This window comes from Antennarius striatus, chromosome 2 (genome assembly GCF_040054535.1).
Source record: "Antennarius striatus isolate MH-2024 chromosome 2, ASM4005453v1, whole genome shotgun sequence".
NCBI classification, from domain to species: Eukaryota; Metazoa; Chordata; class Actinopteri; order Lophiiformes; family Antennariidae; genus Antennarius; species Antennarius striatus.
In genome coordinates, this window is record NC_090777.1 from 18,955,592 (window position 1) to 19,027,197 (window position 71,606).

General features: G+C 42.1%; 3 protein-coding genes and 1 long non-coding RNA gene across 13 annotated transcripts; 1 reads left to right on the forward strand and 3 right to left on the reverse strand.

Moving 5' to 3' along the window:
- The first annotated feature begins 22,982 nt into the window (after positions 1-22,982).
- Positions 22,983-27,700, forward strand: ca6 (carbonic anhydrase VI). The gene is made up of 10 exons (XM_068333655.1): positions 22,983-23,145; positions 23,763-23,942; positions 24,155-24,303; positions 24,717-24,812; positions 25,929-25,995; positions 26,075-26,232; positions 26,354-26,480; positions 26,569-26,652; positions 26,742-26,768; positions 26,876-27,700. Exons 1-10 carry the CDS (start codon positions 23,055-23,057, stop codon positions 27,508-27,510), a joined length of 1,614 nt encoding a protein of 537 aa, XP_068189756.1. The 5' UTR covers positions 22,983-23,054; the 3' UTR covers positions 27,511-27,700.
- Positions 27,701-27,889: 189 nt separating this feature from the next.
- Positions 27,890-37,422, reverse strand: slc2a5 (solute carrier family 2 member 5). 8 transcript variants are annotated; one of them, XM_068333669.1, is made up of 13 exons: positions 37,058-37,166; positions 35,509-35,620; positions 35,271-35,369; positions 34,999-35,159; positions 34,690-34,814; positions 34,451-34,603; positions 34,228-34,353; positions 33,954-34,141; positions 33,615-33,725; positions 33,422-33,523; positions 30,786-30,861; positions 30,459-30,586; positions 27,890-28,158 (listed from the first exon to the last, which is right to left on the reverse strand). In XM_068333669.1, the coding sequence occupies exons 2-13, from the start codon at positions 35,551-35,553 to the stop codon at positions 27,940-27,942; spliced, it is 1,533 nt and encodes a 510-aa protein (XP_068189770.1). In that variant the 5' UTR covers positions 35,554-35,620; positions 37,058-37,166; the 3' UTR covers positions 27,890-27,939. The 8 variants fall into 8 exon arrangements, with proteins under 8 accessions (XP_068189770.1, XP_068189776.1, XP_068189801.1 ...); XM_068333675.1 differs by lacking the exons at positions 34,999-35,159; positions 35,271-35,369; XM_068333700.1 differs by lacking the exons at positions 34,999-35,159; positions 35,271-35,369; positions 35,509-35,620; positions 37,058-37,166 and adding an exon at positions 37,300-37,422.
- Positions 37,423-37,463: 41 nt separating this feature from the next.
- gpr157 (G protein-coupled receptor 157) lies at positions 37,464-43,618 on the reverse strand. 3 transcript variants are annotated; one of them, XR_011038034.1, is made up of 5 exons: positions 42,990-43,618; positions 40,387-40,600; positions 38,928-39,122; positions 38,399-38,712; positions 37,464-37,588 (listed from the first exon to the last, which is right to left on the reverse strand). XR_011038034.1 is itself a non-coding variant. In XM_068333730.1 (4 exons), exons 1-4 carry the CDS (start codon positions 43,541-43,543, stop codon positions 38,494-38,496), a joined length of 1,182 nt encoding a protein of 393 aa, XP_068189831.1. In that variant the 5' UTR covers positions 43,544-43,617; the 3' UTR covers positions 37,668-38,493. The 3 variants fall into 3 exon arrangements, 1 of the variants encoding a protein (XP_068189831.1); XR_011038033.1 differs by having other exon boundaries at positions 37,514-37,647; XM_068333730.1 differs by lacking the exon at positions 37,464-37,588 and having other exon boundaries at positions 37,668-38,712; positions 42,990-43,617.
- A 5,492-nt stretch (positions 43,619-49,110) lies between these two features.
- Positions 49,111-59,261, reverse strand: LOC137588278 (uncharacterized). The gene is made up of 3 exons (XR_011034039.1): positions 59,150-59,261; positions 54,820-55,067; positions 49,111-49,901 (listed from the first exon to the last, which is right to left on the reverse strand). It is a non-coding gene; the product is annotated as an uncharacterized lncRNA (long non-coding RNA).
- Between the last annotated feature and the right edge of the window lie 12,345 nt (positions 59,262-71,606).

The window sequence follows — 71,606 nt, forward strand, 5'->3', positions numbered from 1 at the left end:
TAATTATGAACGAGAACTATCAGGATTACCGATATGATCCAACCAAAAACATCACAGCTGAACGAGTCCTGGAAGCGACCTGCAAGCAACACGACTCAAACCTTCAAACATCAGCTCCTCCACAGACCCTACGGCCCTGCATACCACGGCATAATATTTCATGTCCAAGAGAGGCCTGACATTCAGATCCGCCCCTTAATGTTTAATCCCTGCTGTAATGACTTTCCCAGTGCGTGTGTGTCAGTTAATCTCTACGTATGTGTTTGACTCGCTGCCTGCTGAGCCTTTGCTGCTCCCATGGTTCTAATGATATCCCGCTTTACATTCCTGTCGTACACGATCTGGAGTCGCCCTCGTCTGCACCGACAGATCAGCCCGCTGCAGCCACCGGCCGGCCCGAGCGTTCATAATCCACTTCCAGCACACTCACACACCCTGGAGATGCTTTCGCTGACACTCAGCCCAAACCTCACACACTGTGCCTCTCGCTCTTCCACACTTCTGGTTCCATTGTGTGGAACTGGAGAACATCCTGTGGCCCACGTCATAGGAACTCTTTGTTCAATAAAGCATGCCAGGTTTGGTTCCTTGCTGGCAGAGGATAGACAAAGCAAAGCTCACATGCCAGACTTCCAGGCTCCTCTTTAATGTGTTGTCATAAAACATGCAGCTGGCAGAGACTTTATGTTCGCTGGGACTCTGTGCTGCTGCAGCGTTCTGAGCCGGGGTTTTACCCGTCCAACTGTCCTCACACACGTTTCTTTCTTCGGTGTCTGTGCGTCGTCAGAGTCACATCGACCTGACATGTCAGCTTCTATACAGCTCAACATATTAACTCACTGCTCAGCCAGTGGAAAATCTGAGATAATCAGGAGACTGCTAGTCTACAAAAACGTCCTCCATGTCTCTACAAAACGTGGAGACGGTGGGAGGATGGTGGGTCCTTTGGAAATTCAGATTTGTTTTTCAGTTGAAAGCGAGACTTCAGGCTCTTGGCTGATTTTCTTCTCCTCTACTTCAAGGGACAGAAAGCTTGAGTTTCGTTAACTGGATGTCTGCGTGCCTCCATGCAGCTTAACCCTGATCCATTAAATGTGTCGTCAAAATGATTCTTAACCTGTCCTTCACATTCAGAATCATGCAGGAATGTCCGACACCCAATCGGATCCCGTCGCCTGTTGTACATAAACCTGTTTGCTGGTGAAATGATCCAATCAGCTGCTTTCAGAAACAGGAACTTCACATTTCATTCCATCAGACAGACGCCGTTCAAAAAAACCCCACAGTCAGCCGAAACTAATAAAAGGCTTCATATTAAGATTCAGTAAGTGAAGAGAATAGGATAATATATAGTAAAAAGCATATTAGCATCATGAAAGATCAATAAAAGCTTCATAAACAACGTTATTGTTTGATTAAAAGACATTTATCAACATTTAAAGAAGCTTGTTAGCATTTTATAGGCCACATTATAAAGTTCAGCTTCTTTTTATTAACAGTTATTATCATTCTTGAGGAAAATCATATAAACTGTAAATGAGTTCCTTAAAACTGGTAACAAATGTGATTTAATTAAAGCAATATGCTTGATTACGGTGTCATTATTAACCCAATAGTTTCATTAATCCATAGTAACATTAGTAAGAGACACACAACATGAATACAAACGCTCTAGTTTGTCACACATTCACTAGTTCTACTAAAGAGGTTCTCCTGTCAGCGTTTGTTGGCTGGTTTTGTTCGCAGGTGTTTGAACCCAACAAACAAAGAACTGGAATTGTATTCAACGAATTCCAAACACAACATTTCTGTTCTTTTTCCTGCTTTAAATGAGTCGAAGCAGAAACATCTCAGACTCCAAATACACACACAAATAGCTTCATACTCTCTAATTGATTTGACAAATGTGTTTGAATCGTTACTGAGCATTGCCCAGCATGGAGATAATCCACACACCTGACAGGTGTAGCACGCCAAGATGCTGAACAAACAACATGGTTATTGCACAGGTGCATGATGGGATGGTTATAATGAAAGCCCGCTCTAAGACACAATGTCCTGCATGCTGACTGCAGGAACGTCTGAATGTTAATTCCTCCACCATGAGCCGTTTTAACGTCATTTCCAAGAATTTCCAAGCAGCCGCACAACCACAGGCCACATGTGACCTCGCCAGCATCGGACCGCCGCATCCGGCTTCTCCGCTTGCATGATTGACTTAGACAAGCCACCCAAACAGCTGAGGCAAAAGTTGGACGAGTAACCAAAGCATCGCTGCACAGACAGAAACCAACAGAGGGACGGCCAACTCCATCTACTGCTATCCTCACCGTATACAACACGGTTAGCACTGTGGTTCGTTTTCATGAAGGGCGCCATGATGCACAGCTCCAACCTGCGAAGACCCACGCACAAGTCCTGCAAGCTGAAAACATCCCAAGTCTTTGCAAAACTTATCAAGTATGTCGTCCATTGCACTTCTTCAATGGATGACATATTTCAGGACACTCTGGGTCAGCATGGTCGACCATGCTGACCCAGAGCTCCATGCAGATGAACTCCATGCAAATAAGATGCTGTGTAAACACTACATGTAGGTGAATTCAGCCTGACAGTACATTGTGAAGAAGCCTTTCCTGGTGAGCGGCTTGAAGCACCACTGGGTGATAATGAGCTCTCATCAGGCCCACGATGAACCACGCCCGTGGAGCGGATCATGCCTTTGCGTTGACGACTTGTGAAGACGGAGCCTCCCTTACCGTTAGCAGCGTCTCTGCCGTTGTGTTGTGCAGTAAATCCTCACGTTTTATTGGGCTCATCCCACCGCTCACCTGTGTTCATTGTGTTCAATCTGTGTCTCAATACGCCTCACCTGACAGGTGGATGGACAGTCTCCACCGAGGACCAATGTTCGCCAACAATGATGAAAACAAATCTATGGACAAATCATGCAGGAATCATGGTGCCGACAAACCAGGTTTGACCCTGACCTGAAACACGGGCTGTGGCTTTATAAAGCCTGCTTGTCTCAGGGTAGCAACAACACCAGAGCTAAATAAATCACAGCCGTGGAATGACTTACACTCCCCTGCAATTTCCTCTGCTATCATCAGTCTGGGGGCTGCGACTGATGGCATGCTGTCAGTCGCCTGCTACCTAGGAGTAACCTAATATTGGCTGCCTGAGCAGTGTGGAAGAGAGTCCGCCTCGCCTCGTGTTGTTCTAGGCAACAAAGGAAAAGACGATCGGCTACAGTTTTCAGGGTGGGGCTGCACACAGCGGCCAGGGGCCAGGAGACACAGGTAGCACCCTGACCTTGTGTTTGTATAATGGCTCTATCTGTGATAGATGTCGTTGTCAGTGCATTCACCCGCTGCACCGTGGGGCTGTCCACTCGGCCTGACGCAGATGGATTGGCCTTTGTTTTTCCCTTCTCCTCCGTTGTGTAATTAATCTTCAGCACGAGTCCATCCAACACAGTGCAGTGTGACTGTGGGCTGCTGGCCAACACACACACACACACACACACACACACACACACACATACACACACACCCGAGGGAGGGCTGAGGCTGGCCTTCAAGACCCAGAGGACAGACACCACCTCGGAGATGGTAAGAGACGATGCTTGAACGCCCCCAGCCTCCTCGACCAGCTTGGTTATCCAAAAAAGAAGCGGTATTTGTCTCTGCCACAGAGGACGATTTGTCTCCGATGGAAACAGCATCGGTGTGAAGATTCATCCGTACCGGAACTCTCCAGGACCGCTGTCAGGACAGATTTTACTACGGATGTTCTCTACCTATCAAATGTCTTCCGCCCCATTTCACTAGATAATAAGTCTGTTTGCTAAAATGGCTTAAAGCAAATGGAACGTCTGCACTGTTGTTTTCTGTGTTCTGTTTGAATTCATCGGTGTGATGATGGTGAAGTGGCCGATTACAGTGGTAGGGATTGGTTCAACAGAGGACACACTCTTGTCTCTCAGCCATGAAAGCAAACATGACAATCTATAATCCTAATAATGGAGTTTGTCCATCTATTTAACATTTTGATATGATCATTATAACAGGAGGAAGCTACAGTGTTCAGAACACAGTCACCACTGCAGCAGAGCGCTCATCATTTGTGTTTATGAGCGTTTCCATCAGAGGCTCGTGTGAGTGAGTGAGTGAGTAATGTGTTCCTTGATGGAGTTGTGTGTTTGTTTTTAAGGTAAAATGTTCTGATGCTGTAGGCTGAACATTTTGTTTTATGCTCAAGAATCAATAACATAATATTAAAAGTCATGAAAACATCAGGCTGTCACATTTATTCTGTCACAGTAATTCCAGCTGGATTATAGCGCCGCATTAACATTTTCTATGGAATGTAATGAAATGGCTGATATCTTTGTAATAATACAAATTAATAAAGCATTTGTGTGAGCCAGATTTGTGCAGAGCTTGAGTGGAAAATTGTCCTTTGGGTGCAGGTGTGGGCTGCATATCAGAGGTTGTGGTTAATCCCTTGATGTGGAGCTCTTCACCAGCTGAGAGCAATGAGGTTATGGATGAACTGAAACCTCCCAGAGATGAAGGTGTGAAGCAAACCCAGGCAAATCACTGAGGCTTGAAACGAGTCGAACTGAGACAAATTATTTTTTAGCAAGAGGGGAAAGACTGCATAAAGCTGTGCTTTATTACTGTGCAGGGGGACAGGTCCGTTTAATGAGGCGATGGCAAACCTGGAAATAAATAGTGTTGTGATATTCTGCAGAACAGCAAATACAAGCACAGGGAGCCATTCAGCTTCAGAGTCTGAGCCTCAAGACTGCAGAGCAAATTTAGTGTTTGTTCACTAAATGATGCAGCCTGGTGATAATCACCACATTGATAATTAATTCTCCTTTAAAAGCACCTTGTAGACTAAACTGAGTGCATTTTCTTCTGCAGTCTAGACTGTATCCTTTATGTCATGTCGACATTCGTCTCTCTATGTGACGGACTGACATAGCAGAAGCGACCCGACGTACATTTAATGAAAATACATGGTTTCACTGTCGCAAACAGAGGAGGCACATGAAGACTATCTGTGTTAGCGTTAAACATTTCTGTGGTGCAGCCCCCGGGGTGGTGAGGGGACTGTACATGGTTTAGTGGACCCCCCCCCCCCCCTCACGTAAGCCCTCCACTCTGGTGGCTGGCTGCAGATTTAATGGGTTTAGCAGCTGTTGAGGAAAAGCAGTGAGGGCTTGTGGCATATGCTCTGGTTAGAACAAAGAGGGGTGAGCACAGCACACAAGATCCAAAGGCCTGAGCTGAGCACAGAACCACCACAGGGGCAGAACCCAACCGGCAACCTGGTCCACAGCTTGTGTTCAATGGATTTCCTGTTAATGCATTGTGATGGTTACTGAATGATCTTATTTGTGCTTTTTGTTCAGTTACTCCAAGGCTTACAAAGGAATATTGTATTTTTGAGGCGTAATTAGGTGTACAGTATACTTTCAGTGTTTAATTTCTATTTATTGTGCAAAGCTTCACAGTGAGAATGTTAATTCATGAAACGAATGCGGAGGAGGGTGTACTTGATGAGACCTCTAAAGGCACTTGACAAGGCCTCCCTCTTCAGGAGCAGCTCCAACACATCTGCTTTCCATGTGCTTCCTGGCATTACTGGATGAACAGTGGTGCAGAGCGCCCTCTAGTGTGAGCAGACATGAACGACGATGAGGAAACGTTCACCCGTGTCATTTATTTATTTTAATGTACATCCAGTAAATAGTTATGTAAAATAAAATTTTGTAATATGTAAAAAATTTTTTTGATTTTCCAAATAATATTTCTATTTTTCTATCAAATGAGTAAAACTCTGTCCTTTGAATTTTGTGCCTGCAGTGTCTTTTTTTATTTACTTCATTTGGTGAGGTGCAAAATTGATTCACATGTCAAAGTTAATTAACACCATACATATGTGATCACAAATGGCTTTGGTTAACAACATTTACTGTAAAATTTCCCAATGACTCCCCACTAATATTACACACAGTACAGTACTTACTGCACGTACCTGTATGTCAGCCTGTGACAGCCTGTGCAGACATATCTGCCCTCCCCAGGCTGGTTACTCACACTCACAGACTGATGTAAGTTTTATTGTAGTTTGTACAGTTGCTCTATGTATATATGAGCTTCAATAGGCAGCATGTGCAAACAGTGATAATGTTGTGTTTGTGCAGTGTGTGTTGCTCAGTTCCCCTGTTAGCAAACATGTTGTGGGGCAGTGCTCTCCCACTCAGTGCTGACAGAATAAGCTCAGTGATTGCAGTCAAGTGTGGCGAGTTTACCCACCGTGTCTGCTGGAGACAGTGTGGCCTCTCTGAGTCAAGATGCTGCTCTGAATGTGTTTGTGTTCATCTTCAGTTGTGTGTGAATTAAGGTATGTGGCAAAGACCTTCTGCCTGCTTTCCCTCACTAAAACAGGAAAACACTGACTTGCAAAGGAACAAACATAAAATGAGAGTCTGAATAAGAAGGAAAGGAGAATAAGACTATGGTTTATCCTGTGTAGTCTCCAGCACTGTCTGTCTGCCTCATCATGGCTTGACCTTGTCTAAAGCTCTGCTGTGAGCAGGACTCGCTAAAGACGCCACATGCAGCTGAATACAAACAGGTTACCTACAAAATAAGATCATATTTATTTCAATAAATGATTGATCATTTATTGTGTGTGTGTGTGTGTGTGTGTGTGTGTGTGTGTGTGTGTGTGTGTGTGTGTGTGTGTGTGTGTGTGTGTGTGTGTGTGTGTGTGTAATATTTTTTTATCATCAACCAATCCTGTGAATAAACACCAAACAATCATTCATTACCGCTTCCTCCACTTTTGCAGGTCACGGGGATTGCTGGACTTTATCCCAGCTGACTCCAGACACATCAGAGCATCACTGAACCACACAACAGACAGACAGCCACTCACTCACATCTACGGACAAATTTGGAAGTGACCAATCCACCTGAAGTTTTTGGAGGTGGGAGGAAGCTGGAGAACCGGGAGAGACTCCATGCAGACATAGGGAGAACATGCTAAATCTGTACAAAACAGGCCTTGAATCTGGGTACATCTTGCTATGAGGCGACAGTTCTACCCACTGCACCGCCGTGCATTTCATTTGTTGACAATAAGAAAAATTAGAAAAGTTTTGTCAGACCAACTTAATTTTTAACATATAGAATCCCAATAACTGATACGACACCTATGATAATATAATAATTACGAAAACTAGTATGTAGAATTAGTCCAGTAACCCTATATACTTTGTGCACAATTATCAGGCAAATGATTATTTTGATCAAATCATAATTTTTTCCATAAAAAAACAATCATCATAATTTTTTCCAAATTTGAATGCTTATTGGATTTAATGCATATCAGGTGATGTGTATTTGTGTAATGAGGGAAGATGTGGCCGAAGGTGCAGAGAGATGCAGCAATTCTGAAATATCTAAGGTATTGGGGCCTGACCACATAATCGTCAACAAGGTTGCAAAAAAACGTGTCAAGAACAAAAGACGCAAATTAACCGCCACAGATTTGAGGAGAATCAAACATGAAGCTACCAGGAATCCATTATCCTCCAGTTCTACTAAACTCCTCAACTGCATCCTCCCTGGAGTGTTCAGAAGTACGAGGAGCTCAGTTCTCAGACACATATGTTAGTGCCTGATAATTCTAGGGGTCGTAGATGAGAAGGAAGATTTTAATCCTATGTTGGATTCAGATGTGTCTTTGTTACATTCATTGCATTCTTAATATTTGACAGAATTTCATTATGAAAAATTCTGTTCTAGAGAAGACTTCAGAAAAATATTTCAACATTAGTTTTCAAGCAGCTCTATGCTAAGCCCTTCTTTTTCAATTGAACTCATTCCAATAGGGGCAGCACGGTGGCGCAGTGGGTAGCGCTGTCGCCGCACAACATGGGTTCGAGTCCCGTTCGAGTCAAACTCAGCATAATGGCTGTCCTCAAAGGGCCAGTTGTAACATAAATGTGACTTAATGTAACTCAATGTAATGTAAAATAAATGTAAACTAAATATAACTACTCCTCAATGTTAAATAACTGAATTTATAACTTTTTCAAGTTACAAACATTACAGCTGCACAGAAAAAAACATGTTTACTTGTTGCTCTGTTATAACAATCTTTTTAATTTGTCAGGTTATGAAACTCTCTTGGCCCATCTTTTTATGCTCTCGCGGGCCACGTAAAATGATGTGATGGGCCACATTTGGCCCCCGGGCCTTGAGTTTGACACATATGGTGTAGGTGATGCTCCTTGGTCTGTCTCATCATGGCTGTGAAGCTCTACATCTAAATTGTCATGTACTTGTGTTTGAGGTAGAATGTTCACTAAAATCAACGAAACTGTGAGTTATGATTATGTGTTCCGGTTGAGCAGAGACAAGCTTCCATCTCTAATCTGTAATCCATGTCATGTCATGGATTACAGAGGAGAAGGGAGGAGATGAGGAAAGAGCATGGCTGCTGTGCCCCCTGCTGGCTGAACACAGGAAGCACAGGAGGAGCACGTCTGAGCTGTTCTGTCTGTCCTAGAACCCTGGTTCAAGATCGATAGACAGCATCTAGCACCCTGGTTCTAGTATGGGTCCGATCAAACCTGATAGAGAACATCTTGAGCCCCTTAGTCTAGATTGGGTCAGATCAGACCTGATGGGGAACATCTAGGGCCCTGGTTCTACATGTTCTTCATATGTTGATCACTTGAACCAGAGGACGTGCAGAACAAACTTCAGCACATGGTGTTAAAACCAATCCAAACTCCTGAACATCATCCTCACCATCAGAGGGGGAAGAATGAAGTACCCTGATGTACCCTCCTACCTATGTGAAGCGTGGGTGGGACGCGGTGGTCCTCTGGGGACCGCTTTGGTTCCTGGTCCACTGGAAACCTGCATCCTGTAGCAGGTCAGATGGATCCACCAAGGATCAGGAGAACCTACAAGAAAATGTCTCCATCTGTGTGGAAGATGAAGTTCAGATGTCTGGACGAAGATCCAAGCAGACCTCAGAGTCCCCCAAGACCCGATTCCAGAAGAGGTCCTGGAGCACCTGACTGGAACTAGAGAAACCCTCTGGAGGAACGGGATCAGATCCCTCAGGAACCACAAGCTGGATCTGGAACAGGTTGATGGGTCCATCAGAGGCTGCAGTAGAACCACTATAAGGTCCGTATTGATCTCTCATTGGTGATTAAGAGCGGATCAGATGATCGGGGTCCTCGTTTGAAGGGCCAGACATGGTGGTCTTCAGTTCAGATCCCTTGTCCCACAAACACAATTACTAACCTTTGGTTTGTCCCACTGGAAGTGGAGTGAAACCAGGAACCCAACAGCCAATAAAAACACAGCCAACGGTTGCCGGAAAATCTGTTTATTAAACAACAGGATGTGAACAGACCACCCAGAAGATGGGTTTGAGGACGGGTCTGAAAGGCGGGTCTGAAAGAAGTGTCTGAACACGGGTCTGAGAACGGGTTAGCCTAGCTAACAAAGGCTCGGTGAAACTCTCATTTCATTTTGAGAGCCCCTGGTACCCCCACACCTCACACAGTTAACAAGCTAAGAAAAGACTAACCACCACTAAAACTGAAGAAGAATCAACACCAACCACCACCAGAACTGAAGCCTGTTGGATCAAATGTGAAATTTCTTCAAGAAACTTTCTTAAAGTCCAGTAGATTGATTTAAACAGCTTTGGATGATCTGATGGCTTGTCTCTCTCTGTGGATCAGGTGTGAAACAGAGACCCGGAACAAGGGAACAGTGACCTGTTTCCAGACCGCACAGGCGGTCCAGAGGGAGCATGACGTTAATAAATCAACATTCAGAAGTTGGATTGCTTCCTCATGAAACATTAGAACTGAGGTTTGGCTTCAGGCTGACGACGCAACAACAAACAAATCTGTGGAACAGGAGAGTGAGGCACTGGACTGACACACTGATCGGTCCAGAGGTTACATCGCTTAAACATGTTTGGTGAAGTCTCTTGATTATTGGGCGATGAATCAGATTGATAATTGCAGCACAGAGTATGGAGGTCCGCCTCCTGTGATCATATAAAGACAGGGAGTAAAGTCACCTGACCTCTCAGACTGATTACACTTGGAGGGGTGTGGTCAGTTTATCATTCTCTCGTAGACCGGGCCACCATCATCCGAAAGACGCATCCAGGGAATACCGTTGTTTTTCAGGAGCAGACCGGCGTCCAAACAGTACATCGACGTCGTCGAGAAGCTTAGGGACTTGAGGAGGAGAGGACCATTAACAACATCCAACAATGACATCCAACAGAAGGCAGCTTGAAGAAGAAAGAAGGGAAGGAAAGAGAGGGCGTGGACAAGGAGGGAAAAAGAAAAAGATATGGAAGAGAAAACATGGGGAAAAAAGACTGAAACGAAAGGGACAAAGAAAGAGACAGAAAAAAGAGGAAGGAAAGGAAAGAAGGAGTGAGAAGAGGAGGATAGAACGTCTCTCACCACAACGACTATCTCGTTGCTTGAGCTTCTGTGGTCTGTGGTGATGATGACGGAGGTAAGGCCGTACAGCTGGACCACCAAGGTGGTGAAGGCCAGGTCCTGAGGAAGAGGAGAAACACAGCAGCTACTGAAGCTTAGCAGAAGGACTGAAGCTGAGCGAAAAAGCGTCATGTCGTGACGTCATACTGCCGTCGGCCTGCAGGGGGCAGCACCGCTCCTCCAGCCCTCGGGGCCGGAGAGAAGAAGAAAGCTGCTAGCTGCTAGCTGCTGTGCTAACGGTCCACACAGCCCGTGCTGACAGCTGTGCTCCGTGGGGGTGTGCCTCCCCTCTACTCCGGTCCGTCTCCTCCGGCGGTGTCCGCGGCTGTGCCGTGGAGGTGCTGTGTCCCCGGGTGTCAAGGCTCCGACGAGGCCAAGTCGATGGGCGTCGTGTTCCCCGGTCTGCCCACCCGAGACCCGCCGCGCTGCAGGACGTACGGCGGGGTCCGGGTGTGTAGTCTGCACTTCACCCCCGACGACTACGAAGAGGACCTCCGGGCCAGGGTCCTGCACGTCAAACCGAAACCCACGCTCAAAGGCGACGCGGTGCCGTCCGTGTTCCCCGGGAAACAGCTCGGGGGGCGCGGCGGCACCGGCACGACCCCTCCCGCCACGAAGAGGAGGCGGACACCGGTAAGAGCGGCGAACGTTAGCACGTCTCTAGGGGACACCTGTGAGGTTCTGGTCCAGGTGAGGAGGGGACACCGTGTGTCCTCTGACCGTTTCTTTCGTCTCCAGACGTCCGTCAGAACCGCACACGCCCCCCCAGCGACGGAGTCTGATGACGGCTTCTGCATCGTGGTGTCGCTGGACCAGAGCTTCCAGTCAGAGCTGGACCTGAATCCGGTCCTGGTAGCTGCCGATTCCGACGAGGATGTGGACCAGGACTGCGCCCTGGTGTGCACCTCAAGCCTGATGGAGCTGTTCAGGAGGTGTCAAGTTTGCGGCCGGCCCCTGGAGGACCAGCAGGTGTCGGGCTCGGGGGCCCAGGTGAGGGTGAGGTGGAGCTGTGGGGGAGGGCACACCGGTCTGTGGAAGTCCTCGCCTCACCTGAGAGACGCCCCGCCTTGAGTCCACCTGCTGGACCAGCATGAGCTGGGGACGTGTCCTGCTTCCCACCCACCGCCCCCACCAGACGTGGAGGTAAGGTGGGTGGAGAGGGACTCGAACCGACAACCTTCTGTCTACTGGACAAGCCTCAATACGTTTTTACTGTTGTTCAGGCACCGTTCCTTCACAAGTTTGAGTATAATGCTTGTCGCTGTAGCAACACATGCTTGTGTGTGTAACAGTGTGTGGTGTTGTAGGGGGTCCTCACCAGACGGAGCGAGTAGCCGACGCCCAACGAGGGGTGGAGGGTGGTGGCGAAGGAGAGGGTGAACATTGGTGTGATTTGGAGGGCGATAGAGCAGATGAATCCCAACAGGAAGAGGGAGCCTTCGCAGGAGCCCGTTTTGACTTGCATCAACGGGAAGAAGGTGAACAAGGACAAGAGCTGGAGAGACACAGCAGGCCATTGGTCGATTCTGGTCATGTGACTTCACCCACAACATCTGGTCATGACTTCACTAAGAACAATCCGTCGGTCAAGTTTAAAAATGTGTCTTCAACAAGAATCGATCAATGAGTGACTAAAAGGTTTCCTGAATCGGGCTCAGTTGGAGTAAACAGTCCTGAGTCCTGATGTCAGAATGGGCCAGATCTCACAGTGGACCAGGTCTCAGGCTGGACCGGGTCTGGTCCTGCATCACCGGCGACCGGCATCCAGCTTTGATGTCCTCACCTGTCCTCCAATCAGCATTTATGTGGTCATTGATACATTTTTAGATAAATCGACTGATCGGCTATGATTCTGTTGACAGAAGAGTAAAACAGTACGGACAAACTTGTTTTCCCTCTCTTTGTCTCTCTCTCTCACACACACACACACACACACACACACACACACACACACACACACAGAGGTGAGGTGACAGTTGTCTTTGCCCCGCCCTCCCAGCTGTTTAATGTATCTGAACCTCAAGGATCATCTTCACCATCAAATGATTGACTCATCTGTGACCCCATGGCAGCATTTGGTCGTCTACTTCCTGTTCGGTTGGTCAGCTTCCTGTTTGTCGTTTGTTGATGAAATGAATTAATTTCCTCTCCTGAAGCAATCCACCAGCAGAGCTGGAGGATGAAGGACACTTCATCCCCCATGAGGAATCTCCTGGTCACATACTGTTGCTAACGTTAGCACACCCCCATTGGGAAATTGCTGGCCATACACTATAGCTTACGTTAGCACATCCTAAGGAAACAGCTGGTCACACACTAGCTAACGACACATCCCTGCTGAGTCACACATTGTAGCTAATGTTGGCATATCACCCCAATGGGAAACTATGTGTTTGAGGTGTCTGGACAAGAAGTTATGATTCCACCTGGAGGAGTCTGAGAAATAACAGGTCTGTGAACTCACCATTTCAAACAATTTCAGCAAGAGCCGAAGTGATTCCAGAAAGCTTTGTTCGGTGGTGACCCTGGATGACTCTGGGTTGGACATGGTCGTCTCAGAGTAAACTTCATTTGTGGCCATTATGGAGCTGAACAGAGAAATGACAAAGTCAGGAAGGAAGTCATGAATCAAACAGTCCAGGGCTCCATTTCATGAAGCAGGTTTAGTTAAACTCTGGGTATGTTCAACCTGAAAAGAGGGAAAACCAGGGTTTCCAGTTTCACAAAGGGAGGTAACTGAACCTCTGAGTTAGTTACCATAGTCCAAAGTCAAAGTCCGCTTTATTGTCAAATGTACCATATATGCACGAAATACAGCACAGATGAAATTGCGGTCCTCTCCGACCCACGGTAGACAGTACAACAGGTAGTACAACACAGACAGTACAACAGGCAGAACAACACAGGTAGTACAACACAGGACAACACAGACAGTACTACACAGAAAGTACAACACAGACAGTACATCAGACAGTACAGCACGAAGTATGAGACGAAACACGACGGATGGTTAACATCTCTACACACTCTAATCTCATACGGGAAGTGACGTGTGCGCAGTCCCTGAGTTGACGGGGGGAGGGAGAGATAGGTAGTCAGATGCTGGGGGGAGGGCAGGGCAGTGTGAGGGTAGAGTTCAGGGTTGTGGCAGGGGGCAGAGCAGGGAGGAAGTTGAGCCTCCTGACCGCCTGGTGAAAGAAACTGTCCTTGAGCCTGCTGGTTCTGGCCTGCAGACTCTGCAGTCTCTTACCTGATGGTGCAATGCTGATGGTTTTGCGGGTGAGGCGGGTGTTATAAATGTCTGTAAGGGAAGGGAGAGAGACACCAGTGATCTTTTCAGCTGCTCTCACGATGCGCTGTAGGGTCTTGCGGCAGGCAACGGTGCAGGCGCCGTACCACACGGTGATGCAGCTGGTCAGAATGCTCTCGATGGTGCCTCTGTAGAAAGTCAGAATGATGGGGGTGGGGCTCTTGCTCTCCTCAGTTTGCGGAGGAAGTAGAGGCGTTGTTGGGCTTTTTTGGCCAGCGATGCGGTGTTGCGGTCCTAGGACAGGTCCTCGGAGATTTGCACACCCAGGAACTTGGTGCTGCTGACCCTTTCCACTGCAGCACCATTGATGGTTAGCGGAGCATGCTGGGTGCGTGCTCTCCTGAAGTCCACAACAATCTTCTTCATCTTCTCCACATTCAGATGGAGATTGTTGTCCTTGCACCACATAGCCAGGAGGCCCACCTCATTCCTGTAGGCTGTCTCATCATTGTTGTTGACGAGACCCACCACAGTTGTGTCATCTGCAAACTTGACGAAGAGGTTGGAGCTGAAAGTTGGTGTGCAGTTGTGGGTCAACAGAGTGAAGAGGAGAGGGCTCAGAACACATCCTTGGGGGGCTCCCGTGTTCAGCGTGATGGTGCTGGAGGTGTTGTTACCGACTCGAACTGCCTGTGGTCTCCCTGTCAGGAAGTCCAGCAGCCAGTTGCATATGGAGGTGTTGAGACCAAGCTGGTCCAGTTTAAAGATGAGCTGCTGGGGGATGATTGTGTTGAATGCTGAGCTGAAGTCGATGAACAGCATTCTGGCGTATGAGACTTTGGTCTCCAGGTGGGTGAGGGTTGAGTGTAGTGCAATGGAGGTGGCGCCATCAGTCGAGCGGTTGGACCGGTAAGCAAACTGAAAAGGGTCCAGGTTTGAAGGGAGGGCAGACTTGATGTGCTGCATGACTAGCCGCTCGAAGCACTTCATGAGGAAGTGTAACACACTCTCTGGAGCGAACTTGATCAGGAGCAGGCTTTACTCCATAAACCCAGGGTGTCCTAAACTCTGACTCCGCCCTCTTTCACAGCCGCTCACGCCGTTTCACTTCCTGGTTCTGTCAGAAGAGGAGTTTTACCGAAGTTTGGTTTGATCGTTGAAAGGAAAGTCAGTTCATATTTCAGAGGTATTTTAGAGGCAAACGTGTCCGTTTGACGAGGATCCCATAGATGGAGGTTCAGCATTAACTCACAGAGAATTAAATATTGTATTGTGTTCAGATGTCCCGTCACATCCAGTTCACATTTCAATCCATCACGCACATCCACGACCTAATCCATCCTCTGCAGTATAACAAGTAATGCTCTCCAGGGCTTTGAACCGGAATTTTTTGCCAATCGGTTCGTTCCGAACAGAAACGGAATTATAACGTTTCCAGTTTTGCGTTCCACCCATAAAGTGACGTTCCTGAACCGGTTAGAACGAAAAAATAAAGTTCCTGAACCGGTTAATAACGTTCCTTTTAATATAAATATGTAGGTGCTGTATTTTGCGCACCATAAGACGCGCTTAAAATTTGTCAAAAATCAACGCTGAGCCTTTTAACATTAAGCGTCCAAAATCTGTAAAAATGTTTTTGTGTAATTTTGGTCAGCATTCCGCCAGATCGGCCATTGTCCACCGACATAGGACGTATTACGTCACTACGTACGCCGGCAGAGATGAACCAATTAGAGAACATGACGCGAGGCTACGTCCGGCAAATGTTAACCACATTTGTTTGGCTAAAGACCCCCGACAATGACGTCAGTGAAGAGACACACTTACGACGCAACATGTAAACTCCAGGCTATCAGTTCCGTTTGTTCCGGTTCAGGTAAAGAGACCGGGGGGCTTTTTTCACGCTTCGCCATCTCTCTTGATCTGTGACTCCATGCCCCCCCACACCACCGCTTCTGTCAGAAACACGTCAAGCGGCTGAACTCGGAGCTTGTCTTCATCCCGGGAGGATTAACGAAAGAACTCCAACCGCTGGAAATCGGTGTAAACAGAGCCTTTAAAGTTAAACTGTGCGTGTCGTGGAGCGATGGTAAACACACGTTTACCAGGACTGGGGGGCAGTGCCGAGTGAGTTACACCCCCACAATATGTGCGCGGATTGTGGATGGCTGGACTAACGTGTCTGCTTCGAATTTTGTCCGATGTTTCGCTAAAGCCGGCGTCATTACCGGACAGACACCCAGTTTCACTATCAGCGATAGTGAAACTATCAGCGATAGTGAAACTACCAAGATATTCGATGCAGACCGAAGATGAGGACTTCGAAGGATTTAGCACAGATTTATCAAAAAATAAAGAAATAAAAACATATTTAAAAAATAATGTCGGTGTAGTTTTTGAAATTTAAATACGTAGTACAACACATTTCAACCACAGTCAGCTTTTTGCTTCCATTAGCAACCATGTACTGAACAAAAAAGGTGCGCCCTGTGTCCGGTTAAAGTACAGAAATAAACTCCGTTATTTAGACTGCGTCTCTTTATACAATGAGCTGAATGGTGCGCAAAATACAGTAATTTAAGGACTTTTAAATTGGCAACTAAAGCAATTAGTTTATATACTATAATTATAGATATATCCCTACCCTACAGTAAACAGTACCACAGCACTACACCACTGCTTTATGACAGTTATATCACTGTAGTTAAGGCTTATGCCTCCTACTTAGACACTACATGAAATAAGAAAGAATAACTTCCACCATGTCATTTATTGCAGAACAACAGATCTTCATTGTGCTTCTCCCAAAACTCAGTATTGCTACAAAGCGCTGGCAGTACAGGGACACACTGCTCTGGAAATGACAGCAGCCAATGAGTTAATGTCTAAATGATACATTTTTAAGATCGACACACTGCAGTGTTTACCTGTTATGATTACATTGTGACTGGGAGACCTCCCTTTTCCTAACTGCTGCTGATAGCCGCTACTTCTATCTGCTCTCATCCCGCGTCCAGTGAATGACAGGAAGTGAAACATGAGGTCAATATTTTTTTCAATGAACGAAAAAAACCCCCGGTATTAACCGGTTTACAATTATTTTCTGTTCCGGAACATTAAAAAATATGAAGTTTTCGGTTTCATTTTCGTTCCTGCAAAATATCAAAAGTTTCCGGTTTTTGTTTTCGTTCCACGAACCGGTTCAAAGCCCTGCTTCAAACTGTCAGTAATTATTCTTGCCAAACACTTTCTGAGTGTTGCGATAGAAAGGTGACGTAACAGGATGATAAACATGCTCCTGTTGCAATTTTGTTGAAACAAGTTCCAGGCATCAAACTGAAAAGACGTTTTTTATTACAAATGACAATGAAGGTTCTTTGTCCACATGAAACTACATTTAGGTTTAATTATTTGTGAATCACCACAATCTATTTTTACTGATCTTTCATATAACGTGATATAGTTACATGGTATAATTTAACATATTAACCACATTTCTATCACAAATCTTCCCAACTGTCTGGATAACAAATAGATTAATAAGAAGGTTCCTACCCAAAAGAAAGGCAAGAATGAAAACATACTTCCAATCTAACATATTCTCCTATGAAGTAACACTTAGGAATGCCCTGAGTGAATGTACCTCATTTAAATGCCATCTGACTGACAAGTTTCTCTGAACAACATGCTATGTTAACTTTGGAATTACAAAATCTAGTTTGAGTCTGTTGTTGATATCACAAAGCTATCTCCAAAATTCATTCAGTCAGTGTCAAATGAAATGAAAAACAAATTGGGCAACATGTCTTTAATTTGTTTTTTACGGAAGCGTAGAGCTGCCAGACCAAGAAAATAAAAACCGGGACGTATCATGTTATTTCGTGATAAGATGTTAACCCTGGGTTAACCCCGTTAGGCGATTTTTCCGTCTCTGTTCAACACCACGGGGGTCGAGAAACTTTAACAAATGCCTCACTGTACTTTGGGTGACAACGTATCCAGCTTGGATGCAGCTGACATGATGGAGCTTGTATCCATGCAGCCGGCCGTGTCCCTCCAGCTTATCAATGAGGAACGACGCTACCTCAAGAGGGTCCGACTCGGTTTTTCCTCCGGTATAGCCCATGTTTTTCAAATGTCGTCTTAGGGTACGCATGCTTATATAAATCTCCTCCACGGAGCCCAATAACTGCAAAATCTCACCATGTCTCAAGCCAAGCATGAAATATAATCTAATGGCATCATGTAAAGGAGCCATGATTTACTGATGGCCAGCAGACAGTAAATAAAACCACTTTTCTTTTCACGTTCTCGTCTTATCACGAAATTACGTGATACTTTCACGTTATAACGTGAAAAAGTCGTATCACGAAATAACGTGATCTTCTTCTTTTCCTTTCGGCTTTTCCCTTCAGGGGTCACCACAGCGAATCAGTTGCCTCCATCTAGCCCTGTCCTTTGAATCCCCTTCTCTCACACCAACTACCTTCATGTCCTCTTTCACTACATCCATAAACCTCCTCTTTGGTCTTCCTCTAGGCCTCCTGCCTGGCAGTTCAAATCTCAGCATCCTTCTACCAATATATTCACTATCTCTCCTCTGGACATGTCCAAACCATCTCAGTCTGGCCTCTCTGACTTTATCTCCAAAACCTCTGACATGTGCTGTCCCTCTGATGTACTCATTCCTGATCCTATCCTTCCTGGTCACTCCCAGAGAGAACCTCAGCATCTTCATCTCTGCTACCTCCAGCTCTGTCTCCTGTCTTTTCCTCAGTGACACTGTCTCTAGACCAAACAACATCGCTGGTCTCACCACAGTTTTGTACACCTTTCCTTTCATTTTAGCTGAAACTCTTCTATCACGAAATAATGTGATACTATCACAAAATAACGTGATACGTATCACGAAATAACGTTATACGTCCCGGTTTTTATTTTCTTGGTCTGGCAGCTCTACGCTGCCGTAGTTTTTCGTTTTGTCATACACAAACGCGAATTCTCAGTGCCACACACGTTACTTTACATAACATGCAAAAGTGAAAAACACAAAAATGTTATCATGTACAAATTTCAAATGCCAGATCTAACATTTAGTTTACAGTGTATATCATAAGTACCCATGGATATTGATTGGATTGTGAGTCATCATATTTCTATAGGATATATAATACGGCCCTACAGTGTCAAAAGTAGGCTGGTCCACGCCCAGAAGGTTGTGGCAGGAAGGGTATCTAGCGTGAAAAACTTTGCCAAACAGATATGAGTGTTCATCTCATGAATTCCATAATACATCAGTTGGGGCTTGAGTTAACAATATCCGGCACCGGCACCGATAACCTACAGAGTGTCAATCGAAATTCAGCTACTGTTGGTCTAAGATGAAGAAGAGGTGGACAGCAGATCCTCAGACAGACAGAGAAGAGGAAAGGAAACCAAGATCTGAAAACGGCGACTTTGAATCTGAGGGTTATGACAGGTAAAGCTAGGGAGTTGGTTGATATGATGATCAGGAGGAAGTTAGATTTACTGTGTGTGCAGGAGAGCAGGCGGAACGACAGTAAGCCTAGAAGCTTAGGAGCAAGATTGGAGAAATGGAGTACGGGACATTTTAAAAGAAGTGTTACTTATGAGCGTTGGTAGGTAGTAACTTTATTAATCTATTAAGGAGGTTCCGTTAGAGAAATTATCTCCGTTACACTACACACAGCACAGTAAGCACACAAAAAGAAGTACCCGACACCTTTCAAGATAAAAAAGTAGACCACCATGAAGCAAAGTCTTTTCAAGGCTTCTTTATTCCGTGGGTTCTTGTTATTGAGGTAAAGTAGGAGACTTAGCCGATCGTAGGTCCGCAGTGCACTGGCGTCGTGCCCGGAGTGTCCCCCGCCTCACGCCCTATGCCGCCGAGATAGGCTCCGGCTCCCTGTGACCCGCTGCGGCGGATATAGCGGTGGTAATCTGAAAATGACTGACTGACTTAGCCGATCGTCATAAGTTTAAAAAGTTTATTCCTGACAATAAGTCTAATACAGATATCCGGGCTCTCCACAGTCCCTGACTGCCAGTACTACACAGGTCTTACATCAGACGCAGCTGAAGAACAGCAAATTTAAACAATTCAGATTAAGAATATGCATGAGGGGATGTGGTGTCTTCTGGACCAATCCCATCGTGACAGGTTTCCGACCGCATCTTCTCGACGTAGTTTCCGTCCCCGGTCTCATCCTGTAACCAATCCTGCCTACATCCTGATCACCCCATAAGTGTGAAGACTTCCATAAATGGAACTGTTACCTTGGATGTGTGGGGGGGTGTAGGTTTTTTAAGATTAGATGAGTTCTGTGAGCTCTTTGTGTACTGGGATAGGGTTCAACTGTCTGCAAAGATTAAATGAGAGTGTGATTAAAGTTGACTACTGTGAAGCTAGCAAAATAGCAAATGGCATTAGCAAATAACACGTGTATAATGTCTAAATCTCTTCAACCATAAAATATAAAAATAAAAAAGGCATAAATAAGCTTAAATGGATATGCTGTGCAAAATATTATAAACTGTTTATAGTGGCATGTATTGCAATTGTGGCGGCACAGTAGCGCAGTGGTTAGCGCTGTCGCCTCACAACACAGCGGGTCCGGGTTTGAGTCCCGCTCTGTGCGGACTTCGTGTCTGCGTGGTTTCTCTCCGGCTTAGCCTGACTCTCTTTTGGTTCTATGTCAGATTGTTTTTGTACCCTGTCTGCACGTCTAGTTTGCTGGACTTTGTGAGTTTTATTGTTTCCTTGATTTTTGGTTGCGTTAAATGAACTATGGAAAAGGACTTCAGTACCTGCCGTCTGCATTTGGATCCAAACCCTGCCTGTTGTGACAGAACAATTTGTCCAACACTGGACCCAGCCGACCCCTATTTCTCCAGGGTTTTGCTGCCCTGACCAGCAGCAAGCTCTGGGATCCAGAATTGGCTGTTGAGAGGAGACGGCGGGGGATAGTCGCAATGGCATGGCTGTCGGCTTACACCGGAATCCCAGCTCCAGTTTTTCACCTGTCCCAGAGCCTGTTCCAGTGCCGACTTCCACGTCTGTTCCAGGGGTCTGTTCCCGAGTCTGTTCGTGGGTCCCAGCCTGCTTCTGAGCCCGCGTCCCAGCCTACCCCTGTCTCCGCACCCCAGCCTTTCTCTGCGATCAAACCCCAGCCGGTTCCTGAACCTGTTCCCGACGCTGGGCTCACATCCTTTTTGAGCCTAGCCTCTGCTACTCGTTCCCACAACTTCATTGTGTGACACACAAATTTTATCCCTCTACAGCTCCCACAACTCTGCACATCACCCTTGTTCTTAAAAATGAGCACAAGCACACACTCCATTCCTTTGTATCTTCTCACCCTCTAGAATTCTGTTGAACAATGTGGTCAGAAAGTCCACAGGAATGTCACTCAAACCAATTGCCTTCCTGTTCGTTTTCCTCTTTAGTTGCCTTTCTAACTTCACCCTTGCTAATCACTGCTACTTCCTGGTCCACCACACTTCATCTTCTACAGTAACTTCTTTCTAATTTTCCTCAATTACTCCTCAATGTATTCTCTTATCTACCCAGTACACTGCTGGGACACATTCATTTCTATCCATAATCAACCTAACCTGCTGCACTGCACCATCTCGATCTGTCTGGCCAGCCTGTAGAGATCTTTCTCTTCTCCCACAGTGTCTGACCTGGTATACATGTCATCATATGCATCTGTTTAAATGATGCCACTGGTATTAAGTGAACATGTTGTTCAGATTGTCATACGTTTGTGTTTGTTCTTGTTCACTTGCCGCAGGACTGCACACGAGAGTTGGGGATTATCTGATTAGCATCTCAAATATGATGCATTTGTATTAAGTTTGAATAAGTGTGCTAAACTGAATAAAATTTAACCTTAAACTGGCAGGCAATCAATTTATTGCTACTAAAGTCATTCAAAAGGTTTGAACTCTCAAGCACTCCTCACTGAGATCATCTAAAGCTTTTTACCACAGCAGAAAGACAACAAACGTTAAAAGATATTGGTCATTTATCCAAATACATGCTTCCATGGCACATTTTCAATTGCAGAATTTATTTTAAAAAAGTGGCAGCATCCGCTGTAGATGTTGATCAACCTGGTGGTCAGAGAAAAAAGCAGAACATGCAGTAAAGATATCAAGAGTGTGTGTTAGGACAGCACAGCCAACCCTGTTTAGTTTATCCAAGGCTTCATTGAAGCTCTTGTACTTGTCAGAATTGTAATGATATGTAACGATATGAAAAAAGCTGACAGCTTTGGATAATTTCTGGGTGCATGCAGGATGAAAGCAGGGGGTTTCAAAACTGGGACTTCTTCTGATCACTGTGGAAAATATTGTCCTGAACCTATATGCGTAAGGTTCTGTTTTCCATCTTACAGTGTTGGTGCTTCAGACAGAAACATAATCAAAGGCAGGCAGCAGACAGGTTGTAACTCCAGTCCAGAGAGGACGGACACGAAGCACAGAGAGTAAGGTGGTTGATTACTTTGTGATGCAATCAATTCTTTGTGCATCACTAGACACAGACACCACTGAGATCACAAGTCTCTCCCAGTGAATTGAATCCAGATTCATTTCATTTATTTTACCCTACAGATTTAAAATTTGAACAAAAAACCAAACACTAAAACAACCTGTGTTAAATGGTGGGGAGGCTAATTTATCTAGTCTATCTTCTTGTTTTGTTTTTTTCAGCTACTGTAAAAAAAGTTTCATCCTCCAGGGAAAACGTCATACTGCCAAAGTCTCTAGACTTCAGGCCTTTCTGGTTTAGAAGATGAGAAAATAAGGACAATATCAACCGGAGGGTATCAACTGTTCAATCCCTGCAGATATTATATTATCATGTTATAAAAATGGATGAATGTGATTCTACACAGAACGGGATGAAATAAACAGAATAGGAAGTTGTTTTGTTAATACTGTTCTCATTCCAAAGTCAGATCTCAGACTCCACCTGTTAAACTGATCATTGTTGGCCTCCCTCCAGCTGCTGGTTATGACAGCAGCCTTCCTCCCTCTTTGCTGCTGGGACTTGCTCTGGGCGTCTTCAGCAGAGACTGTGACACCTCCCTCCCTCCACTGGAAATTTAAATAGAGAGAAAAGCTCCAGAGTGGTCAGTTTTCTGTGTGGAGGAGAACACACACACACACACACACACACACATACACGCAAACACAGCGATGGAGGTTTTGTCTGTGATTGTCTTCGCCTGTTTGGCATGTGTTGGGTTTGCTGATATCCAGCGTGATAGGATACACTGGACCTACAAGGGTATGTTTATTATAATTATTATTATTAGTTGTTTAAGGCGTATAATGTTTAGTCTTAGAACTATCATCTGACATGTCTGAATTTGTTACACATTTGTTACAGATGTTGAGACGTGAAACTTGCGTGGCAGCTCATCTGACACGCAAGTTTCACGTCTCACTGACAATTCAGAAAAACAAAATACATGTTGCCCAAGTTTTTGTGTGTGTGTGTGTGTTATTGTGATGTAATGATTATTTGACATTGACTTGAGGAATTTTGAGTCCAGCTATCGTGGGTTGCACCCCACTGACCACACACCTCAGTTAACTATCCTCAACTTGAAAGTTATTTAAATATTAAATGTACACCAAATCCACTGGGAGTGAATACTGTTGAGCAACACACATTAGATCTACGATATCCACTTGCGCCACCCCCCGTGCGTTTCTAACCAAGACAGGTGACTTTCTTTTTATTCTGACAGGTAAAATAAGATTGGAATTTGGAATTGGAATATATATATATATATATATATATATATATATATATATATATATATATATATATATATATATATGACTGTTATTGAGTTTTATTTGATGCAGTCCTAGAATTCTTAGCCTTTCTTTATACAGAGGGAGCATTGGACCAGACCCAATGGGCAACCAAGTACCCGGCGTGTGGCGGTAAGAAGCAGTCCCCCATTGACATCAAGCGGCGCAACGTGAAGTACAACCCAGACATGTTAAAGCTGGCACTGAGCGGGTACGATGCCCAGGAGGGCAGTTTCCTCATGACCAACAACGGGCACACTGGTAAGAGAACATAGAACACTATTTTTGATGCTTTTGTTCCTAAAATATCATTAGAACTCTGGAAATTTCTGATCATTTTAAAAAGACATTTCTCTATTTAAAGTAAACTTTCTCAAGTTGTGCAATAGAGTCAGAACACAATTTGTTTATCCTGAGGTCGAGAGCAAACCTGTGAAATCTCACGAATGTGTATGTATTTATTTTTCAACCAGTTCAGATTACCTTGCCCCCTACTATGGCCATCACCATGGGCCTCCCAGCAACATACACAGCTGTCCAGATGCACCTGCACTGGGGCGGCTTAGACCTGGAGGCCAGCGGATCAGAGCACACCATAGATGGCATCCGCTACATGGCAGAGGTAGGAGCTAACAGCAGTCCACAAGCGGTGCACCAGTGAGAACGAACATTTAACACAGATTACAAACATTAGAGCAGGGAACCCGTGCAGGAGTAGGCATGCATGAGCATCAGAGAAGCACGAACTCTGCATTTATACGATACGTCGCCTCGTTTCATTCTCGTCCATTTGAGTCAGAACAACTATTACGTAAATTTAATAATAACTGAAACATGACATGTGAGTGGTAGGTAATCCTACAATAATATAACATAAAGGCAGAAGTGCCAGCAATGTTTGACTCAAAACTGTTCTCCATCCTCTTCCCTTGACAGAAGCCATCATTTCCTCTGGAATATTTAGCTGCTATGTCTCTGCTGCATGTGAACCGGCTTCATATTTATTTTTGACACCTGATGTGTTCTGTCTTTCAGCTCCATATCGTCCATTACAATTCTGACAAGTACAAGAGCTTCAGCGAAGCCGTGGATAAACCTGACGGGTTGGCAGTAATGGCCTTCATCTATGACGTATGTAACACACACTCTTGATATGTTTACTCCATGTTCTGCTTATTTCTCTGACCACCAGGTTGATCAACATCTACAGAGGTTGCAGCCACTATTTCTAATAAAGCCTACAATTGGAAATGTGCCATGAAAGCTTGTCTTTGGAGAAGTGACCAATATATTTTAATGTTTTTTATGTTGTTCATCATCCTTCTGTATTAAAAAGCTTTAATTAGATGATCTCATACTGATGGGTCCCTGAGAGTGGCAGAAAATGAATTGTCTGTTAGTTTAAAGGATAATTTAGTTTAGTTTATTGAGTTCATTCTTAATGAGGACCCTGTGCAAATACATTACTTTCAGGATGTTAATCAGCTAATCCCTATTTTCTACGGGTAGTCCTGCGGCAGGTGAACAAGAACATAAAAACTTAACAAACACTGAAACACATGACATAATCTGAACAAAATGTTCACTTATTACCAAAGGCATCATTCAAAAACATCATCAGAGTATATTGAGTGACTTCCTGGTTCAACTTTTCCCTTTTGTATTTGTGCACATTGATTTGTTTCAATCAGGAAGTAATATGGATTATAAATCATTAGTCCTCTCACTTTAAGATACAGCTGAAGACGTTTAGATGTTTGTCTGATGTGTCTGACCTATGATGGTATGAAAAAAGTAGAACATGGACACAAAACCCATAGAAATATGATAACTCATAAGAAAGAAAGAAATCTCCCTTATTTACTCCCCACAGTGGAAACCATTTGTCCCCTCCAGTTAGTTATTGTTAATCAATATCCATGGGTACTAATAATACAAAACATAAATAAATTGTTAGATCTGGAATGAGAATGGCTTTTGAAATTGACGTTCTACAATCTCTATTGTAGCTGCATTTGAAACAGAAATCTAGCAGAGAAGATGAGATGTTAGCAGCATTCTCAAATGTATTTATGTGATAAAGCATTCACCCAAAATTCCCTCAATTTAACACAAGAAACAAAGTGACACCACTCTGACAAAATGACAGTAATCATTGAAACAAAGTCAGAAAATAGAAGTAAAAGCTGAGTTTAACAATCAAATGAAATGTTCTTCTGAATTTTTAAGTTTTTGTTTTACTTTCAGGATGGACATTTTGAGAACACCTACTACAGTGATTTTATCAACAACCTGGACAAAATCAAGTATGTAGGTGAGTTACTGCCTGTAGATATTAGCTGCTCTTGACCTTGAGTGTTTGAGCGTAACGTGGCTTTAATGTGATTCTACAGGTCAGTCCATGAACATATCCAAGATCAACGTACGATCCATGCTCCCCGAGAACCTCAACAACTTCTTCAGGTATGAAGGCTCCCTCACCACGCCGCCTTGCTACGAGAGCATCATCTGGACTGTGTTTGATACGCCCATCACACTCTCACACAACCAGGTACAGCAGAAACAAACATCTTTATTACAAAGGTGTAATATCCCAGTCTTGCTGTGACCATTTTAAGGAGAAACAACTTATTTGAAATATTTGTAAGCTATGTTTCTACTCCTGAGTTCAGATCAGGAGGCTGGAGAGCACGCTGATGGACATAAACAACATCACCCTGAGCGCCGATTTCCGCATTGCTCAGCCTCTCAATGAACGTGTGGTGGAAGCATCGTTCCTCCCACGCCTTGGGAAAGGAAGTGTGTACAGTCATGCTCAATTGCGATGACCCAAAATAATAAATTAGCCAACAAAGCCTGATTTTAAAGCTCACCCTGTATTTTTCAGCATTTTGTCGTCAAGAAGAAATTGAATCTAAGCTCATGAAGATCGAGGGTCTGGTAACATCCATTGGAAAGAGTCTCATTTCAAGTGAGTCGCAATACTTGTGAAGATGGCTAGATGTAGTCAAGCATGTATAATAACTTGTGTTTCTCCCTCTCTTAATCTATTTGCTCAAGATGGACAGCGCGGTTCACAACCTACTGGTCAGTCCTTCCTGTTCATTCTGATTGAATTTGAGCTCTGATATGTGATTGGTGGTAGAATATTTCTGGTTTTGTAGCCTGATTAGAGTTGTTTCTGTTAACCTCAGAGGCCCGTGGTTTGTTTCCTCTGGTGCTCAACTTTCCGGAGAACCATTATCATAGTTACGCTGTGGCCAGTCCCCTCAAACCCTTGAACCTGAACGCCTTCACTGCCTGCCTGAATGTCCTGCTCCGGATGGAGGGGATCCACACCGTCATGTCCTACACTACAGACGACTGGGACAATGAGCTGATGATCTCCATCAGTGAAGACAGCGATTCCAAAGAGGTGGGACTCTGGATCGGCAATGAGTACCTCAACCTGCCACACAATTTCAACTCCAATGGCTGGACCAACTACTGCATCACCTGGTCTTCCAACACTGGCAAAGTAGGATTGTGGATCAATGGCATGGTTGGGGATCAGCGCTACCTGAGAAGCAGTTACACCATCAGTCCTGGTGGAATCTTCATCCTAGGGAAGGACCAGGATGGACTGCTGGGCATCTCAAACTCAGACGCCTTAGTGGGTAAGATCACTGACATCAACATGTGGGACTATGTCCTGAGCACGGCGGACATTCGGAACCAGATGATGTGTGGGAGGAACAGCACCATGGTGGGAAATGTGTTTGCCTGGGGAATCTCTGGACTCAGTCTGTTTGGAGGTGTGGAGCTGGACAATCAGTATAAATGCCCCTAAAGAGGCTCAGCGCCTCCGTTTGCATGCGCTTTAACCTGCTGCGAATTCACAATAATTGGAGAAACTAAAAATATGCATGACATTAAAGTACTTTCAGGGGCATTTTAGCCAATATTTAATGCAAGTTTAATGCATTTAATGGCTTCAGATATGAATTGTATTCATTTGTTGATCCATTAATAAAGGGTTTAAAGGGACTTTTGGTTTGTTTCATTGACACCTAACAGGATGCATATAATACATTCATGAAGCCTTGCAGCACAAAGATTTGACGGGACCAGCATTAGCCAAAAACAACCTACACAAAAAAGCTTTGTGTGAAAATCTGTTTTGAAACAAAAAAATGCAGGTTAAACCAAGACATTTCCAGTCGTTTACATTGCTCCCAAGAGTGAAGACTTCCTCTTCTCTGAATGGTCTCATTTTTCTTCAGAAGGTTGTGACCCTCACTAAATCCTCCAGGCTTCCTTTGCTGTCATTCGTTGGCAAGTCCCCCAGTTTGATCTCCACTTTGTTCCTCCTGGCAAACATCTGGCAGATCTCCAGGAAGGTCTTGCTCTTTGTCTCTGGGACCAGCAGCCATATGTAGATCAGTGTGAGGAGACAGATGAAAGAAAAGATGACAAAGCTGTAAGAGCCCAGACCACTCTGGAGGGAAGAGGGGAAAGAAAAAGTGTGTTACTTCATTAAACAAACAAACAAACAAACAAACAAACAGACAAATAAATAAATAAATAAATAAATAAAGCTTGTTTATCAGAGATATTAACAATCACACATGTAATGCGAATCTTGACCCTGAATGCTTGAGAGGAAGTAAACACGAGCATAGTGTTTCTATCTGACTAAGTGAAACCTTCTCTCAAAAGAGACTAATGCCTCTTGTGCTGGAAAAACCAGAATGTGTCCACTGAAGAGAATTAAAGATGCCCCCACATTGGTTTAAACATATAAGAATTATTTTTAAGAAATTATTCTGGAGGTTGAAGAGGTGTCAATAACATAATCTATTTTTCAAGTATTTGTAAGATGATGTTAAATCCATTGATCCACTTCTGTTTATCCAAAACCAAACCCAATCAAAAACTGTTATAAAAAAATTAAAATGTCTTGGAAAATATAAATAATTTAGTTTATAAGGGGTGAGGGGATAGCACAGTGGAGCAGTGGGTTCAAATCACTGTGTGATGTTTGCATGTTCCCATGTGTCTGTGTGGGGTCTCTCCTGGTTGAATTTAATGTGTTTGGACGTTCGTCTTTCATGTGGAGCTGCGATGAACTGGCATATTACTTAGGGTGGGCTGAGTTTGAATTTCCTATAGAATATATAACTTGGTTTTTTCTTGATGAAGACAGGAAATGAGGTTTTCTCTTCTGTACAAGGGACAGAAGCAGCTGACCTACACTAATTCACATGTAATATGTGGTTAGTTTAGTTTATACTAGGGCTGTCACTTTAACGCGTTAATTAGATGAATTAGTTACGCTGCAAATTAAGACGCTATAAAAATGAACGCAATTAATCGCGAGCGGCAAGTCAATGCGCGTCAAAAGCAGAGTGACTGACAACAGAGATGGACGCCACACAGGAGAGCGAGGCAAGCCCACTCGGACCTTTGGGCGGAAACCTTATTTCTAAAAAGAACAAAGACGGGACTATCAACAAAAACGCAGTGTTTCTGCGCTATAGACGCCTCCGTCAGTCTGCCCCAGGGCAGCTGTGGCTACACACGTAGCTTACCATCACCAAGTATGAATGAGGAGTGAATGAATAATGGATCCGATGTAAAGCGTCTTTGATTGTCCAGAAAAGCGCTATATAAATCTAATCCATTATTATTATTATTATTATTATTATTATTATTATTATTATTATTATTATTATTATTATTATTATTATTATTATTATTATTTGTACCTTTTGTAAAAGAGAATTTTCATATCACCGAAGCAGCTCCAGCCTAACCTATCATTTAAATGCAAAACATGTCAAGGACACAGTTGAACGTTAACTTACCCTTTTAAAGGGAAAGCCTGTTGGCATCTTGCTATTTAGTTGCCTTATTTAGAGGCATGTTATACTATTCATTTTGAATTGCTGTATTGAGTCAGCTTTAGTATTCATTTTGTTTGAGAGTCTGCTTATGTGCCTATTTGAGACTGAGTCTTATTTTATTTCTGGATTTTATTTATTCGTATTGCGTTTTTGATAAATGCACCTGGTCTAATTGGTTTGCTGATGTGCGTGGCCTTTTTTCTTTTGAATTTCATTTATAAAGCACAGTTAACCAATAAAAGTGTGGATTTCAAATCTTCTCTTCTTGGTGTATTCTATTGATTAGTCATACACTACAATATTGTAATGTCCTAGAATTCAAATTCTTTATTTGGGGCCTTTAGCAGGTATGAGATTAAAATAAGATTAATTAGATTAATTAATTACAAATCCTGTAATTAATTAGATTAATTTTTTTAATCGCCTGACAGTACTAGTTTATACACAACTTTATACAAACCTGAGCTTAAACCTCCACCATGGTCAAACATTCCCCTTTATTTAGACAAAACATTACTTTTTACTACTACTTCCTCAAACTTTTACCATTATTTTACATTATATTTCCTAATATGTTAATATTATAAATGATAGATTGTATTTCTTATTTTAATGCAGTACTTTTATGTTGTGAGGTTAATGCTTGGCTAAAATTCTAAATATTTGCAGCTCAACACTGGTCTGGAATTCAAAGTCTTTCCCTCATTTAAAAGTGTAGACACTGAAATGCAATAATTGTAAATATAAAAGTATAACTTATCATATTGCAGTCAGGAAGTGACTTGGTTTAATTTTCTGTTTACATTTTTTTTAAAAACATCCGTAAATATATTTCCAAATACTGAACTTTCATCCCCTCGTTGTGTTGAGTTCTTCAAGTTGTGCAACCGACCTCTAAAAAGGGGAAGATGAGGCCGACGGTGAAGTTGGAGAGCCAGTGGACGGAACCCGCCACCATGAAGGCCGACGGCCTGGCGGACTGCCTAAACATCTCAGTGGTCACCACATAAGGAATGGGACCTAGAGGGGTCCCACAGATGAGGTCATTCACAACCAAAACACTAGAGACACATCATCAGTCCTCAGGGGTCACAGACATTCAAAGGTCCCAAAACATCTATAATTACATGTCTGATCTCATCCAAACAACACTTTGGCTAATGGAGCAGGCTGTTGTAATCAGATCGTGTGTAAATAACCACTGGTGGGGTCGACTCACTGGGTCCAATAGCATGTCCTGTGACGTAAATGATGACACTGGCGATGCTGATGTAGGGCATCCATGTTATGTTCTCCTGTCAACAAAAACAGCATCTGATTTTGTCACGAATACATGTGCACTGGAAAAAATAAAAACATTACTGTTGACTTTGTTTCCTTTTTTAAAAGGATATTTACATTATTAACCCAATTTAAACTCACCAGCTATCATACAATATAATGCCCCTTGGCGGACCGTGGGAAGAAACCCGGGAAGAATACAGATCCGAAATGCTCTGCCTCCAGAATAAATTGGCTGGCTAAATAAAGGCATACACTTTTATCTTAAAAATAAAAGGTGGCTTCGCCTCTTCATGAAGTCCTACTTAAACATTTAACACCCATTTTTGGACACATACTCCAGTCTTCCAGCACATTCCAGGAAAATTTTCCAAGAATTTTATTTGTTATCAACCATTATAATCCAAAAGATCAATCACGTGATTTATAGTAATAATAGTAATAATAATAATAATAATAATAATAATAATAATAATAATAATAATAATAATAATAATAGTAATAATAATAATAATAATAATAATAATAATAATAATAATAATAATTAACAAACACATGCAGGGGGCCCCTATTACCCATCATACAAACTTCACATCCTTCTGCCATGAGGTCAGAATGCCAGGAACATCCAGCCCCTTACGGCCAGACAGTACAACTGTTTCTACAAACAACCGTTCTCAAGTCATTCATCAGCTCTCCTGCGTATTTTCAGTATTATAAATAACAGCTTGTTTATTAGTCGATGCTGTTGTCAGGCCTCAGTGTTTTCCACTCAGAACACACAGAGTCAGTTCAGCCACTTGAGAGGCGTGTGGGAGTTTGATATATGTTGTTGTAAATATGGTTCCTTCACATCCTCTTAAGCGCCATAGTTATCACTCAGATGTTTTAAAGTGGCAGAGGACTTACTTTGCTTTGAACTGGCTGTAAAGCGTATCAGTGCAGCCAATAAAGAACCAAATGGATGCTCCCATCCTGGAGGATTTCCTGTGGCTCTTTCCAAAAGTTACTCAGCTTTTTATCCATAAGATGTGAAAAAACTCAAATGACTATAAAACTTCTTTATTTATTTAATCAGTTTCTCTGACAACTAAGGTCACTATGTGAATTAGTATATTAACTGATGTCATGAGAAACATTTTATTTCCAGTGTTAGTCTTAATCGGTGTTAAAACGATGCTGCTCCTTCTAGCTGCAGACAAACTGTTTAAGTCTTTCTGTTGGGGCTGCTGGTGAGGGAGCAGCAGCTCTTCAGTATGGAGCTCGCCAAAGTACAAATTACAACTGGGAATTGCTGATTTTTCTGGACGTTCCCTCTTGATACTTAATAGCACAGAGGTTTACTTTAAATGTAGTGAGACTAGATTCCAATGGAGGAATATTACGGTGTGTGCAGTTTAATCCTCATGGACCAGCTCTGCAAATATGCAAGCACCTGTATGACGAGACACTGGAATCCCTCCTGTCATCACCATCCGACCCTAACGTGAACACAGCATTAAGTTCCTTTATAACATTTTGTACCAACCCTGTCATAACATGTGTCCACCCTCAACCTGCTCTGCAGCTGGCCTGGTTGTATTTTCACTTGCTTTCTTAAACACTGTTGCCTGTTAGTGTGCTTACTTTCACGTGTTTGATGGTGGCTCTGATGGCTAAATAAGCGTAACTAGGTAAACTTTGTTGATCCCAGTTCCTTCAGTGAGTCATACATTTGAGCCCACACCCTGTGATACTAAGTTATTACACATCATAATGAAGATGAAAATACCAGACCAAACAAACTTTACGGATCTTTATGCAACATGGGAAAGATTTCTGTCACCTTTGTTGCCCCAGGTGGCAGCATAAATCTGAGACTGATGTCTAAAAACATGAATAACCTGAAGAAGAACTGATTATTTAACTAGGTCCCACTACATAAGGAAGAAAAAGAGTTGTTCGGTGTGGACAGAGTCTTTAAAGTTGTCTGGGGGTTAAGATCCAAGCTGGACGACTCAGTCTAACAGTGAACTGGGACAATCATCCTGAGCACACAGCACTCAGCACTAGAAGAAGGAACCTTTAATGGTTTTCTCTGCTTGTTTGTATCAACTCTTCACCATCTTCAAAATCTGCTGGAGGTCTTCCCAGATTTAAAACTCGATCTTCATCCTGTGGGACTTCGCTTGACTGTAAACATTTATTTTTGGGTCCTGTTTGCAACGAACCTTTGCAGAGACTTTGAAGATAATTTATCTACATATTAGTTTGTGTGCTTTTGTACTTGTCTACTCTGCAAATATTAAAGAGTGAAATGTTTTCTACTGACGGATCAGTCACCTGACCAGAACAGGGTTTGACAAGACTGATGGTAAATCCCCTACAACTGTATCTGTAGGCTAAATCTATAGTAACATGTATAGTAATCTGGAGTTTCATGTAATTTTAAGAATAGTGGAAGTCAGGACGATGTAGAATTTAAATAAATGATTCGTATTTCAAAATGACATCGGACTAGTGAAATGTCTTGGCCTGGCTGTGACCCACTGGAGGGCAGCAGAGCAACTTATACAGGATGAGGCTTTCACTGACCTGGAGGGTTAAAGCGACAGTGAGCATCCCACAGGCTCCACAGCAAAGCCCAAAACCAAGGAGGAGGAGAAGCCTTCGTCCCGAGGCCTCCACGATGAAGACCTAAAACAAAGAACAACAGTTCCTGCTCAGAACCCTTGTGTCCTGCTCCTCTTCTCCACAGAAGGACTTCTACCGGCCTTTCTTCACCTACAGCAGCTAAGGTCATGATGACATTCACTGCACCGGTTCCCACGGTCACATACTGAATGTCCGTCTCTCTGACTCCTGCATTAGCATATATGCTATCAGCATAATAGTAGATCTGAGGAGGGAAAAACGTTGGAGAATGGAGTAAAAACTGAAGGTGGAAGATGCAACAAAGTTTTAGTTAACAGCAATGAATGAAACCAAAGAAATGAAAACGGATGTCGTTTTTTGTCCGGGTGTTTTTCCACTGAAATTCAGTGTTGTGAAATGGATCTGGTGTTACATCTGAAATAGAGTCATAGGGACGAAGACAAGGAACAGTGAGATGATGGTCCTGGCGCACCGCATTGATTCCTGAAAGCTGCTGGCCCATGTTCATGATGACGATGGAGACCAGCTGCCAGCGGAGGGAGCGCTGGGACAGCAGACTGAGCACCGACAGGCGACCTTCGGCCTTCTCTGACTGGTCCTCCAGATGCATCTCCAATAGCTCTTCATCCACATCATCCCAACCGCGCAGACGCTGCAGCCCTAACGGGGGCAGATCATCCAGCATACCATCACACACAGTTTCTAGATTCCCTCAAACAGCTCTTGGGTAGTTTAGGATTTCTTACCTCTCTTTGCAGTCTTCTCATCTCCTCTCTGGATGAGCATGTATCTGGGGCTCTCTGGGAATAAGGGCAGAAGCAGGAGTTCTATCGCAGCAGGGATACCAGTCAAACCCAGCATGAGGGGCCAACCTGAACTCAGGAGGAACACACACGCTTCTCTTTACCAACCGAATGAAATCAAGCCTTAAAACCTAAATAACCAGAATGTGATTGATGCAGGATTTACCTGTACTGGTGCCCAGTATGCTTCTGATACCGAGCACTTGTGCGCTGAGGATGCCAATGGTGATGAAGAGTTGTGGCATGATGCCCGTGGCCCCCCTCAGGTTCTTGGGAGCGATTTCTCCCAGGTACATGGGCACCACATTGGATGAAAGACCTGCATTCAAGGAAAGTTATTTCTAAAAGAAAATTCTCCCTCATCACCATCTGTCTTTACACGTGACCAGTCCCAACACGTCTGACCTGCACAGATGCCCACGATAAACCTCGCCACAATGATGATCTCGTAGGATTTGACAGTCTCACTGACTCCCATCATCACTGCAGGGACGATGGAGAAAATGTTGTTGAAGAGGAGGGTGCCCTTCCTGTTGGACATCCAAGACATCCAATAATACATGATCAGTTGTGTTTTTAGGTGGGAAATTTCCTTTGAGGACTTCTTGGACAAATAAAAATATTAATAAGATGGTGACATTGAACTTTTAGGAGTTTAATTGTATTTTAGTGAGGTGCATCTGATCTCAGATGGATGTCAACATGTCACATTACCTTCCTAGTGTGTTGACCAAAGGAGCTACGATCAGAGAGCCAAAGAAGCCCCCTAGTGGGTACATGGATACAGACAGAGACCACAGCAGCGTTAGGAAGCTGTCTGTTATTGGTGTGTCATAACGCTCCAGGTATGTGGTGTTATAGAACTGCTGCATGAACTGGAGAGAGGAGAACGACGCTGAGAGAAACACCTTATCATCATAAAAGCTGCTGCAGCCTCTGATTTATGATGTGCTTCAGTAAATATTTCATTTTCCTGCTTTCATTACCGGCGATGGAGAGTTGATCACAGCTACATTATACCCGTATTGGAATGATGAGCCAAATGTAGATATGAGAGTTGCCAATGCCAGGACTGAAGTCAGTCTCTGTTGGGGGGGGGGGGGCAGCATGTGAAAACTCTGCTTTAGAAAACATTCATTTATCTCTGCTCACAATGCTCACACTATTTGCATACTGTCACCAAAGACTCAAACAAATGTCAGTGTAATAATGACTCTCACTCACCCCTTTCCTCTCCACCGGCTGTCCACAATCTTCATTCTCTGTCATGGCTGTGTTTGGACTCTAACAATAACGGCTCACTTTGTTATTCCTGAGCTGCTGGATTCTTTCTGCCCTTTGGACACGATATCAGAGAGCATAGTGGGGTTTACAGCTCGCTCACTTAACATTTTCATACTGCTGACTGCGCTCTCGGCTTTAGGGCGGCTTATATGCAATGAATTTAATGTATTAAATGTTTCATTAGAATGAAACCTGATACCTGATGCTGTTAATGCACTGGAACCCTAAATTAGTTATATTTATAGGTCTGTCTTTCAGGAGTTGGCTCATATTATCACATGAGTGTCTTTTTATGAGTGTCTCTTTTCTTTCTGATCCTCCAGTTTACGGATTTTGGTGGACATTATTATAAAATGTCACATGTTAAAGACAGTAACATTCATTAGAAGTCATTTTGTGCAAATTCAAATGTGTGCTTCTTACTCAGTTTCCTTGCAGTCTGCCAACTGTCCTGGGCTGTTTGATATTAATGCTGGAATATATTTGTTTTAGGGTTTCCCCTCTATGCAAAATCAAACCTTTATATTTATGTTTGTGAGCAGATCATGCAGATGACAGAGGGGAATAATTAGAAGTGAGAGAAATGTGTTTGCTTTGAGCAAAAAATCACAAAATGGAATGGTAGACAGTGGAGTGTACGTCTACGCCTGGGTTCAACAGCGCTATTCCATTCTCTGAAGCTGCACCAGATCTATTCTGGCCGATCCACATGAGAATCTGTTCATTTGTATAATCCTGTGTAATCCTGTTAATAAACCAACAAATGAACAGACATGGGTGGAAACATGAAATTCTTGGCAGAAGTAATGATGTAGAAAACCACCACGAGGAGCATGAGTAATTAAAAGTTTTTACAAGCGAGGCCACTTTCAAAGTTTCATAGTGTTAATGAGTCTAGACTGATATTTTCAAATGATAACTCAGACTTAAACATAGATCCACTTTCAACATAAAGTAATTATCTGGCAAAATGTTTCATTGAAGTCTTAAAATGTTCCTTAATGCATTTAAGTGAATATCTCTCATTCTTTGCTTGGTTGCCACTTCCTGCATCAGTTCCTCCCATAGCTGGGACTAAATCAATATTTCCTATTGCTTTCATATTTTCTTGGGTGCATGTAAATTTCAGTCTGTCCCTTCTAAGTAAAGTGTCATGTTACAGCTCTTACCTTTGGCCCATTAATCACCGTGTAGGGCAGCGCGGCCCTTTGCTCTAGTAATGTAATGAATTACTTTAAACGCTTAACACTTAATTTATTAAAGCGAGCAGAAGTCTATTGTTTAAATGCTCAATGGGTTCCAGTTACCTCTGTGCTAAAACCCAGAATTCACAGTGTATTAATGTCAAGGAAATCAGTAATAATGTAATATCTTTGTGCCTCAAGGACAAAAAAAAAAGTTGCCTGGACGTTTTGATGTCATCAGCATAAACCCTTCCTCTATTTTCACCAGATATAGTATCCAGAACCCTGTCAGTGTGGTGACAAACCTGAGAGAATGAGCTTTGCACTGTGTCCCATTAATTTAGTCCACAGCTAAACTTAGATCCTATGGAAAATCTAACAAAAAAACAAAACAGAACAGGGTTTATGTTTTTAATGCTTTTGGTATAAACACTACTTTTCATTCCCTGTAAATAAAGCATGAGAGCTAAATGCCCTCACAGGACGTAGTCAGAAGTCTGGCTGAAGTTTAAGCCTTATTGCATGAATTTATCTCAGCACAACCTACCGACAGAGACGTATCACCACAAGAGGATACTTTATGAAGGGTTGTCAGTGTGGTGGGACTTCTCCATAAATCAAATAAGTGTTAGTGTGGTTCATCGTGACCGTGGCAGGCTCATAGGCTCACTGGGGTTTAATGGAGATGAATACATTGACCTGAGCAGTAGCCTTGTGTTCATAAGCCTGGTCGATCACATGATCAGCGGACCGGTGTTTCTCTGTTGGTCTTCACTGGTCTGGGTTCTACTGGCAGCTCAGTCTGGCTCCACAGGAGTCAAAGGAGAAGTGAGGCTCTGGTTGCACAAAGGAAGGACGTCATGTGATGACATGTCACACATCCTGACCACAGGGGCTGTAATAATGTGAAGTTTAGTAGGGGAATTAAACAAAGCATCTTTTATTTTAATGTAACTCATGAGAACATACATGTACATAAACAAATTTCACACCAACAGAAAACAAATCATTTAACGCTAAATCTATTTTATAACATACTAAAATAATCACTCATTAAAATCAAAATACATTTTATTTCTTACTTTAAAGATGGCTGTTTCATGAGCTAAGGTTATTTGGGGTTAATAATAGTTACAATAGATTCTAAAGGTGATTGAATTGATTCAACAAAATATAACAAACAGTTCTGCAGAAGATTATGGTGCCAGACTAGAAATGAGAAGAGCCCATAAATGTTTTGATTATTTTTTCCCCTCATCTGACCATATCTACTATTTTCTGTAACACCAACAACAAAAATAAAAAGTTCAAATCAATTAAACCAACCTTAATCATTGAGTAAACATCAATATTTTTCAACCTAACCCACCCAGGCATCAAATGAGGGTAATTTATCCATAAATACAATATTTAAAAGTGAAGTAAGTTCAATATTCACAGTATCTGATAAATAAAACTTTTAAATTTAGTGTAAAAATGTGCAAAAGGAAACCAGAAATACAAACCAAGAAAAATATTGAATGAACATGTTGTGCACATGAATGAAGCTTTTCAATCTGTAACAGTTAATAGTTCACACAGGAAGCATTATTCCATCATGCAGGTGCAGGCATGTGGACTTGCCCATGACACAGATGTGCATGTACCTGCAGAACCTCCAATCTCTGCAGGTACGTCCTGCAATGAGGCGTTTTGGGAAGTGGAGACCTCCATCACGTTCTGCTTTCACCTTGGCCTGGTATCATCTGTCGCTCTGGACTGGAATGGCGTCGTCTCTTCCCGTCTGCATGGCAGCGTCCTGATGCGGCAGCAGCCTGGGCTGGGCGTTGTGGGAGCGCCACGTCTCTGATGGACACCTGGAGCAGCAGCATAGCGCGGCCCAGAGGCGCAAGCGGAGCGGTCGAGTGAGAAACACAAACATCACGCAGTTGGCTGCTCCCTGCAGGGTGTTGCCAATTCCCTGTTGGGATGGAACAAAAGTGTTTCAAGTGATTGTGGCAGAAATAAAATATTATTTTGGACAGAAAAACGAAAAAGTAATTTTTAATCTTATTAACAGATATGATGATAATAATGTTCACTAGTGGACATGAAATATGTTTAGGATGATGCAGCATTAGGCAGGAGGAGGGACTTGCAGATTTCTTAGACATCCACTGGACGTTTGGAACTTACATGCAGAGTGACCAGCACCGGATTCTGCCTGGCTGTAGAGCCGGCCAGCAGCAGAATGAAGCGCACTGTGCTCCAAATGCGCAGGACAATGAAGATAATGGGAATGAGGGTGAGCTTCACATCAGCCATGGAGGAAAAGGAGTGTGGTTGAGGCCTGTTGGCCAAAATGGGACGATACTCAGACAGAGCTGCATGCTGTGATTTCAAAACATGGAACAGAGACGAAAATAAAAATGACTAGACATCCAATAGGAAGGGCAAAGCTCCCTGAGGCAGTTCAGTTTTCCCCGTTATGTCATCGCACCTAAAAGCAACAGTCCCATGACAGTTTGACACAATGATTCATTGACTATTACAACACCCCCCCAGCAGTACGTGCTGTTTCCTTACGATCTAGCAGAGAATCTCATGAAGATGCACAAAAATAGAGACCTAGTGGAACTAAAATAGTTCTCTGACCTTGACTGCGTTCAGACTATAGACAAATCAGATTCCAATCAGATTCCATACCCGATTTTTAGGGCTGACTGTCCACACTGTTTTTAGCAAGTGTCCCAATGGGATCTTGCTCTATTCAGACTGGGACAAATTATTGGCCAATCTGACAGCTTGCTGTAGCGACAACGTTAGAGAGAAGGCGTCATCTACACTCTGCAACGCGCATTGGCTCTTCCATCACGTAGAGTGATGTCATGGGCAGTCAAAACCAATCGGTGTGTTTGGAGCTGTTCAGACTGAGATGCATCTGTCCAAATGGGATATGAAACTACCTCCCAAATGTGGTTTCAATCAGTTTTGCAAAATCGGTTTTTATGTGTTCAGACTACAAAACAGTGATCCGCTTTCAATCTGGATGGGCTAGAAATCGGATTTTGGGTACCAATCAGAACACACCCCTAGAGTAATTCTTGGATACGAATCAGACTGTGTGCTAGATCGTATGGAAATCCTGGCATATATTTTTTTGTCGCCATTACACATGGAGCAAAAGTCTTGTCAGTGTCCCTATCCCACTATAGAAAAGAGTCCCTCAAAAAAATATGGATCTTCAAGATCCAGATCAACACCAAAGGGTTTCTTTCTCCCTCTATAAAGTCTCATAATAATCTGACTATTCATTTCTGTGCAATCCTGCTGATGGATGCATAAATAAAGCAACATTGGCAAAAGCATTATCTCCTCAGCAAAGGGAAAAATTAGAATGAGGTTCATCATCAAACATAACCGATCATCAGCGGATCAACAGGCAGATCAGAGAACAAAATATTTTCCTGAACAACTGATCCTGAATGTTGTGGATGTGATGACCATGTTATAGTTTGTGCTATCTCAGTGCTTTGTTTAAATATGTTCAAGCATTTTTAAAGGTTTAAAAGTTACCATAATCAGAAAATCTTAAAATACACGACCAAGCCCAAACCAGAGGTGTGCCAAGAGCCAGAATGTGCTCAGCGCTCACCGCCATGTGGATGTGCCTCCTGATCAGGATGTAGAGGATGGGCAGCATCAGGTAAGCCATGAACTCCCATATCTTGCCGGTTAGCAGCATCCACAAGACCCGATCCGAAGCATGAATCCTGACCCAGCACCAGCCAACCGACACCTCCGAGGCATCGTAGCCAATCTTGTTCAGGGCCACGGCTGCTATGGTGATGGCCAGAGGAACGCCCCAACTAGAGCACAGGACAGAGGGTCAGAGTATTAACAACCACTTCCTCAGATCAACTTCATAGGTTCAAACATCTGCAATGAGTTTATAGATGTTTGTCGGTTCAACACCCAATGCACCGATGAGTGACACTACGTGGTTGATGGTCTTATGGTCACAGCTCATTTGTGTTGCATAGTTTTTGCAGAGTCATATCATTTGTGTTGCTGTAGTTGTAAATCATTAAACCACTAAGGGATTTAAGAAGCACAGCAACATATGGCCAACCCTGAGAAACGGCTCATTGCTGGAGGTTTTGTCATGAGCCACATGTGTGTGTTGTGTATTCAAGCTTTGATTAATGGTCCTGGTTTTGTGATTATTTTCAGTGGAAATAAAATGTGTGTCCAAAAGAAAATTAACTACACAAAGCTGTGAATTCGACTCTTCTGCACTTCTTGAGCCTGAAAATATGGGACAGGAAGGAGAAGATTCTGATTCACAGCATGATGGTCTAAGATATAACAGAGGACGTCTGCTAAAGCTTCTGGCATCCTCAGAATGAATTAATTCTCTCTGTCACCACACTTAGAAGACGTTGAGCCAGTCTGTTTATTTCCCTTCAAACAAATAAATTGGAGGCAAGATGTAAAACAATTTTTGTTTACGAGCTTCCAACAATTGACATTGAATTATTTTATCTAGCTATATATTTTTTTATTATCAAGTAGAGGAAAAATAAGATGGATGGGAAATTACAGAATGCTCAACAAACAAAAAACACTGAATTCACAGTGAACACTATTTGCTGGAATCTTTGAGATCTGGGCTTAAGTAATGGACTCCAACAGTGACTGACAGATCAGCTTTTCTGGGTGAACCTCAAGACCTTTTTTAAAAAAAAAAAATTTAGGCCAGACATGTTGGTTTTCCTCACTTTATCACCACTTAACCTGTTTTCCATGATGGAATGAGTCAGATATTGCCATACACAAGTGCATGTGCTTCATAACTATGGGCCTTACTGTGTGCAAAGCAATGTGCATCAGACTGAAGAGTTAATTTACCACTGTTAAAGTACATCTGAAAAAAGGGTACATTTTCAAAACTAAACAAGGCAGTGAGAAACTGCAACATCCTGCAACTCACCCTGACCTACTTTTAGGGTAGGTCAGGGTACCCTGAAAGTAGTACCTGGCTAGTGCATAGACTAGTGCATATGGAGAAGGCCAGTGTGAGTAAGGCCATAGATCAAAGCTAGTGCATAGGTAGATCAAAGCACCAACTTTGATCTATGGTCTTACTCACACTGGCCTTCTCCCTCGTCTTTCTATCCTATCTGGTTCCTGAGTGTACAAAAGTTTAAATTTGACCTTGATCTAGTTTTTGTCAAGGTCATCATCTCATTTTCATCCCCTTTGCTGCCCAAGTAACGTGCTTTTTCCCCCCATCTTTCTATCTGCAATGGTTGTGAAGATATTTGGTGGACAAACTAACTGACGAACGCTGACAACACATCACCACTTTGAAGCGGGATTTAATAAATAATACACTTTACATTCACATAATATCTCAAAGGTACGTCTACAATTTATGGGGAATGTCTCCTGAAAGCTTTATGGGAAATTATTCACAGCTTTTGAGTTTGACAAAAATCTAACTCCCAAAATGACATGTTCAACTTCAACAAAAAGATTTTTGAAAAATTTGAAAGTTGCTAAATAGCAATAGGCACCATTTAAGTCCTTAACTATTACCTGCAGAAGGTTTCATTGAAAAAATAAATTTTTGTCCCCATTCATTTTTAACAATTTTACAGGTGGCTCCTTTACCACCCGGAAGCTTTCAGACTAGTTCTAGGTCAATTGACTGTCTATTAAATTAATTGTTTCAAATTAATTGAATGAAAAACTTTTGAGGGCTCATCTCAAAATTTAATAGCTTAAAAAAAACCCTCACTTAGCCAATTTAAAATGTATTACATTTTAATTTTTAATGTGAGACCAGTAACATAGAAATTATGTACACCTTGATTATTATGATAATTTATTCACAGATATAAATTGCATGTTCAATTGCATATGCAAGTACATGTATATACTGTAGTTCCCAGTCGTTGTGAATACATTAGTGAAATACATTAAATTACATAAAATTAAATTACTAAAATATTAAATTAAATTACATTTAATTATTGAATTAAATGAAATGTTTTGTTCAAATTTGTCTGTCTGGAAGTTACGGAACTTGGCGCTGGGCCAAAATGTTTCAAAAAACTTTTTCTAATAATATTTCGTGATGTTTTTGCAACATTACAAAGTGTTTGGTAACGTTTTGCTTCTTGAACATACCCCACTTGACTTCTGCGTCTGCGGTTAGCAAAGCGGTTACCGGTGCGTCAGAGCGAGACTCACCTGATGAGGTGGAACCCCAGCAGCAGGCTGTCCGCCAGCCTCTGGCTGGACCTCACGATGAACACGTAGAGGTAAACCGCGATGGCCACCGTCCAGAAGAACGAGCTGGTGTTGGCGAACGTGGAAATGGCCCCTTGAACGACACAATCCAGCGAGTCTGCGTGGAAAACCCTCCACACTCCGAAGGCGTAGGAGCCGGCGGACAGCCAGTCGGACACGGACAGGTAGACCAGCAGCCTCCGCGGGACGGTCCGCAGGTCCGTCCAGGCGATGTAGGTGAGGATGATGAGCGAGGAGCCCACGAAGGAGAGCCCGCAGGAGCACAACACGACCACCTGCTCGGAGAAGTACACCACCGTGTGATTGTCGCTCGCCATGTCAAGTGTGTGAGGTGTGTGTGTGTTGGTGTCCCCGCTCCGTCTGCCTGCATTTAACCCACGCGGAGTCACGTGACTCACACTGAGGGACTCGAACCCCCTCCGGTCCGGGGTGAGCCCTCCCCGCCTCCTCTCTGCTCGGTGCACCGACTGGAGCCCAAAGCAGAAGTTGGTCATTTGGTAATGAGTGGACTCAGAGTTCTCTGTTTGTCTTTAATGACATTTACTGACATCATGTCAGTCAAGACAAACATCATCATGGAATCCAGTTAGTGTCCACTAAACCCTTCTGAAGCACAGGAGTCGTTAAGTCAGGTCCTGTCCAGCTAGAGTTTAAACTCATTAATTAAGTCAAATCAAATAAACTTTATTTATTTTTTTAGACCATTTTTCATACAAAATGCAACACAAAGTGCTTTACTGAATTAAAAACAATGAACAATTTAAAAAATGAAAACAATAAAGATAAGCCGTCTCTTCCACGCTCCATACCAGATACATATACACACACACAATGCATCGACATGGCATAACGCTGATAATAACTAAAGTGGAAAATGGGCCGATCACACTGAGAGGAGCAATCGGGGGGGGGGACTAGAGCCCAGCCCCCCCCCGGATGCGACAGACAGGTGGAGCCCACACAGAGAGGAGGAACCCTCAGCCGGCCAGGATGAAGGGACCCAGGGACAGCACCCCCGCCAGCAGACTGGACACTACTCCCACTGTGGAGGAAAACTGATCATATTTGTCCTCATGGGATTACGTCATCCCATTGGATGGAAGAACGTTCTGCAGTCAGAGCTTCCACAGGTCGCTTCTGGTTCTTGGTCAGATGTTCACACTCAGTCAACTCCATTGGTGTCAGGTCGGCACTGTGAGACGTCCATGCTGTGATGGAATCATTGTCCTTAGATCCGCGTCATTAAATATTATCGACCAGGTCGTTTGTAATCTGTCACACTTCCAGTTTGAGTGTGAAAAAATGTCATGTGTAGAGAGTAATCACCAAACCTGTCCTGCATATATTTGCGTGACCAATTCTAAAATGGAGAAAAGATGCTCTCAATTTGGCCCCAAAAAGAACTGGTATGTTTGTAAATTCTAAATTATGGTCAAACTGGTTATTTTAGAGGCTGTATTTTCACATGGAAATTGAAAAATGTACACATAATAATATTAGACAGAATGATTAAGGCATAGCAGCAAAATGAACGCTGACTCAGCTGACATTATTCACAATGTCTGATAAATTGAGGAGAGTGAATTTGAAAATGAATATTTCAGCAAATGGAAATCAGAGATTAATATGAGAAAAAGAATGAAACCAGATATTTGTGATGAGGGCGATTCAGAAAAAGAAGTTTTTAGTGAAGCGTATAGACAGAACAGCTAGAAAACTGTTCATAAAAAAAACCTAGAACAACTAAAATTATATTTTACAAGAGAAACAGAGGAATAAAAACGTAGCCACAAGAGGACACAAGCCAGTGTCTTACTGTGCCGGTCCCAAGCCCGGTTAAATACAGAGGGTTGCGTCAGCAGGAACATCCGGCATAAAACTTTTGCCAAATCAAACATGCGAATCAAACCTATGACTTCCATACCAGATCAGTCAAGGCCCGGGTTAACAGCGACCGCCATCGGTGCTGTTGACCTACAGGGCGCTGGTGGAAATTGGATTACTGTTGGTCGAAGAAGGAGAGGAGGAAAGTGTGTTCGTAGGAAGAGAGAGAAGAGGAACACCAAGAGTATAGGACTGAGAGCAGGGACGTTGAATGTTGGAACTATGACAGGAAAAGGTAGAGAGTTGGTTTACATTATGCAGAGAAGGAAGGTAGACATACTGTGTGTCCAGGAGACCAGGTGGAAAGGTAGCAAGGCTAGAAGTTTAGGAGCAGGGTTCGAGTTCTTCTATCATGGTGTAGATAGGAAAAGAAATGGAGTAGGAGTTATCTTGAAGGAGGAGTTGGTTATAAATGTCCTGGAGGTAAAAATAGTGTTGGATAGAGTGATGAGTCTGAAGCTAGAAATCGAATGTGTGATGTTCAATGTTGTTAGTCGGTATGCTCCACAGGTAGGATGTGAGCTGGAGGAGAAGGAGAAATTCTGGTTGGACTTTGATGAAGTGATGCAGAGCATACCTAGAAGTGAGAGAGTTGTCATTGGTGCAGACTTCAATGGACATGTTGGTGCAGGAAACAGAGGTGATTAGGAGGTGATGGGCAAGTTTGGTATCCAGGCGAGAAACGCAGAAGGACAGATGGTAGTTGACTTTGCAAAAAGGATGGAAATGGCTGTAGTGAATACTTTCTTCCAGAAGAGGCAGGAATATAGGGTGGAGGTAGGAGCACACAGGTAGACTACATCTTGTGTAGATGGTGTAATCTGAAGGAGAACAGTGACTGTAAAGTAGTGGTAGGTGAGAGTGTAGCCAAACAGCATAGGATGGTGGTGTGTAGGGTGACTCTGGTGGTGAGGAAGATGAAGAGGGCAAAGGCAGAGCAGAGGACGAAATGGTGGAAGCTGAAAAGGGAGTGTTGCATGACTTTTAGGAAGGAGTTAAGACAGCCTCTGGGTGGTCAGGAGGTGCTTCCAGATGACTGGACAACTGCAGCTAATGTGATCAGGGAGACAGGTAGGAGAGTACTTGGTGTGTCATCTGGAAGGAAAGTAGATAAGGAGACTTGGTGGAATGAGGAGATACAGGAACATATACGGAGAAAGAGGTTAGCTAAGAAGAAGTCGGACACTGAGAGGATTGAGGAGAGTAGACAGGAGTACAGGGAGATGCAGCGTAAGGTGAAGGTAGAGGTAGCAAAGGCCAAACAAAAGGCTTATGATGACTTGTATGTTAGGTTGGACAGTAAGGAGGGAGAGACTGATCTATACCGGTTAGCAAGACAGAGAGACAGAGATGGGAAAGACGTGCAGCAGGTTAGGGTGATTAAGGATAGGGATGGAAGTCTATTGACAGGTGCCAGTAATGTGATGGGAAGATGGAAAGAGTACTTTGAAGAGTTGATGAAGGTGGAAAATGAGAGAGAACAAAGACTAGAAGAGGTGACTGTTGTGGACCAGGAAGTAGCAAAGATTAGTCAGGATGAAGTGAGGAGGGCATTGAAGAGGAGGAAGAGTGGAAAGGCAGTCGGTCCTGATGATATACCTGTAGAGGTTTGGAAGTGTCTCGGAGAGGATGCAGTAGAGTTTCTGACTGGGTTGTTCAACAGGATCTTAAATAGTGAGAAGATGCCTGAGGAATAGAGGAGAAGTGTGCTGGTGCCCATCTTTAAGAGCAAGGGAGATGTGCAGAGTTGTGGCAACTACAGAGGAATAAAGCTGATGAGCCATACAATGAAGTTTTTGGAGAGAGTAGTTGAAGCTAGACTAAGGGCAGAAGTGAGCATTTGTGAGCAGCAGTATGGTTTCATGCCAAAAAAGAGTACTACAGATGCAGTATTTGCTTTGAAAATGTTGATAGAGAAGTACAGAGAAGGCCAGAGGGAGCTGCATTGTGTTTTTGTAGATCTGGAGAAAGCTTGTGACAGGGTGCCCAGAAAGGAACTGTGGTATTGTATGAGGAAGTCTGGAGTGGCAGAGAAGTATGTTAGAGCGGTGCAGGACATGTATGAGGACTGTAAGACAGTGGTGAGGTGTGCTGTAGGTGTGACAGAGGAGTTCAAGGTGGAGGTGGGACTGCATCAGGGGTCAGCTCTGAGCCCCTTCTTGTTCGCTATGGTGATGGACAGGCTGACAGACGAGGGTAGACAGGAATCTCCATGGACTATGATGTTTGCAGATGACATTGTGATCTGCAGTGAGAGAAGAGGATGCAGAAGACAGGGCTATATGGAGGCAACTGATTCGCTGTGGTGACCCCTGAAGGGAAAAGCCGAAAGGAAATGAGAAGGAATAAAAGAATAAAAAAATCACTGAATGAAAAAAATATAATCTTAACCCAAAACAGTAAGATCAGTCAAATAATTTCATTGAGAACCTTTAATCATGAAATAATAATAATCATTCTTTATTATTCCCCTATAGGGGAAATTACTTTATACTTGTGATTATTAATCACATGCGCATATATGGGTACAGGCCCAACAGACACACACACACACACACACACACACACACACACACACACACACACACACACACACACACACACACACACACACACACACACACACACACAAACACACACGGGGCCTGTAGGCATGCATTAGATAATGAATGGTAGAGCAGCTCCCTTGACTCGTGATCAACTTGTGAGGGAACAGTGCTTTGCTCAGGGGCATCTCAGCAGTGGACTGAATTGATGCCTCTCACTGCCAGTTCACACTTTTTCTTGTTCACACGGGTCTCAAACCTGCTGCCCTCTGGTCCCTAGACCTAGTGGGCTGAGCTACTGCCAGCCCAAAATGTAAATGTAAAAATAACTTCTAATTAAAATAAAATAAATCAATAATAATTAAATAAATCTTTTAATAATCCCTGTAGGGGAATTACTTTTTTTCCCACTCCAAATATTTGTACACATGTATATATACTGTATATCGTACAGGCCAGTACACACACAGCACACACACGGGGCCTGTAGGCATGCAGATAATGGCAGTCATCCAAAATCATCCAACATGCAAACATGCCATTTGATCGTCACCCTCAGTGAACAGAGACTGATTCAGTGTTGTCAGTCAATAAAACCATTTGTTAAATCATTCTACTGGCTTTATTAATGTGCTGCCTGGAGTCACCTTTTGCTTCAGTAATGGTTAAATAAAGTTTTCTTAACTCAATGACAGTCCTTTAGCAGGAAGTAAGCTTCTGTGTCAGTTTTCAGTGAGTAATTTGAGTTTTGTTTTTGTCATCCTGTTTTTCCAGACAGTTGACAACATGTTGAAACATCTAGAGCAACTCAAGACCTGAGGGTTTTGTTGCTTCTGCATTGATGGCTGTTGCTGAAATGTTTATACTGTGTGTGTGTGTGTGTGTGTGTGTGTGTGTGTGTGTGTGTGTGTGTGTGTGTGTGTGTGTGTGTGTGTGTGTGTGTGTGTGTGTGTGTAGATATATGTATAAAAATAATAATAAAAAAAGTCCCTCTCGGAGTGGTATCTGTGTGTCATCCTCAAGCTCGGGTCCTCTGTTGCTCCTAGCTGTTCCTAGGACTGCGCTCTTCTGGACTGAGGCTTCAGATGTTGTTCCAGGAATCTGCTGGAGCCACTCTTCCAGTTTGGGGGTCACTGCCCCAAGTGCTCCTACTACCACGGGGACCACATTAACCTTAATTTTAACCTTAATATATATATATATATATATATATGTGTGTGTGTGTGTGTGTGTGTGTGTGTGTGTGTGTGTGTGTGTGTGTGTGTATATACTGTATATATTACATGGTACATTTATTGTTCCTCTGTTGAGCTATTTAATGTATTGAATTCATTTATTTCTTTATGTTGAGACTCATTTTATGTATGAATAGAAAAAATAGTGTCTCATATATATATATATATATATATACACACATACACACACACACACACACACACACACACACACACACACACACACACTGTATATGCGACACTAGTTTTCCTCTTTTTGCTTGGAAACATTCATTTGCCACAAGACGCTTTACCACAATATAAAGGGAATACAATGTCTGAAAATTAACAAGGCAAAAGAATTAAGTGGCCTTCATTTAACTTTATTCCAGTTATAGTTTATTACATGGAGAAAATATTAGGCTGCAACTGATAAATTAGGGATCGGGAACGTTCACTGTCAATGAGGATAGAAACAAGAAGAAAAAAAAAGAGGTAAAATCAAACATGGGAAAATGAACAGCATATATTTACATGTAAGAGGAAAAAAAGGAATCACACGTCATCATCAGCATAAGACTTCAGAATGAAGGAGATTCACACAGAAGTACAAAATACAAGTTTAAGAAAATTGCTGCAGCTTAATGAAGAAAAGGCTGGAGGTGGCTTTCAGTCAGAAGATGGCAGCAGAGCCTCATTAGAGTACAACACTGCAGAGGTTTGACTTTCTTATCCTTACTGTAATATTTAGAGGCTGTTAATGAAAAGGTCATGCTCCATTCATTACAGTACTTTCAGTTAATCCTCAGTATTTTGCAAGTTCCACAGTCTGGGCGCACATGTGTGAAAACTTAGCGTAGCAGCAGGATCCACGTTTTCCATGCTCCCGATGCTGTGCTGGCTGAGATCCCAGGGCCTCTTATTGCAAAGAATTTCTGCGGCAGTATACTTGCTGATTGCTTCGTTCTCACTCCTCACAACAACCAGCTAAGACACTGCCAGAGAAACACCCACAGGAGCCACGTCCATCCATCCTCCCTTCAGGCCATCTCCACGCAGCAGGACCCCGACTGGTTGTGGTGATTCAGCTTCAGAGTCCGGTAAAGCTTTTCATGGCCAGCTTTGTGGTTGTGAAGGTTGGAAGAGAACAGCCTTGAACTTAAAACCTCCTGGGAGTGGCACGGTCCCATGTCAACCCAGCTGAAAATCTGCAAGGGAAAGTGGAAATAATGCCGGTTGGTTCATGTTTTAAAACAAATAAATAAAAGCTGGTTGGATTCACTTTCTTTTCAGAAAACTCAATGACATGAGATTGATGAGTCTATGCTCCCCAGTCCAGAGTGACCGAAAGCTTTTTTTTTTTTTTTTTTTTTTGCACATGGATTCTAAATTGGACACAACTTTGGTAAAAACAAACAGCCCCTGATCTAAGAAGGGATTTGTTATGAGTTGTGATTTTGAAGTTAAAAGTAAAGTTTGATTTATTTCTTTTACGTGTTTTTACGTGTAGTTGTGGATATGTTTTTGTTCAGGTGATCACCATGTAGCACAAGTGCTTGTGTGGATGCAGTCATGCAGGACAACTACTAAAGCCCCCCCTCCATCATTTGCTGCAGTGCTATTTTAGGACAACTGACCCCCCCATACTGTCCTCTATATGCTGACAGGACATGGAGGCCAGAGAGTCACTTGCAGCAAATGAAGGAACAGAAGGAATTATGACAGAGATAGAGAGGTGACCAGAGGGATTTTTAGTGAAACTATGTGTTCTTTATCTGGTGTAGGCTCACTGACTAAATCTGCACCAAAGTTATTCGTGGTTCATCTTCTCTGCTTTTGTATGTTTAATGAAGCCTTTTTAGTTGTATAGCTGGAAATCCCTCACTGACTGGTGCTTGGAGCTGAGCTGATGTCAAAGAAAGAATTTTGATATAGATTTAGGCTTGAGTTTAATTTTGCCTTTCCACAAAGACACAAAGACACAATTGACCACCGACACACACACACACACACACACGCACACACACACACACGCACACATGCACACACACACCAAATGAATGCCGGCAGATGAGGATCTCTCTGAACACATGATGATGGGATTTTCCTCCTCCTCAGGGCTTGATGTAATCCCTGATATTGACTGAGGAATGCCAGTGAAGACCAGCGGGAGTAGTCAGGTTGAGCAAGTTCAATATCCATAATGTTTAATAATAAAAACCTTCATTTAAAAAACGCATTTTGTGTTCACTTGTGTTGTCTTTGATTAATATTTATATTTGTTTGATGATGTGGAAAATTTAAGTACGTCAAACATGCAAAAAAAAAAAAAATCAGGAAGAGGCAAACACTTTCTCACACTATTGTATATTTTCTTGCTTCTTCATGCCTGTAAGAAGACATGCTGCAGCATTTCGTGGCATCAATGTCAAGGTAAAGGGAACCGCAACAGTCAAAGGCCACAACACAACGTACTAAGGCAGAGTTACCTACGTCAACAGTTCAAATTACATCATTAAAAACTCATATCAAGGCTGTTTCGGTGCTCTGATGTGGTTTAAAACCAGACTAGAACTTTTCATAAATATCATGTTCCGGCTGAAAGAATTACAGTAGCATAAAAATCGCTTTGAGACGTGAATGACCGTTTAGAGATTGGACCAAAGTTTGATAGAACTGTATTAAAGATTTTTCTGTTGAACACGTGGCGGACACACTGCATTTTTAGAAGGAGCTGGAACACACCCTGAGCTAATGGTGGAGTTTATTAGAGTTGAGAGTTTATAGAAGCTACAGAGGCCTGAGAGAGCTGAGATGTAGTTTCCTGTAACAAGTGATTGCACCATGGAAAAAAAAACATCCCGGAACATATTCTTGTATTTTAGGCAGATGCTGAAAACAGGCAGAACCAGCCTGAATGTTTCAGACCTCTAGCTTCAACTTTTCCCACATATATATTTTCTTGTTTCATCCAAATCCAAAAAAAGAGGGGATGGAAGTTGTAATGCTACAACTGCTGGAGTGAAATGTGGTCGAATATTACATGAATTATTGAGCAGTAACAACATGCAAAGTGGTTCTGAAGTCTTTTTGGTTAAACTGACTGTCACACGCGGGCTTAAATTATAGATGCTAGAATAAAATGACTTGAAATGTATTACTGATGGCATGTGTCAGGATACAGGGAACACTGATCACCGTTAACGAAGATAAAGTGTAAAGATGGAATGGGAATGAATGGGAGAGGAAAGACTGAACCAAACAGAGATATCCAGCTATCACTCTATATTCATGGTAATTATTTCCACCATTATTCAAGGAATAGTTTCTTCTTAACAATAAAGTGGCATCTTTAAATGTCATTTTTATTGGTTGACCAGCACTCCAAATCCTAAATATATTAAAGCAGAAGAGAAAGAGACTTCCGAGAAGAGAGGGAAACACTTCTTATTTTCCTTAACCCTTGTATGAACCACTGTATTTTTAAAATAATACAATCAAACAATTTTATGAAATAATACTCAGTAGATAGTTATTTTATCTATATTACAAGCAATTTAAACAATTTCTGTGATTAATATTTACGTTTTACCTTTTTTAGATCACATTTATTAAAGAGAAGAAGCTGCATGACCATCATGTTTTTTCATGTAAGCTCTGAACGTGATCAAAGTTACTATTATTTGTCATAGAAGTATTTATTTTCTGTTTGAGTGTTAAGAGGAACTCTATTTGCCATGCTTGATCATTTTTACTGTAAATCCAGTTTAATTATTGTCCGTGTTATTTTAACTACAGTTTAGTCGCCATTTAGTGAATCGTAAGTTGTGTATTGGCTTTGGACTATAAGCACTAAGTGGTCTATACATGTCAGGATTAGATTGTAGAATGCATTGAAATGCTACTCAAATTTATTGATTTACTTTATTGATTTTTTTCTGGGGGTTTTTTCCTAACCAGCTTGCTTTGACTTTTCATGATGGACCAAATCACATTTAAGTCTTTTTTGAAGCTTTGATTGACTTAAACAGCTCTGGATCCTCGTTCAGTTAGCTGCTCATTGCTGCTAGATGGTCTTACAGTTCCGGCTGCACATGTGTCACAAAGTCAAAATGTCACTACTGTCGAAACGTCACCGCTCCGTTCTGCATCCTTGCCTTAACTCGGTGCTGTTATTTTCCTCCACTCAACAGACTTTCATAAAAAATCTCATCAGCTACACCATAGTAACATCAAAAACTCAGCTTTGGACACACACGTGCTACCTGGATCCATGCGAATGCTGGAAAAATTTACCCATACAGTGTGTGTTCTTGTTCATTGGAGTCAGGTTACGATACTCCAACAAACCACCATCTAACAGACACAACTTTTTACTGCATGGCCATATGTCTGAAAAAAAATTACGCATGATGACGCACCAGGTGCTGTAGTTTGGCTTCTCCTCAGGGTTACTCAGCAGTTGTTCGTTTTAGCTTTTAGACAATTTACTTTGAAATTCAAAAATCAAGTCAGTGTGAAATCATCAGGATCAATAAAAATGGAATTAACATAACCCCCATCTGTTGCTTTAATTATCACCCTCTATGGATGCAGTGAGGAGGGTGTTGGTTTGTGGTTCTCATCCATTTGTCCATCAGTTTCTGTGTCACAATTCAAATCTCAATTGTATTTTTTTTTTAGAAAGTTTTCCACACAGATCAGTCATGACGTTAATATTTTGGGACATGCATCATGTTTCTGTTCTGTTTTCACAGTTACAACTTGATCTTCAGCTCCTTTTGATTAGTTTAATTTCTGGGGCAGATTTTAAAAAAAAATTGTTTAATATTTTTCTGAATATTTCTTACACACTCCAGCCAATAACTGAAGTTGTACCTTTTACTATTTGGGGACTTTTTTATTTATTTATTTATTTAAATGTCTTTCTTTCTGTGTTTGCCAACAGAAGTTATGTGAATTCTTAGTGGTTTTTTCTGAAGTTATACTTAGAGGTTTTAGTAAACTGCTCAACCTCTTGTCAGTAAACTTTATGTACGCATTTTCAGTGTACTGGAGCAGCTTCTATTGGGAATTAATATTTTTTTTAAATATCTTTAAATTAAATTTTTTAAATACATTTTGGAAATTGAGTACAATATTCTATCAGATACGTAATTCACATGTGGAAATGATAAAGACAACTTAAATAACTTGTTTCTGTGTTTGTCCACAACAATCCCTGTATTTCAGGCTTATTGCTTGTTATTTATTTCAATTGTGTCCCTTGGATTTACTTTGCAGTATTGTATGTCAAACTGCAGTGAGTTAATAATTCAGTAGTTACCCACAATGTGCACCACCCCTGGTTACCAGAAAACAGTGTTGCCCCAGTAACTACCAGCAGGCTTGACCACACAAAATAAAAATACATTGATCATTAATTGATTCTTTATCATGATTATGTATTGAAAGTTTGACTGTAGGGCTAACTAGTGACATGAACGTATGGTGTTTGACAACAGGGACAGCTTGCCTACCTCTGCTTTTCTGAGAATAGTATGCTTCATGTTATGACACCTCCTGACACAAAACACAAACAAATTGGACATTATTAAACTTAATCTCCACCAAACTGCCTTTATCTATTTAATTAGTTATGAGAAATGAGGAGCGCTCCATCTCCCTCTCTTTCGGAGCAGAACCTGCCAGGCTTCCTCATGGATACCGTCTTTCATTCTGAGCAGAGGAGGAAGCAGGAACAGAAACATCTCTCCTACTCTGAGAAGATCAATCTGAGGTCACACAATGGTCACAAAGAACCGAGGGACTTGTGAAAGGGTGACTAGTGGGGTTCTGTCTGTGTGGAGGTCACTTATTGGTAACTATGTGTTCGGGTGACCTCTTGTAGTTGCTAAGGCATTAAAAGACTCTCTTCGGAGCAATCACATTTATGTGCTCTTATCTATGCTTCTCTCGCCTTACAAGAAATTTGAAGCAGACCTGAAGGCCTGAGTCTAACATCTTATAATGTCCTCTAAGTGTTTCTGAAGTTATAGAAAAAACACACTTTCCTCCTCTGTACAAGAACAATCAACCTGTAATATATATGAGAGACGTTTAATGGCATTTAGCTATGACACTCACCCCACAACGAATCAGCAGTGGAGCTCCGTCGTCCATGCTTGTTTCCAGTGAGTAGACCGGTCCTGATATCAACAGGAGTCATTCTGCGGAACAGGTCACTTCACTGCAGCCAGCTGCTGACCGCTGGTCCTGCTCTCTCCCAGAGGCTGTGGGTGTCTCTCTCTCCACCTCTCCCTCTCCGTCTCACACACAGACCAGTACAAGTTGAGGCATGTTCCAGCAGATGGAACCAGTGAATTAAGTTGACCCTGGGAATGGGAGGAGCATAAAAGCATTGTTGAAAAAACAAAAAACAAACCTCTCCACCTCCATTCGACCCTTTACTGTCAAGGCTTGTACTCCGACTTATTTCGCTTATTGGATGGGTTTTGGAGGTATGTAAAAATTGCTCTTCTCTATAAGGCAGATTTTTTTTTTTCATGACGAAAGTTGAGCTGAAAAACCTCAATGCCTTTTCAAATTTGATCATTTCAAAACAAGTCTACAGCTAGTGACTTCCCAGACTGGTGAACTACTGCTTTTACCTTTGATCAAATGCAAAAACCTGTTTTTTTTAGTTGATGTTGAAGGAGATTGATTGGTATGATTGATATCTTATCTTTGTATAGAATCCATCCATACAGCAGACCGGCTGTAGACGAGACGGCTGTACCGTCCACAGATGGTACAGCCGCTTGTCCGTCTTGCAGGCTATTGGACAGCTGAAGCCTATCCCATTTGGCGAAAGGCGGGGTACACCCCTGGTAAGTTGCCAGCTCATCATGGGGCCACACAGTAGACAAACAGACTCTCACACCCCAACTACGTATGGCCAAATCACCTGAGCTGCGTGTTTCTGGAGGTGGGAGGAAGCCAGAGAGAACCCACACAGACAAGAGGACAACAGAGAAACTCCTCACAGAAAGGAAGCAAACCCAGAACCTTCTGGCTGCGAGGCGACAGCTGTACCCACTGTGCCACTGTGCCGCCCCCTTTGTACTACTAATAATACGTTGTCGTGATTTAGCTTCAACACAACAGAATTAAGTGCAGTAAAAACCCTCAGTGGGTCATGTTAATTACAGTTGTGGCCACTTTTCATAGGGTGAGAATTTCCTTGGAGGTCATAACTAATACCTCTAAAAAACATTCCATACTAGTTTATTATAAATCCAAGATGAGACATACTTTATTAACTAATATCATGTTTTATCCGTTTATCAACAGAAGCTCCTGAACGTTACACATTTTCATCTTTCATGTGCTAGTTTTGGCTTGTAGACTTCACTGACATGAACTCGTTTGAATAATAATTTAAAGGTATTATCTTGACCAAAAAATAATAATACTCAAATAAAACATACAATGCAGTTTATTGCAGACCACTATCTTTCAGTATTTTTTTGTTGTTGAAATCTTAAAACTTTTATGTTGTTCCACAAAGTAATTCTTGTGGGAGTTTTTTGTTGTTGTTGTTGAGTAATGTCTGACTGATTTAAATATTGCTAACTCATTTTAGCTGTTTTTGTCGTCTTCTTCTCAATGTCATTATTTCCCCTTTTTATAACTCCCAACAGGTGTGGTTCTCATAGTGTAAAGACTTCATCAAATACCTTCATGTAATCATGTTGAATGAAGAAAAACACTGGTAAATTATTATATATAATTATAATAGCAGATTTATCTTATAAATCAAATAAATAGAAATTAAATAGAAATCTAACAAATAGAAATTCAAACATACATTAAGCTATATCACATTTGTGCAATTGTCTGTCATTTATGCGGAGTTGCTCTGATGCTTGCTGTTTGCTAAAAGGTGATGCCAGTTCATTGCTGTTGTAGTAGAAGTTGATCACGAGGCAGATTGTGGCTGCGGTGGCAGGAACCAGCTCAGCAAAACTCACCTGCTACAGTATGGGCTCAGTTTGGCAGCCTGAACATCTCCTGAGCACCATACTGTATGAAATCTGTGCATCTAGTGACTTCATTCTATCATCAGACCCTCAATGAGAAAAGAGTGAAGTGACAACGATATAACCCAACCAATTTATATCTACTGCTATCGTTTTTTTTTCATCAGATGGAAATAACTAGAGAAACTTAAAAAAGAAAAAAACTTGTAAAAAGAGAAGCACATTCATCCACAGATGGTTGATTTAATTTACCTGAAGTGCTGCTGTAGTACAGCAAGGTTTTGCACCAGCAATAGTTTTGATGTTGAGTTGGTCTTAAATCATGAAAGCATGAATAGGGGTGTGCATTTAGTTGCAGAGCACCAATCAGTGAAGTAGCCCACACAGAGGAGATTATTTTTGGCACCTTAATGGCAAAGTCTTCTCAAGTTTTTTTTTTTTTTTCCCGGTTCCTACCTGGGACACAGAATGCAGTTAGGGCCTCACACTCCCATCTGTGTTTGTCGGGGGGGTGGGGGGGGGTGTTGGATAGGCCGAGCAAGTTCAAACCTTGCTGCATTGATTACATCATCGGAACTGGAGTGCTGGAATGCACCAGTGAAGAAGGGGATGGGGGGGGGGGCACCCAACTACTCTCACTATTGCCTCCCTGTGGAATCCCATGAGCAGAATGTGTGTGTTTGTGTTCCTTCTACCTCTAAACTCACCATAGTCTGGTCCAGACTGAGACAACATGTTCGCATCTACCACGAAAGGTCACATGACTTAGAGAGAATGATAGTCTTTGTGTGTGTGTGTGTGTGTGTGTGTGTGTGTGTGTGTGTGTGTGTGTGTGTGTGTGCGTGTGTGTGTGTGTGTGTGTGTGTGTGTGTGTGTGTGTGTGTGTGTGTTGGAGACAAGCACAAGCACTGCAGGAACTCAGCTGCTGCAGGACACTGCAGGATTGCTGCTCTGCTCAGTAGCTCTTGCTTTTTGTCTCTGCCTCTCTGGTTTCGCCCTTTCCATTCACTCAGGCAAACTGCTCAAGGAGGATGTTGAGATGCTGCATACATCTTTACCTCTTGTAGGGGGGGTCACAATCACAGAGGTGCAAAGAATGATAGTGAGGCACTGTACTGGGAAACTGTACCACCGCAAGAGACTACAGTAAAGAAATTGGAGATGAGGAAGGAGGCGGAGGGAAGGAGGGTAGAAGGGAGGGGGAGGGCAGAAGTGAGGTGCAAGGGACATCAGGTGAGTGCGGCAATTTCCTTTGCTGGCAGTGCAGCACTCACCCTCGGTGGAAGTGTGTGTCGGAGAACTGCAGATGCTCCGCAATGATATCAGGCTTCAGACGTGATGCTGACTTCAAGCACAGTTTGCCGTTACAAAAAGCCAGCTGACACGGCACGGCCTGCTTTTTCAAGGTCTTAGCACAGTTACCTAAGTTGAACCCAGAGCTGACGGAGCCGGGCATAATGACCTGACTGGACTCATCATCCACAACTCACACACACGTTGAACAGCACAATTCTGAATAGTCTCACTTTAACATGAAGCTTTACTCACTCACTAACAATTTTCAGTTCACCTTTGAAAAGACAGACAAGCGTAAACTGCAAACATAGTCGACTCTACCCTTCAAAACGTTTTATTTCTGATTTTGTTCAGGGTACAGAGTCGACCAAAAGAACACAAACACTTCAGGACTTTCTCACACACAATTTGTGATAAACACTTTCAAAAGTATCTCAGACATCTGCTGCCTATTCTGGTATCTACTTGCAGGACAATATAAAAGTGTCAGTAGGCAGAGGACAACTTCAAGACTGCACCACAGCTCCCCTGTCCCATGCAGGCCACTGTAGCGTCATTCTCATTTCTACATCTCAGCAGACAGACATTAACAGCACGGGATCACTGGCACAATAGATCTTTGTTAACAGTTTTCTTAGCAGCGCAGTATTCACGACCAACACTTGCAAAATATAAACCTTCATCTAGCGGGGGAAGGCAAAAACCTGTCCTCTCCCTAAAGCTAAGTCAGGAAAGACTTGTTAAGTCTAGTCTAGCATCGACAACTATTTCCATCCATCCCGGTTAGTTTTTTTTCCCCCCTCGTTATTATGTAAAATGAAGACTCCTCTCAACCAGCTGCTATCTGACACGCCGGCTGCTATTTCCAGCTTGTACCACGCGTTAAACATGGATGAGGGAGCAGTGAGCTTGACTGCTGGATGGCTGGATGGCTGGCTGGCTGCTGCCTGGTTATTACTGGTGCAGAGGAGGCTGACACTGATGAGACAGAAGCAGCCAGGAGCTTCATCACTGCACCGACATACTGTAATTGTACCAACTCCAGTCAGCCTGATATGAGAGGTTTACTATCCTACACAGAGACATGCAAGGAGACAAGGTCTAAGGCAAATGACATAAGAGAGGAAATAAAGGCATACCTACAGATGAGTGTCAGGCTGCATCGCTGTCTGGGTAGAGAGAAGGAAAACTTCTCTGCACTCAGTCTGAGCCTAATGTTTGCTGGTGATGTGCACTCATGGCGCGGCAAAGTTGACTGCTGCATTGCCTCCTGAACAGAATGACATTGTTTGCACTCTTTCTCTCTCTCCCTCCCTCACTCCTCCTCCTCCTCCTCCTCCTCCTCCTCCCCCTCCTCCTGCTGTACACGCTCGCTCCCCCTCCTCTTCATTGCACGCTTGCTGGCAGCACAAACTGCACAGCTCAGCAGTGTTCCCCCACTGCCGCAGCAGATCCTGCATGAGCTCTGCGTATCTGAGTGGGATGGGACTTTTAAAGGGGAAAGCAGCCTCCTGGGTCAGTGTGTGTGCACATCCTCAGTCTGCCCCCTCCTCTCCTCCCTGTCCTCCTCTGCAAGCCACCCCCAGGAGAATCATCAGTGTAAAGGGCTCCTCACCAGAGAGACCCCCTGCACGCACACACTCCAACCCTTTTTTTTATTAATTTTCACTCTATAGTAAAAGCTGCCATGAGATATGAGTGTGTTTGCACCTTGTGAAAAACAGTTTACTCCACAGAGAGGCTCTCTCCTTTTGTTTGATTTAAAACTTGTCACAATATCGCTGAAATCTAATTTCCTTTGAAAACACCTGGAAAAAATTTTTTCTTGCGAAGGGTTGCAAAAAAAATGTGTATTTTATAGAGAATTTATTTACTATAGCTACCAGGAAAATGAAGAATGATTTAAGAATTCAGAAAATGAAAGACTTGATCAAAATGATACTGTGTAATAGAGTCAATAAATGTGATCGATTTGCTGTGCTCCTAAAAAAAAAGTCAAGATTGATATTTTGGTAAAAATATGCCAATACAGCACAAAATAACATGTTTTGACAAACGACCAATAATCACTTATTGAGTTATTGAGAATTCTCACAGGTAGAAATCTATCTCCTGAGTGAAGAGCCTTTAATCTGCAGTCCTGCATACTGTCCTTTAATTACCCAAGATGCATTGTTCCACTGGTGCTCTTCTGCAGTGCACTAAAATATAGCAACGTCTTTACCAAACATATTTGTCTTTTGTACGTTGTGCTATGTAAGAGTGAGATCATCCATTATGTAGGCAGCCAATGAGGTTGAACTTCTCTTTCTGCAATGTCTTTGCTGCACAAAAACCCACTTTGTGGCTCAGTTTCCCAGGTCTCAGTGAGGACATTTGCAGGGCACTGCCTCTATGCATTTTAGCTATCAGCATCTTGGCTGCTGCAGCAGGACAGTGCTCTCTCCTTCTCACTGCAGAAGCTTTTTTTTTTTGTGCATGCCTTTGTTCTACGTATTCCCATAGTTGAACCCCTGGAAATTTTGTCCTCAGGTGCAAAACTTGATTGTGCATGCACTTTATATTAATCCTTAACCTAATAAGTCAATGTGTGGGCCTACATGTTTTAATCTCATTAAGGTTTGTGTGTTATATCAAGGTTTTTCTCCATGATTAACTGCCCTTGCGAAATACACCACTGCTGGAATGGATTGCTGAATCAGGAAAATTCACATGATGGCGCATCTGCGACTGTTGGGGATTTGTTCAATGTGGCTGTCCATATCAGTCGGTATTGGTCGGCATCACAGATGTGAATCATGTAAATATTGCCAGCCATCAGCTGAGAGCGCTGCGTCAAACCCTGCATGTTGTATTTTCAGGCAGATTTGCTGCTGCACTGTTCCAAAGAGTCTCTGAGCATCTGTTCTCTGCTCGGTGCTCTCTGACAGGTAGAATGACCCCTCCACCACATCCCTCACATTGCCTGTACCATTCTCAGTAATGGCGTTCCTCGTGATGAATAAGCTATGAGCAGGAGCCCTTCTTACCCGTGTCTGAGTGGATTACCTCATTGTGCTTCACTTGGTTACTGACACCTCATCACCTTACGGTTCTCTCATTTGTCGAGTCAAGAGCAGAATGTGTAAATATGTATGAAAACTCATCCATCATATGTGTGCAGAGATGCAAAGCTGAGTTATCTACGCAATTCCCTGTATGTGAGCACAACACTGTGCTAACCCATGTTTATGACCTGACCCATGTTTATAGCTTGGAAATTTGCCTGTCATTGTTTAGGAGGTAATTTCCTATTGTTGTTATTTAGGGGGCTATCATTAAAACCCTTTTTCCTGTCAGACATTTGTCAGGGACAAACTGACACAATGCAGCATCATCTGTTCGGGAGAAAGGTTAGGGTGACTCCGTCAGTGGACTTGTGCGTAACCATCGGCTAGCAGGTTTGCATGTCTTTTTTTCCACACCGTTCACAGTCCATTACTCAGCTCCATTGATCTGTCCGGGAAATAATTGATGCATTGATTTACAAGTTCAGCAACTTCTTTGGTTAACACATCAGCTCAGACTAATTCTCAATAGTCCTTAGTGGAGGAGGAGACTGACTGATGGATGATACCAGGGTTTATGAAGCATTTTTGGGTCACAGCACAGGAAAAGTTCTTTCTAAATATCTTGATAAGATGTAAAACAGGTCAAACCTCGTATATGACTGGTCTGTTTGTTACAGGGATCAGTGGTAATGTCTGTAATTTGTTGTTTGTGGATATTAAATGCTGACATAACATTTTTTTCTTTGAGGGCACTCACGTCATAGATCATGTGCATTAGTTCTGATATGTTAGAATTTTAAAAACAAATTTAGAGCTAAAATTGCAAAAACAAATTATGCCGCTCGTATCTTTGGTTTAGTTTATTCAGAAGGGATATTTACATTTTGGTTTTATTCATTGTAACTAAGTTAGCCCATCCTGCAAATTTATGGATCTTCATTTTCTTTCTTACTCTTCTTTACACATTATAAATGTGATAAGAAATCTTTTATAGTTTTTTTTAATAGTTTTATAGTTGATCAGCTGGACCAGTCAAATAAAACACTTTACAACTGTCCACATTTAACATATGCACAGGCTTTTAATGATTTTCTATGCTTTCACGGATAAATAGACCGGAGCTTATTAATAATTTTGTCAGTAAATGTCTTATGTGTAAATAATTTACACCCTTTGGAGAAGTAGAACTTTCTGTCAAGTATTTACCATTCTTATGTAAATAATTACCTAAAACTGTGTGCTCTATAAAGAAAAGGAAAAAAACAGAATTGAATTTTCTCACATTTCTGTTTGTAAGTTCTTGAACAGTGCAGATTGAACATTTCAGAGATTGTAAAAATCTAATTCAAACTATTTCAGAACAACTCAGACAGTTTTTCACTTCTGGAGTTTTCTGAGTCCGTGTTACAGGCTGTTATATTGTCAATGGCCAGGCATTTTTAATTTTAGCATGGTGGATTCTGAAACAGCTGAACACAATAGATCCACATCATACACATCTGTGTCTGATGTGACTTTGACAAATGCATGGAGCAGTGATTTGTAAATAACAAAATAACATTTTCATTTTCTTTGAGTTAGCTGCTACAGGCTGCTGTTTAATTCTCCCACTTGCAGGTGGGACATAAAATGCTCCCCCAACATGTCACATCCATGTCCTTTGGCCGTGTCTCAGTAGCTTGATCCTTTTTTATGCATGGGGATTTCATGCCTTTTTCACCTCTGCTGTTGTTTACCGGAGAGAAAAACATTGACCCTCTATCACACTGCCTTGAGCAGGATGTGTAAAAGAGGCTGTGGAGATGTACTGAATAATGAGGTGTTGTAGAAATAGGTGTGCACTGGGTTTCACTGCACCAATGCTTCTTTGCCGACCTAATTTTCAAAAAGTGAACAGATTCCTCCTCAGGCCAGGGGGAGTTAAAGCGACTCACTTTCAGCAGCGATACAGATCAAATCTGGTTGTAAGTTAAAGATCACAAACATGTGGATCTGCAAACAATGAAATCTAGACTTGTGAATGCACAAGTGTGGGATTATTAATTTATTATTAATTACCCAATGTGCTATTAAAATTCCCATTTTTACAAGGCAAAGCTTGCTTTGTAAAACATATGAAGTGTGAGCAGTGATTGGTTTTCAAATATGAATAATATCAAATATGTCATTTTTTTCTGCACAAGTTTTTTTTTATGTAATTGCCTCCTTTTATTTTTCAATCCATCTACTTCAGTGTAAGACATCTGAGTTGGGGACAGGGTTATACTGAGAAAACATCCAAAATGATCACCTTGAAAGATCTTAAGGACTTCATCTTGATGAAAGATGTTCTTCCAAGAGAGGAACCACACTCCATCACTGAAATGCCCCCTTTGTATTTTATGAAACGCTAATATTTATGTGACGTTAAGTAAAAAAATGATGTTTAATGCCATCTAATCTAGGAACTGTGACTATTGCATGATGATTCTTCAACCATACTCCACTATGCTGGATATGGATCCTGGTGATGTTATTTGTGTCATTCCCATCTGCAGGGATGGTGCACAGCTAGTTATTCTGTCCTTTTCCCTGCTGCTTTGTGTTCTGCTTTCCAGGTTCTTGGAGGAGTGATGCATGTTCTCCACAACAATTTGTGTCACCTAGAGCTGGGTGTTGACTCCTGGCCTACATTCACCACCGTCATTTGTTACCATCAAGAAGAGGTAAAGCATTCAGGGACAGATATACTAACAGGTTCCTCAAGAGTGTTGTGTTGATGCGTGCATCTGCTTGTGAAACATTTCGGGAACAACAGCAGCTGTCCACATATTCCTGACATGTGCACCTTTAACACCAGGAACCCAGAATCTCTGAGAAGTCTACTGCTGGATAGGAGGACCATGAAGTGGAGGAGCGGACTTATGTTCAAAGATAGAGTGAAACCTTTGAAGGCTGAATCTGAAGCAACTGGACTTGTATTTTGGGTTTGAAGACATTTCACGTCCCATCCAAGAGGCTTCTTCAGTTCTAACTGGCTGGTGGAAGACAGGACTACAGGGAATACAGATAATGATTTTTTTTTCTGAAGTGGCTAACACAAGGTCACAGCTTAAAGGTTCAGTCAAGCAGAAGCCTAGTTGCTTCAGATTAACCTTCAAATGTTTGACAGAAACCTGGATGAATAACAATCTGCACTGCTATAGAACAAAACAGTTGTAGAAAATTGTGTGGATTTTTGTCGTTGTTAATTATACTCAGTGGTTCTTTAACATGTAGTCTTGTTGATCTGTGCCAAGAATAAGAATGCGCGAATATATTAATCAGGAAATATATTAATGCAGACACTGATATCACGAAGATCAGGTATCAGCTGTGATTTATTGATTAATCTTCATACAAAAATTGGACATAAAATTTGTAAATACATATTTACTCTGGATTTTTTGTCAGCAAAATGTCTCAAAAAAGTTGTGAAGGAGGCAGCAAAAGACTGGGAACATTATAGACTGATCAATAACAGTTGATCGGGTCATTACACGAGTAAAGAGATCTATTGGTTAAAGGTTAGCGCCATCACTGAGTAAGAAAACAGAATCTTTAACAGACTCGTTCATTCACAATCACGGGGGAATGGTAGGAAATAGAGCAGGGAAAAATGTGAACAAAGTCATCCATGCTTTATGTTCCCTCCTGATGCACCAGGCTCAAATTTTGCATTTCTGAAAGATGTACCAGCCCAACACAATCATCTCACTGAAGAACTCGCTTTGCTTCATGGGCTCAATATCACAGAAAGTGGAGGATGTAAGACCCAGAGAATGTTGGCAAGCAAAAGTGAGCGTCTGAATTGTATTCAAGTACTTAGTTTGGCAGTTACATTACTTTTTTGCAGGTTATGAGTGAGATTAAAAAATATTATATAAATTTTCCTGATCAAATGTTACAATTTTTTCCAGTGGATCAGAGGAGATTTTCCATTTCCTGTTTCCACTCTTGACAGTTCCCATGCTGAGTTTGGGGACAAACACTTGACTTATGGAGGCAATCAGGAGACCATCATCTACATAAGAGCTTGTCTTTGCCATATGCCAGACCAGTGTGTGATGAACAGAAACGGCCAGACTGTGAGCTCAGGATGGCCTTCACTTTACCGGAGCACAGACAGACTGGCTGCTTCAGGCCCCTGACTCTGGCTCTGATCCACAGGATGAACTCTATGGGATTCCCCATCTACAGCCAAATCTACAAAGAAAACCGTTCCTCCGTTACTGTGTTTACTTCATTTAGCTTCACTGCTTGTCTTGACGACACCTCAGTATCGCTCATATATGCAGACAGTCAGAGAAAGGCAAATTAATGTCAACAAAATATTTTTGAAACCTCACTGGAAACATGATTTTCATATCATGAATGTAAAATGATTGTTCTTGTTCTAATAATTCAGTTACCTTACAACATCCAGGGAATGCTACTGCACTTTTTAAATTGAGTCCATAAAAGAAGAACTACCTCAATATCAACATTTTGTGTGGCCTCAGGGCAGATTTGATGAATATATCCACCATGCTGCTCTTGTCTATTCAATGTAAAAAAAAAAAAAAAAAAATTAAAAAAAAGCCAACTCATGTTCCTCGATGTAAAACAATTTTTTAAAGAATACAGATCTCTTGTTAAGTTTTCAGTTCGACCCTCTGGCGTGTGTTTTCTGAGGAAAAGTCTACTTTAAACAACCGAGGAGCACGTCCTCTACCTGGGACCCTTCCCTGGAGGTGTGCTGTACCTCTCCGGCTGGCCCTTCTCTGTGTTTTAGCAGCAATGCACCATTCAAGTCTGCAGGCAACTTGACAAATGAGCAGCGATCTGAATGGAGGGAATGCTCATACTGCACCACGTTCACAACCCCCTGTCCCGCAGTGGTGCACCTCTCTCCACTAACGTCCTTTTGTTACTGTAAACCAGTGAGAGCTCCTCTCAAAGTCAAACAAGCAGGGCACAATCTAAAGACGCACGTACAAAGACAGCTGCAACAGAGAGCAACTGAACACAAACCTGTACATTCTAGTTCTCAGAAACAATTTGCTGCTTCTGGCTTTTTTATATCATGTAGATTTGAAGATCTTGATTTTAGTTTGAGAGTACAAAAAATTTGTAACTCTACCTATGACGTTGGGATATGGTACTTTTGTTTATACACACACACACGCACACACACACACACACACACACACACACACACACACACACACACACACACACACACACACACACGCAGACACACACACACGCACACACACACACACACACACACACACACATATATACACTGTATATATATATATATCTATATACAGTATATATATATATATGTAACAATTTTTTTACATGGTACATCAATTGTTCTGCTGTTGAGTTATTTAATGTATTGAATTCATTGTCCTGGAGACAGGACTTGTGTATGCATAGTTGGTGCTAAAGACTTCTTCACATATGGAATCACTGTTTCTGAAATGAAGTAATCACAAAGGCCCGGACTGATTTGGATTTAGTTGTCAGTTTCAAATATTTAGTAGCCAACATCAACAGGACAGGGTTTCATCTCTTGAAATGTACTGTATCCCAACTTATATTATTCGTACCTCAATACAATACAGAATCACCAGTTAAATACTTTTGATGGTCTGTAAAGCACTTAGTGGTTTAGAAGTCTTGTAGCTGTCAATAATGCTATAAAGCTAAGGCTGATGATGGTATGTTTTATTATTGCTTTTTAATTTAATTGAAGTATCCTCGTAAGAACTGTGTTTTTCATATTTGTTGATGGTTTTTCTTGTCAAAAGGCACATTTTGATTTTGCTGTGTGCTTTTCTGTAGTACTTTTGATGATAGCAGTAGAACTGGCTTCAGTGTCATCTAACTGAACTGTGGTGTGTTGAACAGGCACATGTCACTAGCGCACACTGTCAATGCAGCGTTCTGTCCCGTAGCTCCACAAGGAAATAAATGCATCTCATAATATCTACAGTTCTCACAGGTCTACAGTATACCTCTAATATCTGTTTAAGTGTGTGTGTGTGTGTGTGTGTGTGTGTGTGTGTGTGTGTGTGTGTGTGTGTGTGTGTGTGTGTGTGTGTGTGTGTGTGTGTGTGTGTGTGTGTGTGTGTGTGTGTGTGTGTGTGTGAGGGGTTCTTGGTGGATGTATCCTCATAGTTTTGTCGTTCAACGATTTGTCTTTTTATTTCTACCCAGTTGCTAACTGTTTATGCTCTCATCCAATGTGAAGTTGAGTTTACTTGCATTTACATGTGATATGTAAATAAAAGTACAATTTGATCAAAAATGGATTAAGAAAATCAATGGCTAATCCATGAGGAAAAGTATTCGTTGATGTGTTACCTGATGATTTACTTTAATATCTATCTAAAAATACACATTTGATATGCCCCCTGTAAAAGATATATTTTATATGACAAATTCAACAGAGAATCAAATAGTAAATTAGAAAAAAAAATTTCTGGGCCTCTTTGAAAATATAGTTCCATGTTATTGGTAATAACTCTACAGTAGTGAAGATTGTCAGATTGAGAGATTCTCTAAAGCTCATCATCAGTGAATCCGATACCAGGAAACGATTCATTTCCTTGCTTTCCAAACGCTTCTGCTTTACACAGCTGGACTGTACAGGTCTTATATTGCAAGCCAGACGTTGAAACATGAGACATGATCTCACCTACAGCATGAATCTATTTGAGAGCTTGACCCTCAACATAATCAGACAGATCCAGGACATGTTAGAAAAGGGCAACATGGTGTATTTTTGTTAGCTGCAGGCCACAGATTTTTTACTCAAGACAAACAAAAATTTTTTAGTACGACCTGATGGCTAAAAACTAGTTTTCCTGCGACTGCAACCCCTGCTTGAGAACAGCATCCACCCTTTGCTCCTCCACAGAAACTGCATTTCAGTGCAAGTGAGGAGTGTCTGACGCAGCATGCGATCATTCACCTCAGCAGAGTGCGCCGCTCGGACTTGCCTTCTTGCAGCTTTTCACACACAACTCCAACACCACCCCAGCCACCTACCCCCTATAGAGGCAGTATAATCTGCCAAGCGTAGAGTGGGACGTACTATCGATCCTGCTGAAATGATGCTTTCTAAAAGGGAGGCAGTAAGCATGTCTGCACTCCCCTCCTCCTCTTCTGAGAGGCCCTGAGTTATCACCGAGCTCAGCACATTGCACCATCACCGTATGGGAAAATGGGATTTTCAACTGGAAGACAAGCTGAGGGTAGGTAATTCAAGTCACCAAGCTATGTTCCCCAGCGAGGAGGTAAAACGAGCCATATTACCTTCAAACGCCTCACACAGAAGACACATAAGGTCATTATCAATGTCCCGATAGTTTGAGTCCTTGTCAGAAAATAATCAGATGACAAACGAGAAAGTTTGGAGTTAAAAGAGAGGAAATGGATGACGTGATGAGTGTCTCATGTTTCCAACTTTAAGCACTTCTTAATATGTCCATTTGTAACTTCATGGCCTCACACTGACAACTGAATGTATAGAGATCAAATGAAGCAAAGAATAATGCAGACTAAATAATAGGTGTCCTCAAACCTGTCTGTTCGTGAAAAACCACTAGATGGCCACAGTGTCCTGGTGTTTTCCCACATTCAGGTAAAACATGATTCACATGTCTGCTGTGACTCACACTGAGCTGCAGAGTGCGAGGAAATTATGAGCTTTTTAGTTACCAGGTTCTGAGAAACAAAATAAAACTAAACAGGAAATGGGCTAGACTGTGAAAGAACCTTGAGGCTGGAAAGAAGCTGCAGTCTATCCTGAAACCTTTGCTCTGTTGACTGCAAACAGAAGTCATGTGCATGACACATCATTTGTAGTCCAAATCGCCTCTTATTCCTAGTAGTCAATAAAGTGTGATTTATTAAGCAGCTTAAAGATCTCGTCTTTTCTCATCAGTTTTGTCAGTTGTGTTATTAAGAGAATGAAGTTTCATTATCTGTTCTGCTACATGCGTACACATTGCAATTCTCACAAACCCTACAACATTAAATAGCTAAAAATGTAAGACACAGTCAAACATAAGAGAAAACACAAAACAAAAGCCATAATCTATATGTCCTGAAGTAATGATGTGCTTTGCTGCTCCAACGCAGTGAGAAATCATGATTAACTGGTCGCCTTTATAATTTTATGTTTCTGCAGAACTTGGGTCATGTGTGTCGTGTATGTATTTGACATACAGAAGTATAAATGATCAATTACGTTCCTTTTTACCACTGTACATCACATGCATAATTGTAGGGAAGCCTTTAAAGGGTGATGCTGTTCTTAAACTGCTTTAAGAAGCAGAAGACACAGAAAAAACATTAGGACTGTTCTGTATATACTGTATATAATATATATATATATGTATATATATATATATATATATATATATTAGTGCTGTCAGGCGATTAAAAAAAATCTAATTAATTACAGGATTTGTAATTAATTAATCTAATTAATCTTATTTTAATCTCATACCTGCTGAAGGCCCTAAATAAAGAATTTGAAATCTAGGACATTACAGTATTGTAGCGCATGACTAATCAATAGAATACACCAAGAAGAGAAGATTTGAAATCCACACTTTTATTGATTAAGTGTGCTTTATCAATGGAATTCAAAAGAAAAAAGGCCAAGCACATCAGCAAACAAATTAGGCCAGGTGCATTTCTCAAAAATGCAATACAAATACAGTTAAATAAAATACATGAAATTAAGAAATAAAATAAGAGTCTCAAATAGGCACATAAGCAGACTCTCAATCAAAATGAATACTAAAGCTGACTCAATACAGCAATTCAAAATTAATAGTATAACATGCCTCTAAATAAGGCAACATCGATCGCAAGATGCCAACAGGCTTTTCCTTTAAAAGGTTAAGCTAACGTTACAGGAACTGACAACATACAACTCTGTGTCCTTGACATGTTTTGCATTTAAATGATAGGTTAGGCTGGAGCTGCTTCGGTAATACGAAAATTCTCTTTTACAAAAGATACTAATCACTGCGTTTTTGATGATAGTCCCGTCTTTGCTCTTTTAAAAAATAAACTTTCCGCACAAAGGTCAGAGTGGGCTTGCCTCGCTCTCCCGGTCGCGACCATATCTGTTGTCAGTCATTGTGATAGTGGCGCAAGTAGGAAGTGACGTCACTGCAGCCTACGGGTCCCTCAATGGGCCAAATTTAAAAAGCTTGTGCATTCACTTGCCACTCACGATTATTTGCATTAATTTTTATAGCACGTTAATTTGCAGCGTAACTAATTAATCTAATTAACGTGTTAAAGTGACAGCTCTAATACACACACACACACACACACACACACACACATACACACACACAAACACACACACATAGCCAGCCAGTTTCACTCAGAAATTGCTGCCGTTTTCTGTGTCGTTCACGCTGTTTGGACTTACTGCTCAAAAACATGAAAATTGTCGGAACTCTAAAATTATGTTAACTGGGAAGTCCATGTATAGCTAGTGATGGGCAGATGAAGCCCCATGAAGCATTGAAGCTTTTCATCCCAATCAGTTCACTGCGATTCAAAGCTTCATGAGGCTTCATTTGCTCTAGTGTGACATCTACTGGATGGTAAAATACCAGTTGGCATGAGTTGTGTGTGGCATTTGCAGAAAGCCTGTGAACAAAAATGTCATCAAAATAAGAAAGTATGCAAAACATCTATATTTTAGTGATGGCAGTACACTCTGTGTGTGTGTGTGTGTGGGGGGCAATATTTTCCATACTGCCAATATGGAAAATGATTATTTGGACATGACAGCAATGAAAATACAGAAAACATGTACGGTGAGGGGAGGATGGTTGGGGTTGGGGTGTGGACAAGGATTGTGCTTTTGTAAAGTTGATGTATAGCCAGTAATTATTCTTGGGTCATATCATAGGTTTTTATTTAAAAACAACATTTTTGTCCACTGTATAAACTTTATGACTCATAAAAGAAAGACGAACAAATATCCAACTGTCAAGCATGTTTATCAACGCGTCTTGGATGTGGAGCTATTATACGTCAGAAAATAGCCGTCTGTGATGGCCGGCCACACATGGTAGCATCCACACCTCACCACTAGTTCATTTTTATTTTGCAGTCACAAGCCTCAATATTAAACATCATTTTATACACTATTTCAGTTTTCATATTTTTTAGTACTACATTAGGGCACTGAAAGTTGAGTTTGTATTAACATTTGTTTATTTTCTTTTGAGTTACCTGTACAGTGATACCTCTACTTACGAATGTCTCTACTTACGAAATTTTCTACTTGCAAAATTTCTCAGCAGGAAAATATTACCTCTACTTACGAAAGAAATTTCGACTTACGTAATGTAAAAACACAGTACCCGGCTGATACTCGAATCTCCCACAGGTTCCTGAACGCAACATTCTCATAGCTGCTCTGCCATTGGCTATTACCTATTACGTATCCTCCTGGCATCCCATTGGTTAAGAGGGATGCCACTCCACCTCTGTG

Excerpts from the sequence above, each read along its gene's own strand:
- slc2a5 (XM_068333669.1), bottom strand. The coding sequence starts at position 35,553 with ATGACAGAGAATGAAGATTGTGGACAGCCGGTGGAGAGGAAAGGG. Across the intron at positions 34,604-34,689 it reads TATCGTGGGCATCTGTGCAG|GTCTTTCATCCAATGTGGTG; the intron begins GTCAGACGTGTT and ends CCTTGAATGCAG. Across the intron at positions 28,159-30,458 it reads TCATCTTCCCCTTTTTAGAG|AGTGGTCTGGGCTCTTACAG; the intron begins GTCGGTTGCACA and ends TCTTCCCTCCAG.
- gpr157 (XM_068333730.1), bottom strand. The coding sequence starts at position 43,543 with ATGACCAACTTCTGCTTTGGGCTCCAGTCGGTGCACCGAGCAGAGAGG. Across the intron at positions 40,601-42,989 it reads CTGGGGTTCCACCTCATCAG|TTGGGGCGTTCCTCTGGCCA; the intron begins GTGAGTCTCGCT and ends CCTGTGCTCTAG. Across the intron at positions 38,713-38,927 it reads CGGTGCTGGTCACTCTGCAT|GGAATTGGCAACACCCTGCA; the intron begins GTAAGTTCCAAA and ends CCATCCCAACAG.
- ca6 (XM_068333655.1), top strand. The coding sequence starts at position 23,055 with ATGGAGGTTTTGTCTGTGATTGTCTTCGCCTGTTTGGCATGTGTTGGG. Across the intron at positions 26,481-26,568 it reads CCCACGCCTTGGGAAAGGAA|CATTTTGTCGTCAAGAAGAA; the intron begins GTGTGTACAGTC and ends TGTATTTTTCAG. Across the intron at positions 26,769-26,875 it reads GCGCGGTTCACAACCTACTG|AGGCCCGTGGTTTGTTTCCT; the intron begins GTCAGTCCTTCC and ends TGTTAACCTCAG.